General features: G+C 37.4%; 1 protein-coding gene and 1 non-coding gene across 2 annotated transcripts; both read right to left on the bottom strand.

Annotated features, from left to right (window-relative positions):
- Positions 1 to 35,820: 35,820 nt before the first annotated feature.
- LOC121968517 (ribonuclease 3-like protein 2) lies at positions 35,821 to 37,710 on the bottom strand. Its single transcript, XM_042518855.1, has 4 exons — positions 37,340 to 37,710; positions 37,097 to 37,261; positions 36,637 to 37,004; positions 35,821 to 36,537 (listed from the first exon to the last, which is right to left on the bottom strand). Exons 1-4 carry the CDS (start codon positions 37,646 to 37,648, stop codon positions 36,159 to 36,161), a joined length of 1,221 nt encoding a protein of 406 aa, XP_042374789.1. The 5' UTR covers positions 37,649 to 37,710; the 3' UTR covers positions 35,821 to 36,158.
- A 15,034-nt stretch (positions 37,711 to 52,744) lies between these two features.
- On the bottom strand, positions 52,745 to 52,850 carry LOC121968804. Its single transcript, XR_006108340.1, has one exon. It is a non-coding gene; the product is annotated as a small nucleolar RNA R71 (small nucleolar RNA).
- Between the last annotated feature and the right edge of the window lie 19,239 nt (positions 52,851 to 72,089).

Below are 72,089 nucleotides of genomic sequence, written 5' to 3'. Positions count from 1 at the left end.
AATTAGTGTTATAATTAATTTTGGATTTTTTTTGGAATTATTAAGACTTTTTTTTTAATTTTTGAAGGTTTCCTAAATTGTTAGGAAATTCCATTTTTAGAAAGTTTTTGATATAATTTAAGAAAATTCAATTTAGAAATATTCTGTTAATTTAGAAATTATCATTTCTGGAATTTTTTGAAAGTTTAAGAAATATTCTATTTTTAGAAAATTTCCTAATTTGTTAGGTAATACCAAATATGATAAGATTATGAAATTTTTTAAAAAATCCAGATATGAGATATTCTAAATTAAATTATAGAATTAATATTCTCTTGAATTTTTAGATTTATTAAAATATTATATTTTTATAAAGTTTCCTAAATTGTTAAGAAATACTAAATTTGGAAAGATTTGAAAAATCATTAAAAATCCAGATTTGAGATATTCTAAATTAAATTATAGAATTAATCTTTTCTGGAATTTTTAGATTTATTAAAATATTCTATTTTTGGAAAGTTTCCTAAATTGTTAGAAAATACTAAATTTAGAAAGATTTAGAAAATTATAAAAAATCTAAATTTGAATGATTTTGTAATAAATTAAGAAATATTAATTATTTATTTCCTAAATTGTTAGGAAATTAATTTATAAATTTATTTCTAAAATAATTAAAGATTCTTGATCAATAAAAAGATTCTAGATGAAATATATTAATTAAAATTTGAAATTTGTTTCCTAATTTAATTAGCTAAATTTTGATTTATTAAAATTATATATATAACATATTTTTATTTCTAAAATAGAATTATAATATATGTAAATTTATGTATACCATATTATATGCTATGTATATGCATTAATTATGACATGATTAAATTTTGGCATTTGTGTGATGTGATTAGATCTTACCATATGTGTGATATGTCATGTCATCATTTATGTTATGCATACAATATTTCATGTCATCATTTATGCCATGTGTGTAATGTCATATAAATAGAATATTTACATGATGTAGATGAGACCAAATCCCTTACACAATATTAAAACCTACACCTTCCTTTAATATGATAAGAACCAGAGTTTAAGTTCTTGTTTGAGTTGTTAGCCAAAGTCAAACTCAAACTTGAAATTAAATATGTTCAAACCATAGAGATGCAATCTCATGATTAACGGGTTAGTTTTAAACTTGAAGCATTGATTTGTTGTGCCAAAGCCATGATCAATGTGGATAGAGGTGAAGTTGAGTGATATGCATTTGATGTAGACTTGTTAATGTATTAACAACCCGATATTTATGCGAAGATCAATTAGTTGCTAGAATAATGTGACAGTTGCATTTAAGTGATATGCAATCGATAAACTTGTTACCTACCGCTATAGCTAAGAATGACTTGTTGGCCAAAGTCAAGGTTATTCTTATCTGTAGTGGATATCAATCCACTTGGAGAAAACCTACCATCTCCCGAATTCAAAAATAAGAGTATTTGAATTTGATAAATAAGCGGGCTTTTATATAAATTGTTTACATAAATAATATCATGTCTCTCATATATTCTTATTTTTGTATTTCTAAGTTAATCATTTAATTATAACTTCTGTTAATTTGTGTTCGATTTTGGGCTCGAATAAATTAACTGGGCTGAACTTCTTGAACTGGTTTTGAAATTTCAGAATTTTTCTCAAAGCTGATAAACTAGCTTATGTACTTAATCAACCTCTTCCCACAAGTCTTGATGCCAATCCAACTACGTACCAATGGTTGGCCCTTTAGAAACATGAGGATGATTCTGTACTTGCAATTGTATCATGCTAGCTGCTATGCCTCCTGAACTATAAAAACAACATGAGTATTTGAATTATGATATTGTCTATCATCTTTGTGAGCTATTTGATGAGCAAACTAGATCCGAAAGGTTCGAGGTCTCTAAGTTTCTCTTTTGCTCAAAGATGCAAGAGGGTTCGTGCTAGAACATGTTTCATAAATATGTGCAATAGAAAATAAAATAATAATAATACCTAATTATTATATCACATACAACACACATATATGGATACAATATGCCAAACACGATTGCATAATTAAAATTTTATGAAAAGTAAATTTATGCTAGGTATACCTTGCGGATGACCTGTAACGAGAAGGGCATCAACCGTAGCGACATTGTTGATCCTCACCTCTATTCGTATCCATGCCGACCTCCTCAAGATAACTCCTTGAGTATAAGCCTCTCCTTTGGAAGTTACTAGCCACGAGCGAAGAAGAGGGATCAAGAGGAAGAAGAAGAGAAGGACACAAGGCAGAGTTTTTCTCCCTTGTGGTGGTCACGACAACAAGAGGGAGAGAGAGGAGAGGGAGAGGAGGATTGAGTTTCCAAAAGTAAATCAACCAAATAATGAAACTTATATCTAATTCTTTCCTAATTACATCTATATATAATCCTCTTTAATGAGTTGGATTAGAAAACCCAAATTCAACTCATTATCCATTAACCAAAATCTAGCCCATTAATCCCTTGGTTTGGTTCACAACTAAACCAAGTTGGTTCATGACTAATTCATAATTAAATCATATAGGGTTCAACTCTATCATAAGAGATGTAGGCCATTCACACTTCCATCATGACAAATATTTCCATATTTATCTTATGTATGGTCTAGCCAAACATTTGTCTCTGATCTAAGAATCATATTCTTTAACTTATTTTACGTCTTTTAGAGACTCGTTAGTGCGTGTGACCCAATAGGTTTCCGGTTTATCTTGGCATTCCATAATTAACTACTTAATTATAAAATGATAATGAGTGGCACCTAGTAGTTCATCATGATCCCCAATTAATCAGAAAATCATAGTCGATCTTAGAACTAATTCTAAACCCTTCAGCAGCTATAATGAGTCGTACCTTGTTCCTTTTACTCGTCTTATACCCACTTGGTTCAATATATGGTGTATGTGTAAAATATGGCTCCCAAATAATAATTTAATAATAAGGTTATTTGATAAAATAATCATATTAGAATTTTTAGTAATTTTTTGAAATTTTCTGGGAATTAATCGGAGCTCGTATGGAGTATGTTAAGGGGATAAATTATTGGGCTAGGGGAAATCCTGTTTAAGCTACCCTATTTGAGCGAGGAAATGTTTAAATTTTTTTTAGTGTTTTCTTTTCCTCTTACTGTGTCGTGCCCTATTTCTCCCCTCACCAAACCCATTCCCTCCTCTTCTCATCGCCGCTTCTCCTTCTCTTCCCCCAATTGAAGTGTTGTCGCCGCCGCCAACCCAACGCCATGCGATGCCTCTTCTCCCTCACGAACAAAACCCGTCGGCCAAGGGAGATCGGGCACAACTCCTTCCTCTTCCATCTTGTTGGTTGCTACTCAGAATATCATATTGGTTCCCCTATACATAAATTTTGTACAAGTCCCGAACCTTTCCTAACAACCTATTGTGTTCTTTAGAAATTAAATTTGGAATCGCAAACAGAACTTAACATTATTGATTCCAAATTCAACTTATCTGTTCTTAGAGGCTTTAGACTTGGATCACAAACGATGCTTAACATTATTGATCCAAATTCACCCATGTTACAAAGTTGATTAAATATTTATTTCTAAGATCGGCTTCCAGGTTAAACATGGCGAGGCACTAGGCCTTCTTGGGTATGGGATCATCCACCACTTCCTAGACAAAGCCTTTCAACGAAATTCAATATTTAATCTCCTTACAGTGACCCTAGGATTAACCACCAAGAACAATTGAATCACAAGATCGAAAAACAAAAGAAACACAAAATCGAAACATAAAATCGATTGCCTAGAATCATTAGCCTCTTGTGTTTGGTAATTCAAAATCCGTACAAAGAAAACTAGTATGATGCGGAATTAGACAACTAGTTATACCTTTCTTTGTTAATAAAAACCTCTTGATCTTCTATTGCACTCCTTTCCTTCTCTTGGATGTCATGTAGGTGACGATCTACCAAGAAGAAATCCACCAAACCCTTCTTCTCTTCCTCCAAGCTCCGACCACCAAAGGGATCTAGACAAAAGGGCCTCCTTTCTCTTCTTCTTCTTCTCCTCCTAGTAACCAGCCACCAAAGCTCCTAGTAGACTTGATGGTGCCGGCCATAATGTGGAAAACAAAAGGAGAAGAGAGAAAGGAAGAGGGCCGACCACCAAAGGAAAAGAGAGATGAACAATAGAATAGAAGTTGTGTTCCTTGAAGGCACCCTTTACCTCTCTTTTATAATCCTTGGTGAATCCAAAAAAGGAAAGTTTTATAACAAAAATAAAACTTTCTTTTCTATTCATGACATGGCCGACCACCTCTTACCAAACAAACAAGGAAAGATTTTAAACAAAAATTAAAATCTCTCTTTAAAATATCTCTTTTGTGGTTAGCAATAAAAGGAATATTTTATAAATTAAAATCTCTCTCTTTTAAATCCTTTTATGGATATCTATAAAAGATAAGATTAAAATAAAACTCCTTTTATATCATGGTTACAAAAAGGAAAGTTTTCATAAAAATTAAAATCTTTCTTTTAACATTATAGATATCTACAAATAAGGAAAATCTCTAATATCTCTTTTAATCCTTTGTAGAAAATCTATAAAAGGAAAGATTTTAAAATTAAAAACTCTCTTTTAAAACCATGTGGATAAAAACATAAAAGGAAAAATTTTATCAAAATTTTATTTTTAATCAAATTCCTTTTCCTTTCCTTACTTGGTCGGCCACTTGCTTGGGCACTAAGCAAGGCTTGGCCGACCCTAGCTTGAGCTACAAGCTTGACTTGGCCGGCCCCTTGCTTGGGCTCCAAGCAAGGATAGGGACTGCCCCTAGCATTGGCTAAGAGGCTAGGCTTTGGGTGGATATAAGACTATATATAAGAGGCTACAATAGGGACCGAGAGGAGGAATTGGTTTTGGTCTCCCGATGATCTTGAATTTCCCGTGTTCACCCCGAACACCCAACTCAAGTTCATCAATAATAACTCATACCACTAAAGTGCTACTATTGAACTACCGTACCAATCCCAAATTACATTACGAGCTCCTTCTTATTATGAGTGTGTTAATCTCCCTATATTTAAGATATCGAATGCTCACTAATTAAATGAGTTACTGACAACTTACTTAATTAATATCTAGCTCCAAGAGTAGTACCACTCAACCTTATTGTCATGTCGGACTAAGCCCACCTGCAGGGTTTACATGACAATCCTTATGAGCTCCTCAAGGGGACATTATCAACCTAGATTACTGGGACATAGTTTGATTCTATAATTAACAACACACGATATAAATAATATCATTTCCCAACTTATCGGGCCTATTGATTTATCGAACTAAATCACACCCTTTGATAAATTAAAGAAATAAATATTAAGTATACATGCTTGTTATTATATCATGATTAAGAGTACGTACTTCCATAATAACAGAGGTCTTGTTCTTTTTAAAGAGTCAGTATAAAAAGAAACTACCTCAAATAGTCCTGCTCAATACACTCATAGTGTACTAGTGTAATTTATTAGTCAAGATAAACTAATACCTAATTACACTACAACCACTCCAATGGTTTGTCACATTCCATCTTGGTTGTAAGCAACTGTTTATAAATGATAAGGAACTGATACCATGAACTTTTGTGTGTCTTCTCACACCATGTTATCTACAATATAAATTAAACGTGCAACTACACTTAGCATAAATATAGACATTTGACCAATGTGATTCTTATTTCAAAATAATTGTTTACAAAAAGCTAGACTTTTAGTATACACTCTAACACATCCTTCTCCACCTCACACCGATTCCTCTCTTTTCCCCTCTCTGTGCTGCCGCCGGCCATCACAGGCCATCGCTCATCGCTAGCGATCACGAAAGCCACCTCCTCTCTTCATCTTTGGCGCAGATCTAGATCGAGCATTTTCCCAATCGCAGGGGAGGTCATCCATCGTTGAGGCATGCCCTAGCTTGGATCCACTACTCCTCTTTCGATCACATCACCCTCTGTGCAGTGTTATCCTCGCCGTGCCATCTATCACCATGATCTATCTTCTCTTTCCTCATCACGGATGCAATCCACCACCAGCACACCTAGGGTAAGGGGGGATTTCACTCCGATCACCGTCGGAGGCTCGAGACACTGCTAGTAAACCGATCTGGTCAGCCATCGCTTCTTTCTTTCTTTACTGTAGTACGCCACAATCCACCTTGCCGACATTGTTGATTTTCTCGACACCTGAGGTAATTAATTTAACTTGTTGATGAATTGAGAGATTTATTGATACTCAGTTTTCCTAGGGGGATTTAATTTAGTTGGGGATTTGATTTAGCTAATATATTTATATGTAATTAGCTAAATCTATATTTAATGTATTACAAGACTTTGATTCGAGACGAGCATCTCGACGTGGGATCTATAGGATACGATCTCCATTTTTGAGGTAGGTACCTTTGACTTATCTTTTTGATATTGTCATTCTGATATGCTTAGTAGGTTATAACTAATAGTAATAGTTATATTTATATCTACTTGGTATGTCACTACTTGATACTCATAGTATGCTCATACTTTTATCTGTTATGCATTTATGATTATATTCTTCTGTTTCTTGCATTGTGTACTGATGTAGTGATATACAGTGTATTTTCGGATACAGGTCTAGCTACTAGCTTATACTTTTCATGTGTACCTTGTTTATACTTGGCATGTGTACCTTGTTTATACTTGGCATGTGTACCTTGTTCTTTTTCTTAGCATGTGTACCTAGGTTAACTACTTGGCATGTGTACCTAGGTTTACTATCTGGCATGTGTACCTAGATCATTGTTATGAACTTGGTTTTTCTTTTGGTACACATTATGAGGAGGTTGATATTTTCAAGAGTTACATTCTTAGTGTCATGCACCATTTTTTTGCATACTGAGCGATTGTCGGCTCCATTATTGTTGAGCACATCACCAGTTACATGGATCTACACACACAACCACTCATGAGTTAGTGGTATATCAGACAGGGTGTGTGCAGTTTGCTCTGTCAGGGCTCCGCTGGTCCGCTCGTGGGTAGTGTGATTGCAGCTTGGTAGTAGGACAGGGATCCTTCCTCTTGACTATGACACAGGGAGATGAGAGCATTGCGCTCCCCCACTATGATTTGAGGTAGGAGGATAGGTGTACTTCGACAGCATACTGTCCACTCGGTCACTCAGAAGTAGTGATGGCAAAGTGCACAGTTGTCATAGCCCTACCCACTCGGTCTCACCATCGTGTGTGAGATGGTTGACTGGTGTTAGGGGTGACCAGGACATTTGCATCATATGCATGGATTGCATCTATTGCTTATGATTGTTGCATTTTGGATGCTCCATTTTTGTGGGTGCATATGTTTGACATGTATACAGGAGACATGAGGTATTTGGTCTGACGACCCTTATGTCAAGATAGGAGGCCAAGTGAGTACAGTTCTTCTTTTGTTGCTCAGTTTTACATTTCCTGTTATTGATCAGGAGAGTGTACTCCATGATTATTACTTATAAATATATCTTACTATGCATGTCAGTTTGATATCTGCTGAGTTGTTGAACTCACTCCGTTGCTTTATTTCTATTTCAGGTTGAGGCTGTCAGGAGGTTCTAGTCACTAGTCCCCCACCTCGTGTAGATATAGTTTTCTACTTTCAGACTTTGTTTCCTTGTTTTGTGATCTACATGCATGTGATGTGTAGATCTTGTACTCGTGGATGTTATATCGAGTTTTGGTCTACTACCCTTGTTTTCAGCCGCATTGGTTTTCTATTGTGGGTTGTGTTTTCCTCGAGTAGTGGAGTAGGTATTATTATAAACTACGTGGTTGTGTGGTCAGCCGAAGGCTGATTTATTATAAACTACGTGGAATGTTTGTTTATATTATTGTATATGTTCCGCCGTGTTGTCCAAGAATTGAGAGGCTCTGAGGGCTATGTAGTCAAGTATTAGATTGTCACTTGTACAGGAGAGATGCTGCCGGAATTTCCTCTAGCAGGGACTCTCTCGGGGTGTGATAATTTATTTGGTATTAGAGCCCAGTTTTGCGAGTCAATATGGGTATTTTTGGATTTATATGGATTTCTGTCAATTTTTATGTTTCGGAATTCTGAAGTAGTCTTTGACGAGGTAACATTTGGGGACTTGGCAGCGACGGAACATCTCCAGACGACAAATAGGTATGATGATTAATTTTATAATTTTTGTACTTGTAGTAATACCTGTGTAATAATTTAACAGATATGAAGAAATCTACACGTGTTCCCGCTCCAAAACGTGGTGCAGGACATCCATGTAGGAGGACGATGGAATCCCTGGCGACGGAGTCACCAGAGATGTCTGCTGGGGTCGAGCCTATCGGTTAGGGACAGAAGCCACATGGTACTATGGGTGCGTCGGGCTCTTAGACTCCGATGGTTTCAGAGGCACCTACCTCGACCGTACCCGTTGTACCCACTCCTACAATATTCACAATGCCATCAGCGGTACCCCCTGCGGCATACCTAGCACCTCCTCCACTTGAGCGTACGGCGTACCCAACACCACAACCACTTGTGCCTGCTACTACATACCCGACCCCCGTACCAGCAGTATCAGTCACTCCTCCTGTACCACTACCTACCGTACCTCCAGCCCCTACTACCTATATTGGTCCTGTAGTGCCACCAGCGGTACCGACCTCGACTTATGCAGCAGCACCAGGGGTACCTTCCCCGACCTATCCAGCGGTACCCCTTGTAGTACCAACTCCAGTGGTTCCGCCAGTTCCCGCGGTGAGCTCTACTCACCCTACTGATATTGTTGCGGCACGAGCTCGAATTCCAGTTTTGGCAAAGTCGATGAAAAGTCGGTTCACGCTATTCCACGGGGAGACCGACCTGAGCGTGGCTCATTCCTGGATAGAAACTTTGGAGCGGACTTTTTTCTATATGGCTTACTCTGAGTGGGAAAAGGTAAAGCTGGCTGCTTACCATTTACGGGACAAGACTGATATCTAGTGGGGCACACATCGCTCGATCATAAGTGAGCAGCACATCACCTGGGCGAGATTTAGAGAGGCTTTTGAGAGCCAGTATTTTCCACGGTTATATCAGATGACACGCCGTCAGGATTTTCTAAGTCTTCGACAAAACAACCACACCGTGATGGAATATAATGCTGAATTTAACCGGTTAGCCAGATTTTGTCCAGAGTTAGTTGCTGAGTGTTGGTTGATACTCGGAATACCGTCCTAATTCCCCTGTACAAAAATTTGTACAATCATAGAGCTATCCTAGCTACCCATGTGCTCTACTAAATTTAAATTTGGATAGTAAACGATGCTTAACATTATTAATCCAAATTTCCCCTTTAGAAGTTAAACTTGGATTGGGAACGAAACTTAACATTCTTACTCTAAGTTCAACCGATGTGATCTTCCTAAGTTAAACCATAATATAGAAGTTGATCAAATATCTATTTCAAGGATCAGCTTCCAGGTCAAACGTGGCGAGGCACTAGGCCTTCTTGGGTATGGGATCATCCACCACCGCCTAGATAAAGTCTTTCGAAGAAATCGGATATTTAAACTTCTCACAGTAAACTAGGTTTAACGACAGAGACCTCAATAGAAATACATTATCGAAACATGAAATTGAAACAAATATCGATAACAAAAATGATAATTAAAACCGATAACCTCTTGTGTTTGGTTTTTCGAGATCTATATAAAAGATGAACTAGTTATGATGCGGAAACTAATAACTACTTATACCTCTTGTAACTTATAGACCTCTTGATCTTCTATTATATTTCTCTTCTTATCTTGGACTTCGTGTGGACGACGATCTACCAAGATGAGAATCCATCCAAGCCTTCTTCTTCCTTCCAAGTTTCGGCCACCAACTTTCTCCAAGAGATGATGAAGTTCGGCCACCAACCAAGCTCCAAGGGATGCTAGGAAACAATGCCTCCTTCTTCTCCTTCTTCTCCAAGCATGAACCGACCACCAATCCAACCTTCAAGCCTTGATGTCGCCGACCACAAAGATGAAGAGAAGAGGAAGAGCAAAGGGCTGGCCACCACCAAGGAAGAGAGGAGAGGAATAGAAGATGTGTTCTTGGGTGAGGCACCCTCTCTTCCTCTTTTATATTCCTTGGTCTTGGCAAATAAGGAAAGTTTTAAACATAATTAAAACTTCCTTATATTCCTTTCCAATAACTAAAAAGGAAAGTTTTAAAACAAAAAAAATTAAAACTTCCTTTTCTTCTTGTCATGGCCGGTCACCCCTTTAATTCCAAACAAGGAAAGTTTTAAACATGAAATTAAAATTTCCTTATTTGTTTCCGGTAAGAAATTTTAATTAAAAAAATTTCTTTCTTTAAATCCCTTGTTGGTTGTAAAAAGAAAAATTATATAAATTAAAATCTTTCTTTTAAAACATGTGGATGGTTGCTAAAAAGGAAAGTTTTATCAAAAATTAAAATCTTCCTTTTAACTACAAATAAGGAAAGATATCAAACGTTTCTCTTAATCCTTTGTAGAAAGCTATAAAAGGAAAGATTTAAAATTTTTAAAACTCTCTTTTAAAACCATGGCTTCCACATAAGGAAAGATTTAAAATTTAAATTCTCCTTTTAATCTATATGTGGCCGGCCACCCTTGCTTGGGCTCCAAGCTAGGGCTGGCCACAACTTGGCTCACAACTTGGTTTGGTTTGGCCGGCCCTAGCTTGGGCTCCAAGCTAAGCTTGGCCGGTCACCAAGAAGTGGGTAAGAAGTTGAGTTTTTGGTGGATATAAAACTTTATAAATAAGAGGCTACAATAGGGACCGAGAGGAGAAATTGATTTTGGTCTCCCGATGAGCTTGAGCTTCCCGTGTTCGCCCTGAACACCCAAATCAAGTTCATCAATAATATCTCATTCCAATAAAGAGTTATTATTGCAATACCACACCAATCCCATATTACTATATGTGCTCCTTCTTATCATGAGTATGTTAGTCTCTCTGTGTTTAAGATATTGAATACCCACTAATTAAATGAGTTACTGACAACTCACTTAATTAATATCTAGCTCCAAGATTAGTACCACTCAACCTTATCGTCATGTCGGACTAAGTCCACCTGCAGGGTTTACATGACAATCCTTATGAGCTCCTCAAGGGGGCATCATCAACCTAGATTACTTAGACACAGTTTCATTGTATAATCAACAACACACCATATAAATAATATCATTTCCCAAATTATCGGGTCTATTGATTTAACGAGCTAAATCACACCCTTTGATAAATTAAAGAAATAAATATTAAGTATATGTGCTTGTTATTATATCATGATTAAGAGTACACACTTCCATAATGAAAGAGGTATTGTTCTTTTATATAGTCAGTATAAAAAGATTCTACCTCAAATGATCCTGCTCAATACACTCATAGTGTACTAGTGTAATTTATTAGTCAAGATAAACTAATACATAATTACACTACAACCACTCCAATGGTTTGTCCCATTTCATCTTGGTCGTGAGCAACTATTTATAATTTATAAGGAACTGATAACATGATTTTTTGTGTGTCTCCTCACACCATGTTATCTACAATATAAATTAAATGGACAACTACACTTAGCATAAATGTGACATTTAACCAATGTGATTCTTATTTCTAAATAAATGATTTTACAAAAGCTAGGCTTTTAGTATACATTCCAACAATCTCCCACTTATACTAAAAGACTATGATGTCATATACCCTGCCATATATTTTATTCCCAATGTCTCAACATGCCCATCAAAAGCTCTTGCCTTTAGGGCCTTAGTGAAAGGATCTTCCAGGTTATCATCTGATGCAATCTAGGCGACAACAACTTTTTCTCATTATACGATGTCTCGTATTGGGTGGTCCTTGCGCTCTATGTGTTTACTTACCTTATGGGCTCGTGGTTCTTTTGAGTTTGCTACTGCACCATTTATCATTACGATAAACTGTAATAATTTTGGGCAAACCAGGAATCACATCTAAGTCCATCATGAAGTTTCTGAGCCATACAACTTCTATGGCCGCCTCAGAGGTTGCCACATAATCAGCTTCCATGATGGAGTCTAAAATGCATTTCTGCTTAACACTCCTCCATTGATATGGCTCCACTTCCTAAAGTAAACACAAAACCCCGAGGTTGACTTACTATTGTCCCTATTTGATTGGAAATCCGAATCCGTGTAACCCACAGGGAGCAAGTTATCTGCTTAGTAAACCAGCATATAATCTCTAGTCTTTCTCAGGTACTTTAATATATGCTTTACGGCTGTCCAATGTCCTTGTCTTGGGTTACTTTGATATCTGCTAACCATGCCCACGACAAAACAGATATCCGGTCTCGTACATAGCATCGCATACATTAGGCTTCCTACAACATAAGGAACTGTCTTCATTTCCTCCATCTCTTTTGATGTCTTAGGAGACATCTCTTTAGATAAGGGTACTCCATGTCGAAAAGGTAGAAAAACTTTCTTGGAGTTTTGCATGCTAAAATGAGCTAGGATAGTATCGATATATGAAGCTTGGGATAAGCACAATATTCTTTTCTTGCGATCCCTTTTTACTTTGATCCCGAGAATATGTGTGTATTCTCCTAAGTCCTTCATATCGAATTACTTGAACAACCATACCCTTACTTCTGACAGCACTTTGATATTGTTGCCTGTTGGTTGCTACTCGAAAAATCTAATAGTTCCACTGTACAAAAATTTTGTACAAAGGTCTGAACCTTTTCCTAGCTATCATGTGTTCTTTAAAATTAAACTTGGATCGCCTGCGGAACTTAACACGTTTGATCCAAAGTTTAATCTATTTGTTCTTTTAGGTTTAGACTTGGATCTCCTGCGGAACTTAACACGTTCGATCCAAATCACCTAGGTTATTAATTCCATTAAATATTAATTTCCAAAATTGGCTTCCAGGACTGCATGGCGAGGCACATGGCCTATTTGGATATGGGAACAACCACCACCGCCTAGACAAAGCCTTTTAAGGAAAGCTAATATTTAATTTCCTTAAATAACTTTAGGTCAACCAAAAAGAACAATCAAATCACAAGGAAAAGAAAAACCGAAAACAAATTCGAAATACTAGAATCACATGCCTCTTGTATTTGGTATTTTACAAAGAAATAAAAACTAGTATGATGCGGAAATTAAATACTAGTATACCTTTTCTTTTGCAAGCAAAAACTTCTAGGTCTACTACCGTATTCCTCTTCTAACCTCGGACGTTGTGTGAGCAATGATCTTCCGAAATGAGAAACCACCAAAGCACCTTCTTCTCCTCCTTGCAAGGTTCGGCCACAACAAGAGCACTTCCAAGGATGAAGAGATTTTTCCACCAACCAAGCTCCAAGGGATGCAAGCTTTCTCTCCTTCTTCTCCAAGCTAGAATCCGGCCACCACTTGATCTCCAAGAGGGAAGTGAGTTTCGGCCACAAGGATGGAGAGAAGAGAAAAGGATGAGGCCGGCCACACCAAGGAAGAAATAGAGATTGTTCACCTTGAAGGCTCCCAAAACCCCCTCTTTTATAATCCTTATCTTTGGCAAATAAGGAAATTTAATTATAATAAAATTTCCTTAGCTTTCCTTGACATGAATTAATTAAGAAAAATTAAATAAAATTTCCTATTAAATCATATCATGGCCGGCCACCTCATAGAGAGCAAACAAGGAAATTTTCAATCAACAATTAAAAATTCCTTATTTGTCTTCGGAAATTTTAAAAAATAAAATTTTCCTTTAAAATCCCTTCATGGTTGATAAAAAGAAATTTCTATAATTTTAATTTTTCAACATGTGAATAATTTACAAAGAAGAAAAATAAAATATCTTTCCAATCTACAAATAAGAAAAGAGATTTAAACTCTTTCTTTAATCTTTTGTAGAACCTTTTAAAAGAGATATTTTAATTTTTAATCTCTCCAATAAATTATATCTTTCACATAAGAATATTTTAAAATTAAAATTCTTTTTTAATTTAATAGGGTCGGCCACCTAAGCTTAGGTTCAAGCTAGGGCCGGCCACCCATGAACCAATGGTTTAGCTGACCCTAGCTTGATCCACAAGCTAGCTTGGCTGACCCCTATATCATGGGTATGAAGGTGGATATAGGTGGGTATAGTACTCTATAAATAAGAGCCTACGATAGGGACCGAGAGGAGGAATTGGTTTTGGTCTCCCGATAAAATTAAGCATCCCGTGTTCGCCCCAAACACACAAATTAATTTTATCAATAATAATTCATTCCACTAGAGAACTATTATTGAACTACCGCACCAATCCCAAATTACATTTTTGGGCTCCTTCTTATTATGAGTGTATTAGTCTCTCTGTGTTTAAGATGTCGAATGTCCACTAATTAAGTGAGTTACTGACAACTCATTTAATTAATATCTTAGTCCAAGAATAGTACCACTCAACCTTATCGTCATGTCGGACTAAGTCCACCTGCAGGGTTTAACATGACAATCCTTATGAGCTTTTCTTGGGGACATTATCAACCTAGATCACTAGGACACAGTTTCCTTCTATAATCAACAACACACACTATAAGTGATATCATTTCCCAACTTATCGGGCTTATTGATTTATCAAACTAAATCTCACTCTTTGATAAATTAAAGAAATAAATATCAAATATATGTGCTTGTTATTATATTAGGATTAAGAGCACACATTTCCATAATAACTGAGGTCTTTGTTCCTTTATAAAGTCAGTATAAAAGGAACGACCTCTGATGGTCCTACTCAATACACCCTAAGTGTACTAGTGTAATTATATAGTTAAGATAAACTAATACCTAATTACACTACGACCTTCCAATGGTTTGTTCCTTTCCATTTTGGTCGTGAGCTACTGTTTATAATTTATAAGATACTGATAACATTATCTTCTGTATGTGACACCACATACTATGTTATCTACAATATAAATTAATTGAACAACTACAAACAAATGTAGATAATTTGACCAAATGTGATTCTTTATTCAAAAAAAAATGTTTACAAAAGCTTAGGCTTTTAGTATACACTCTAACAATCTCCCACTTATACTAATGACTAAGCTGCCATATCTGCTGCCATGCATCTGATTCTCATCCCCTCCACATGCCGATCGAAAGCTTTTGCTGGAAGGGCCTTAGTGAAAGGATCTGCCAGGTTATCTGCTGATGCAATCTTGGCGATGACAACTTCTCCTCGCTTCACGATATCTCGTATCAGGTGGTACTTGCGCTCTATGTGTTTACTTGCCTTATGGGCTCATGGTTCCTTCGAGTTTGCAACTGCACCGCTATTATCACAATAAATTGTGATGATTTTGGGCAAACCAGGAATCACATCTAAGTCCATTAGAAAGTTCCTGAGCCATACTGCTTCTTTAGCTGCCTCAGAGGCTGCTACATACTCAGCTTCCATGGTTGAGTCCGAAATACATTTCTGCTTAACACTCCTCCATGCAATGGCTCCACCTCCTAAAGTAAACACATAGCCTGATGTAGACTTACTGTTGTCCCTATCTGATTGGAAATATGAATCCGTGTAACCCACAGGGAGCAAATCGTCTGCTTGGTATACTAGCATATAATCTCTAGTCCTTCTCAGGTACTTTAATATATGCTTTACAGCAGTCCAATGTCCTTGTCCAGGGTTACTTTAATATCTGCTAACCATGCCCACGATAAAACAGATATCAGGTCTCGTACATAGCATTACTTTAATCCCTTTTTACTTTGATCCCGAGAATATGTGTGTATTCTCCTAAGTCCTTCATATCGAATTACTTGAACAACCATACCCTTACTTCTAACAGCACTTTGATATTGTTGCCAACTATCAAAATGTCATTTACGTATAGTACAAGAAATACCACCACGTTTCCGTCACACTTCTTGTATACACAAGACTCATCCGGTCACTGAATAAATCCAAAAGACTGGATTACTTCATTAAACCGGATATTCCAAGATCTTGAAACTTGCTTCAGTTCACAAATATACCGATTAAGCTTACATACTAGATGCTCTTTGCCCTTTTCCCTTTGCAATAAACCCCTCTGGTTGCTTCATATGGATGTTTTCTTCAAGACTTCCATTAAGGAAAGTTGTGTTAACATCCATTTGCCAAACCTCATAATCCATATGAGCGGCAATAGATAAGAGTATCCGGATAGGCTTAAGTATAGCTACCGGCGAAAAGGTTTCTCATAATCAATTCTCTCTTTCCGAGTATATCCTTTTGCAACAAGCTTTGCTTTGAAAATTTCCACCTTCTCGTCTATCCCTCTTTTCCTTTTTTAGACTTATTTACACCCAATGACTTTTACACCATTTGGTGGTTCTACAAGCTCCCAGACCTTATTAGAATACATAGATTCTTTTTTAGAGTTCATTGCACTTTGCCAAGATACTATATCTTTATCTTGGAGTGGTTCATCATATGTATAGGAATCAGGTTCATGTTCACCAGGGATCAAGTCCAAGACTCTCCCAAAAACATGAATCTTCCAGGTTGCCGAACAACCCTCCCACTAGGATGTGACACTGTTTATAATTGTGCATCATTTGTGACACATGTTGCATTTTCTTGTGGTATCTCATCTTGTACAGTTAGTACTAGTTTAGACATGTCTTCTCTAATTTTCTTAAGAATATTTTTTCTCATGGGCTTGTGGTTCATTACATAATCCTTTTCTAAAAATCGGGCATTGGTGTTAACAATGACCTTCTGATCTTTAGGACTATAAAATAAACCACCTTTCGTTCCTTTAGGATTACCTACAAACAAGCAAACTTCTGTACGTGATTCCAACTTATCAGTGTCTCCCTTTAGCATATGTGTTGGGCTACCCCAAATCCGAATATGCTTCATACTAGGCTTACGCCCATTCCACAATTCTATGAGAGTAGAGGGTACTGACTTAGAAGGTACCATATTCAGAATATACACTGCTGTTTCCAGAGTATATCCCCAAAACGAATTTGGTAATTCTGAATAACTCATCATCGATCTAACCATTTCTATAAGAGTCCTATACCTTCATTTTGTCACACCATTTTATTGGGGTGTACCAAGTGCAGACAGTTGGGATTGAATCCTAACTTCTGATAAGTAACTCCTAAACTCTCCTAAGAGGTACTCGCCACTACAATCACACCGTAGTGTCTTGATACTTTTACCATAACGTTTCTCCACATCAGCCTTATATTCTTTGAACTTATCAAAGCACTCAGACTTACGGCGCATTAAGTAAATGCACCCGTATCTTGAATAGTCGTCTATAAAAGAGACGAAATATTCAAAACTACCTATTACCTGGATAATCATAGGTCCACACAAATCAGAATGAACCAATTCCAACACATCTTTGGCTCTATACCCCTTAGCCTTAAAAGGTCTCTTGGTCATTTTACCTTCCAAGAAAGACTTGCAGGTTGGAAAATTTTCCACCACCAATGAACCTAAAAGTCCATCGGCTTTTAACCTTTGAATCCTACTCAAGTTAATATGACCTAGCCTTAGATGCCAAAGATATATTTGGTTCATTTCCGAAGGTTGCTTTCTCTTATTAGAATTAGAAGATGTGTTATTAATTTCTATTTGTTGCATCGTGGGAGTTATTGGATTTAGAGTATGCAAATTGCCAACCAACGTACCAGAACAGATAACTTCCCTATTTTCCTTGATAACACCTTTGTTATCAAAATAGACAGAATATCCATCCTTGTATAGTTTAGAAACTGAAAACAAGTTCTTTCTAAAACTTGGTACGTCAAGACAATTTCTTAAAATTAATATTTTATTCCTATAAACATCTCCCATTACAACAGTTGCTACTTTTGCAGCATTGCCCATGTAAACGGTGATTTCTACTTCATGTAGTTGTCAGGTTTTCTGGAACCCCTGCAATGATTTGCAGACATGATCAGTGGTTCTCGTATCTACACACCAGGTACCGACAGATAACACCACTAAACATGTTTCAACAACTAATAAGATACACCTTTATTGTTCTCATTTCTGATAGGACAATCCACCTTAGTGTCCAAGTTTTGTTTCCAATCATTATAATTGGGACTAGTAAGTGTATTCTCTAACATCTAGGGGATTGAAAAACATTTGAAATCCTAAAAATCACAAAAATATTTGGTCAAGACCAACACCTCAAAATTCCCGTGAATTTTGTGTTGGTGCAAGAAGCATCCGACGATCGAACCTGTGTTTTGATAATGGAAAAAGATTCAAAGTTAAGTTGTTTTGTGATCTAACGGTTTGAATGAGATTGCAGGAAAGTCCTAAGTGTACTTACGCAAAAGTCCTAGCTGCGGTTAGGCAGGTGGAAAACCCTAGGGGGTGGTAACCCTAGGTCATAGGGGGTGGTAACCCTATGCGGAAAGTCTTAGCGGGTCGAGGGCTTCAGGCAAAAGTCCTAGGAGGTGGTAACCCTAGGTGGAAAGTCCTAGTGTCGCGAACCAGGTGGAAGACTGGACGGGTCAGGGAGCGGGCGTCCAGCAGAAAGTCCAGAAGCATCGAGCGCCAAGTAAAAGTCCAGTCGATCTGGAGTATCGTGTTGGCATCAGGTAAATCTCCTAAGTGGAGTAGGTGAGGACGCGTTTCCCGCAGAGGGAACAGTAGGCGTCAGGTCGACTTAGGGTTTCCGATTGGAAATATGAAGTCAGACCCGGACAGTCCGGAAACTGTCAATATTTTATTTATGACTATTATGTGCTAACTTTGTTTTGCAGGGTATGTGTTTGGGACTAACACACTTTGCAGGAACAAAGGAGCAAGTCACACCTCGGATGATGCAAATTCCTCATTTATAAATAACTAAGTGGGAGAGGGATTTTAAATAAATTCCACGGTCTCCATTACTGATTTGTAAATGATGCAAACAAGCTTGCGTGTTGGCTCTGAGTGTCTTCCTCCATATCGGATGAGCTTGTTTGTGGATCACTAGAACAAACTTCCATTTTGGATGACTATAGAAAGTTAATTAAGAGCGTGTGATCTTCCCCATCGGAAGGGGCACAATCTTATTAATGGACTTAGTGTCAAGTAATGGTGTACACTTAGGCACGTCTAATAGTATCCTCCCCATCGGAGTCACTGCTATTATTTGTGTGACCAAAGGATACCAACTATTAATTTCATTTGTCAAAAAGTTAGGTTGACAAGATAATAAAATTAATGGGTTTAACCCTCCTTTTACAAATGATGAATTTGTATACGTCCACACTATCGTGGCATACAAAATTCACGGTGTTTTAAGACGTTGGTTAATTTAAAATAGTATTGTTTGAGGAATCAATATTATTCTAAATTTAGAGTTCTGACCAAAAGTTATTTGTGATTCTTAGGATGACTTTCAACCCACTGTCCATCATACTACAACAGAATAGACTTACTGGTCCTAACTACATAGATTGGAAAAGGAACCTGGACATTGTTCTTACTGCTGAAAGCTATAAGTTTGTACTGACTGAGCCTTGTCCTGATGCACCCACTGGTGAATCTACCCAAGAGGAGATTGAATATCATAAGAAATGGGTAAAGGCAGATGAGATGGCGCGGTGTTACATTTTGGCTTCAATGTCAAATGTATTGCAACATCAGCATCAAGATTTACCAACAGCTTATGATATTATGAACAATCTCAAGGAACTCTTTGGTCATCAGGATCAGGCTTCTAGACAAGAAGTCATGAGAAAGATAATGACAGCCGCCATGCAAGAGGGTACTCCTGTGAGGGATCATATCCTAAAGATGATGGCATATCTGAACGAAATACAGATCCTTGGAGGAGAAATTGATGGGGAAACCCAGATCGATATGATCCTCCAAACACTACCAAGAAGTTTTGAGCAATTCCGCCTGAATTACAATATGAACAAAAGGGTATATTCATTGGCGGAACTACTGATAGAACTTCAGGCAGCAGAAGGTTTGTTTCGTCACAATTCTCATATTCACTATGCTGAAAATGGTTCTACTTCTAAACCGAAAGGAAAGAAGAAGAAGAAACAAGTTGGTTCAGCAAAGAAAGTGAATAAATCTCAGAGTATAGGACCTAAAGCTGGAGTGAAGAAGCCGAAGGGCAAGTGCTTCATCTGCAAGCAGTCAGGGCATTGGAAGGCGGACTGTCCTCGTAGAAATCAGAACAACAAAGGTATATCTCATACTCTAGTTGTTGAAACATGTTTAGCGGTGTTATCTACCAGCACCTGGTGTGTAGATACGGGAGCCACTGATCATGTCTGCAATTCCTTGCAGGGGTTCCAGGAAACCCGACGACTAACTGAAGGAGAGATTACCATCTACATGGGCAATGCTACTAAGGTGGCGGCTGTTGCAGTGGGAGACGTCTACTTATCTTTTAATAGAAATAGAAATTTAGTTTTAAGAAATTGTCTTTATGTACCCAGTTTTAGAAAGAATTTAATTTTAGTTTTTAAACTGTTTTTGGATGGATATTCAGTTTCTTTTAGTAATGATGTAATTATTAAGAGAAATAAAGTGATTATCTGTTCTGGTGCATTAGTTGACAATTTGTATACTTTAAATCCAATTTCTCCCACAAAGCAAAACAAGGAAATTTATAGCTCATCTTTTAACTCTAATAAGAGAAAAGAACCTTCGGAAATGAACCAAGCATATCTTTGGCATCTAAGGTTTGGTCATATTAACTTAAGTAGGATTTAGAGGCTTATAGCTGATGGACTTTTGGGTTCATTAGAGTTAAAAAATTTTCCAACTTGTGAATCTTGCTTGGAAGGTAAAATGACCAAGACGCCTTTTAAAGCCAAGGGGTATAGAGCCAAAGAAGTGTTAAAATTGGTTAATTCTGATTTGTGTGGTCCTATGTCTGTCCAGGCAAGAGGAGGTTTTGAATATTTTGTCTCTTTAATAGACGATTATTCAAGATACAGATATATTTACCTAATGCGTCGCAAGTCCGAGTGCTTTGATAAGTTCAAAGAATACAAGGCTGATGTGGAGAAACGACTAGGTAAAAGTATCAAGACACTACGGTCTGATCGTGGTGGCGAATACCTCTTAGGAGAGTTTAGGAATTACTTATCAGAGGCCGGGATTCAATCCCAACTGTCCGCAACTGGTACACCCCAACAGAATGGTGTGGCAGAACGAAGGAATAGGACTCTTATGGAGATGGTTAGATCGATGATGAGTTATTCAGAATTACCAAATTCGTTTTGGGGATATGCTCTGGAAACAGCAGTATACATTCTGAATTTAGTACCTTCTAAATCAGTTTCTTCTACTCCCACAGAATTGTGGAATGGGCGAAAGCCAATTTAAGACATATTCGGATTTGGGGTAGTCCAACACATGTGCTGAAACCAGATGCTGATAAGTTAGAATCTCGTACAGAAGTTCACGTGTTTGTGGGGTATCCCAAAGGAACGAAAGGTGGTTTATTTTATAGTCCTAAAGACCAGAAGGTCATTGTTAGCACCAATACCCAGTTTTTGGAAGAAGATTATATAATGGATCACAAGCCCAGTAGCAAAGTTGTTTTAGAAGAACTTAGAGAGGACACGTCTACTTCAGTACCAACAGTACAAGATGAAGTACCACAAGAGACTGCAACACGTGTCACACATGATACACAACCACAGACAGTGCCTCGTCGTAGTGGGAGGGTTGTAAGGCAGCTTGAAAGATTTATGTTTTTGGGAGAGTCTTCGGACTTGATTCCGAGTAAACATGAACCTGATCCCCGAACATATGACGAAGCACTCCAAGATATAGATGCAGCATCTTGGCAAAAGGCAATGAATTCTGAAATAGAGTCTATGTACTCTAATAAGGTCTGAGAGCTTGTAGAACCACCTGATGGTGTAAAAGCCGTTGGATGCAAGTGGATCTACAAAAGGAAAAGAGGGACAGACGGGAAGGTAGAAACCTTCAAAGCTAGGCTTGTTGCGAAAGGGTACACTCAGAAAGAGGGAATCGATTATGAGGAGACCTTTTCACCGGTAGCCATGCTTAAGTCTATCTTGATACTCTTATCTATTGCTGCTCATATGGATTATGAGATTTGACAAATGGATGTTAAGACAGCTTTCCTTAATGAAAGTCTTGAAGAGAACATTCATATGAAGCAACCAGAAGGGTTTATTGAAAAAGGCAAAGAGCATCTAGTGTGCAAGCTCAATCGATCCATTTATGGACTAAAGCAAGCTTCAAGGTCTTGGAACATCCGGTTTAATGAAGTAATCCAGTCATATGGATTTATTCAGTGTCCGGATGAGTCTTGTGTATACAAGAAGTGTAACGGAAACGTGGTGGTATTTCTTGTACTATACGTAGATGATATTTTGTTAATTGGCAACAATGCCAAGGTATTATCAGACGTAAGGGTATGGTTGTCCAAACAATTTGATATGAAAGACTTAGGAGATTGTGCACACATTCTTGGGATCAAAGTTATAAGGGATCGCAAGAAAAGAATGTTGTCTCTATCCCAAACTTCAAATATAGATACAATCCTTACTTGTTTTAGCATGCAGGATTCCAAGAAAGGTTTCTTACCTTTTAGGCATGGAGTAGCTCTATCTAAAGAGATGTCTCCGAAGACATCAAAGGAGATAGAGGACATGAAAACAGTTCCTTATGCTTCGGCTGTAGGAAGCCTAATGTATGCAATGCTATGTACGAGACCTGATATCTGTTTTGCCGTGGGTATGGTTAGCAGATATCAGAGTAACCCTAGACAAGGACATTGGACTACAGTAAAGCATATATTAAAGTACCTAAGAAGGACTAAAGATTATATGCTAGTTTACCAAGCAGACGATTTGCTCCCTGTGGGTTACACGGATTCAGATTTCCAATCAGATAGGGACAACAGTAAGTCTACATCAGGCTATGTGTTTACTTTAGGAGGTGGACCCATTGCATGAAGGAGTGTTAAGCAGAAATGCATTTTGGACTCAACCATGGAAGCAGAGTATGTAGCAGCCTCTGAGGTGGCTAAAGAAGCAGTATGGCTCAGGAACTTTCTAATGGACTTAGATGCGATTCCTGGTTTGCCCAAAATCATCACAATTTATTGTGATAATAGCGGTGCAGTTGCAAACTCGAAGGAACCACAAGCCCATAAGGCAAGTAAACATATAGAGCGCAAGTACCACCTGATATGAGATATTGTGAAGTGAGGAGAAGTTGTTATCGTCAAGATTGCATCAGCAGATAACCTGGCAGATCCTTTCACTAAGGCCCTTCCGGCAAAAGCTTTTGATCAGCATATGGAGGGAATGAGAATCAGATGTATGGCAGAAGATATGACAGCTTAGTCATTAGTATAAGTGGGAGATTGTTAGAGTGTATACTGAAAGTCTAAGCTTTTGTAAATATTTATTTTGAATAAACAATCACATTTGGTCAAATTATCTACATTTGTTTGTAGTTGTTCAAATAATTTATATTGTAGATAACATAGTATGTGGTGTCACATACAGAAGATGATGTTATCAGTACCTTATAAATTATAAACAGTAGCTCACGACCAAAATGGAAAGGAACAAACCATTGGAAGGTCGTAGTGTAATTAGGAATTAGTTTATCTTAACTATATAATTACACTAGTACACTTAGAGTATATTGAGTAGGACGATTAGAGGTTGTTTCTTTTATACTGACTTTATAAAGGAACAAAGACCTCAGTTATTATGGAAGTGTGTGCTCTTAATCCTAATATAATAACAAGCACATATATTTGATATTTATTTCTTTAATTTATCAATGGGTGAGATTTAGTTCGATAAATCAATAAGCCCGATAAGTTGGGAAATGATATCACTTATAGTGTGTGTTGTTGATTATAGAAGGAAACTGTGTCCTAGTAATCTAGGTTGATAATGTCCCCAAGAAGAGCTCATAAGGATTGTCATGTTAAACCCTGCAGGTGGACTTAGTCCGACATGACGATAAGGTTGAGTGGTACTATTTTTGGATTAAGATATTAATTAAATGAGTTGTCAGTAACTCACTTAATTAGTGGACATTTAACATCTTAAACACAGGGAGACTAACACACTCATAATAAGAAGGAGCCAAAAAAATGTAATTTGGGATTGGTGCGGTAGTTCAATAATAGTTCTCTAGTGGAATGAATTATTATTGATAAAATTAAGTTGTGTGTTCGGGGCGAACACGGGATGCTTAATTTTATCGGGAGACCAAAATCAATTCCTCCTCTCGGTCCCTATCGTAGCCTCTTATTTATAGAGTACTATACCCACCTATACCCACCTTCATACCCATGATAAGGGGGCCAGCCAAGCTAGCTTGTGGATCAAGCTAGGGCCGACCAAGCCTTGATTCATGGGTGGCCGACCCTAGCTTGAACCCAAGCTTAGGTGGCCGACCCCCATTAAATTAAAAGGAATTTTAATTTTAAATATTTCTTATGTGAAAGATATAATTTATTGGGGAGATTAAAAATTAAAATATCTCTTTTAAAAGGATCTACAAAAGATTAAAGAAAGAGATTAGATCTCTTTCCTTATTTGTAGATTGGAAAGATATTTTATTTTTATTTTTTATAAATTATTCACATGTAGAATAATTAAAATTATAGAAATTTCTTTTTATCAACCATGAAGGGATTTTAAAAGGAAATTTTATTTTTTTTTTAATTTTCGAAGACAAATAAGGAATTTTTAACTGTTGATTAAAAATTATCTTGTTTGCTCTCCATGAGGTGGCCGGCCATGATGAATTAATTAGGAAATTTTATTTAATTTTTCTTAATTAATTGTTATCAAGGAAAGTTAAGGAAATTTTATTGTAATTAAATTTCCTTATTTACCAATGCTAAGGAATATAAAAGAGGGGGTTGGGGTGCCTTCATTAGACACAACTTCTATTATTCTCTCCCTCTTTTCCTTGGTGTTGTGGCCGGCCATCATCTCTTCCTCTCTTCTTCTTTGTGGTGGCCGAAACTCTTCCTTTGCTTGGAGCTTTTGTGGTGGTCGGATACTACTTGGAGAAGAAAAAGAAGAAGGAGAGAAAGCTTGCATCCCTTGGAGCTTAGTTGGTGAAAAAGTTCTTCATCCTTGGATTTTGGTGCTTGGCCGAAACTTGAAGGAAGAAGAAGAAGGTGCTAGGTGGTCCTCATCTTGGAAGATCATTGCCCACACAACGTCCGAGGTTAGAAGAGGAATACGGTAGAAGATCAAGAGGTCTTTCTAAAATGTATAACTAGTATTTTTCCTTTCCGCATCATACTAGTTATTTTTGGAAATAAATACCAAATACAAGAGGCATACGATTCTAGTATTTCGAATTTGTTTTCGATATTGTGTTTTTTGTTTTTTTTCTTTTCCTTGTGATTTGATTGTTCTTTTCGGTTAACCTAAAGTTATTTTAGGAAATTAAATATCAGTTTTCCTTAAAAGGCTTTGTCAAGTCGGTGGTGGTTGCTCCCATATCCAAGAAGGTCATGTGTCTCGCCACGTCAGTACTGGAAGCTAATTTTAAAAATTAATATTTAATGGAATTAATATTTAATGGAATTAATAACCTAGGTGATTTGGATCGAACGTGTTAAGCTCCGCGGGAGATCCAAGTCAAAACCTAAAAGAACAAATAGATTAAACTTTGGATCAAACATGTTAAGTTCCGCAGGCGATCCAAGTTTAATTTAAAAGAACACATGGTAGCTAGGAAAAGGTTCAGACCTTTGTACAAAATTTTTGTACAGTGGAACCATTAGGTTTTCCGAGTAGCAACTAACAATTTTTACACTGAACAAGGGGCAATATCCTCTATCTCCATTGATTTTCTACTTTCAGACTTTGTTTCCTTGTTTTGTGATCTACATGCGTGTGATGTGTAGAACTTGTACTCGTGGATGTTATATCAAGTTTTGGTCTGCTACCCTTATTTTTCGCTGCGTTGGTTTTCCGTTGTGGGTTGTGTTTTCCTTAAGTAGTGGAGTAGGTATTATTATAAACTGCGTGATTGCAGTGACGGATCCAGAAATTCAAGCATGGAGGGGCGATTTTTACATGAAACAAGGGGCAGTATCCTCTATCTTCATTGATGGAATCCCATAATACTAGGGGTTCCACCGCCGGCAAGGGGGGCGACCGCCGATGCCGCCCCCTCCCCCCCGTTGCCGTCGCCGCTAGATCTGCCCTTGCGTGGTTGTGTGGTCAGTCATAGGCTAATTTATTATAAACTGCATGGAATATTTGTTTATATTATTGTATATGTTCTGGCTGTATTGCCTGAGGATTGAGAGGCCGTGAGGGCTATGTAGTCAAGTATCAGATTGTCACTCGTACATGGGAGATGCTGTCGAAATTTCCTCTGACAGGGACTCCCCTGGGGTGTCACACTATGTGTCTGTCCCCACTAGACTGACTACGTTACACCTAGCCCAAGTAATACTTTCTCATTCTACGGATTCAAATTATTCATACATGTGTTCAAGAGTTTCATACTCTTAATATGTGATGTTTTGGCCAAACACTCAACATCATATATATAATCAGCATGTTAACTCAATCAACAAGATATCCCCGATAGTACACATTCTACATGTGTATACACAACAGAATATAAATATCTAAATCCAAAACTATATAAAAAATAACTAGATCATCTCTAAGATCAAGAACACAAGTATCAAGCATAGGTAAATATAAGTAGATTCAAGGTAAAGTAACATAATACATCAATTAAAAATAAACATGCACAAAGTTCAATAAACTATAGAAGCCAAGAAAAAAATACCCGGCTTTAGTGTAGAGCATTCTAGTAGTCATCTTCCAATCCAAGGCTCCGTCTCAAGGTCACATCCTACATATCAAGGCACAAAGAATATCTAAGGATCTATAAATCATTTAGTCTGCCTATGGATTAATTCCTATGGTAATCCATTAACTCTTTAATTATTCCACATTAATAACTCTCCAAATGAATGGTTCATTAACCCATCCAATCTGTAACATAATTATGTATCATAACTAGTTTCTATCGTATATCAAGTAGCAAAAACCTAATCCTAATCTGATTAGGTAACATCTATTAATCCAACCAATCATTTAATCCATATCTTAGATCAACTATGCATCATCCAAATCAACCTATCAACTAAATAATCCAACCACCACAAGAAAATTAAAATCAAATACCCATCAACCTCACTGTAATCTATAACTGGATTAACCTTCTATGATCATTGAAAGAGATTGACCCATCAATCCACCATTGACATCAACTTCCCTATCCCAATCCACAACAACATTCACAAATCTCCAAATTCATATTCTACTAGGAAGCTATAAGTTAAATAATCTATATGAAATCATTTAGGTAAGGCAAAGTCGTTACCCCTAATCGTTAGTGCTCCAGCGATGATAGATTCCTGGCGATAGAAGGTTGGTGGTGGCCCCAAGTGACCACAGTGGAGGGAAAGGAAATTTTGAGGCAATGCTGATGCAAGCATGTGAGAAGTTACTGCGATGGCTTTGGAGAAAAGGCAGCGCTGTCAGCGGTAATTGACTGGAGGTCGCAAACAATGTCATCGATCGAAGATCTAGGGCACGGATCCATAACATACCAATACACACCAACACGGTGGTCTCACCGATGATCGACTTCATAAATTTAATCAATAGACTAAGCAACTCCAATCAATGGAGTGCTAAGGCACCGGTCGGGAGGAGAGGTTGCACGACGATGGTTGACTGAAGGGCATCTGAGGTGGTGGCGTCAGAGAGGAGGGTACAAACAAACAAACCCCAACACAAACAACATTGTGTTACTTCCTGGTCTGGCAAAGATCATCTTCGTCCAATGCCGGTGTTAGAGCGGAGAGGCATGATCGGTGCCGACGATGAAGGCGACATGAAGAGGGGAAGGGCGATTGGATCGGGATCGGGCAAAGGGATGAAGAGAGGAGAAGTGAACTTAGGGATTTTGATTAATAGCTTAGGTTAAATACTTCCATATTTAGGTTAATGAAATTAATTAATTCCCAACTTAAATGGGTATATCAAACAGACTTTTCCTAAGCCTAATTAATTCATCTCCTTAAACATGTCATATGGACTCCATTTAAATTCTATTTTTTAAAAAAAAATTCTCAAAAATCCAATAAGATTATTTCTCTAATAACACTTATTATTTAATTATTGGATCTTATACCGGTAGATCTAAAATATTATAGAAGTGTCATAGGTAATCTATTATACTTAACTGCAAGTCGACCTACTATTTTATTTGTAGTTAGTATGTGTACTAGATACCAAACCTATACTAAAGAATCTCATCTTGCTAATGTAAAAGGAATCTTTAGATACTTAAAAGGCACACACAATGTAGGAATTTGGTACCCTATAACAACTAATTTTGAGCTCATTGGTTACTCTAATTAAGATTATGTCGGCTATAAATTAGATCAAAAAAGTACAGGTGGTGGATACTAACTCCTTGGACCATCACTTGTCAGTTGGTTTAGTAGAAAGCAATACTGTGTTGTTTTATCTATTACTAAAGCAGAGTATATATCAATGGGGGAATGTGTAGCACAGTTATTATGGATGATGCATACTTTAAAAGACTTTAACCTACACTATAAAAATGTAAAAATATTTATTGATAGCATTAGCTCAATCAACTTAACCGAAAATCTAGTGCATCATTCAAGAACTAAACACATTGAAATTAAACATCACTATATCAGAGATTATGTCGCTAAAGAAGACATTGAACTCAACTACGTTGATTCTAAGTCAAATCTAGCTGATATCTTTACTAAACCACTTCCTGAATATGAATTTAGCAATTTACACCAACAGTTAGGAATATACACGATAGATTAGAACTTACTTTATTTTTATCTGCAAGTAATTTTCAAATTCTAGGCAAATTCCTTAATTATGTTTCTTAAAATCTCTATTTTTCTAGTTTTTCAAAATCTGTTACGGGCTTAGCCTAGGTGTTTCCTTAGACAGCATGATCCTATAGCTTTAGGTAGCCAGCATCTCACAAGAACATTAGAGTTACCTTGCTTGTATATTCAAAAAGATAGAATAGTTTAAGATGCTTAAAATTTTACCTGGACTTCAAATGGTTATATCAGTGCATCAACATAAGCCTGAGCAAAAAAATACAAACATACAATGATCAAGTTAAATAGTCTTTCTTAGTAGATAGCTAACTAGACACATGTACTTAATTTGACTAACCAAATGAACACTACTATCTTCTGGTTGGTAATTAGTAACGAAAGAGTAGATATTTAAGGACAAATTTTTAGATATTTATTTTCAAAGTAATATCAGGTTCAGGGGGAGGATATTTTTTTTAAAAAAAACTACTTTAAAAATTACTCTTTGAAATTACCTTGAAAAATATTTTATAAGATGTTTTTGAAAATACTTCAAAAATTATTTTGAAAAGTACTTTGAAAATATTTGAAAAGTTTTGAAAACTTATTTGAAAAATATTTTACAAAATTCTTAAAAAAGGTTATTCTTTTACTTTGTAAAAATATTTAATAATAGTTTGAAAATATCATTATCTATTTTGGAAAATGGGTTCCGACATTTACATTGAAAATACCTTTCAAAAGTTGCTTTGAAATTTTACTTTAAAAATTACTCTATGAAATTACTTTGAAAATTAATTTACACATTTTTTTAAAATTAATTTGAAACATCTCCATAAAAATCGCTCTGAAAAATATCTTTCAATAACATTTTAAAATATTACTAGTTTTAAATTGTTTCAAAAAGTGTTTTTAAAAATTGCTTTATAAGTATTTTTAAATTTCCTTTGAAACACTTCTTTGAAAATACTTAACAATGTTTTGTAAAATACTTGCAAAAAAATACCTTAATTTTGAATTTTACTATGAACATTCTTGGCTTTTTAAACAATCACTTTTAACAACTCCTCCCTAAAATACTTGCTATCTTTAGTGCTTAATAAATTTACTTAGTTTGTTTGCCTATTTCATATTTTTGTTATATTGATTTGTATATTTTTTTTATGAATGCCAAAGAGAGAGGGTAAGAGATTACATAAGAAAAATAAGAATATCTGAAAATCTTAACCGTAAAATGATTAAGAGAATAAAATAGAATTTCAAGTTACTTAAGTTTTCATAAATCATTTTCTATATTGTCGTTTCTTATTTCATATTTTTCTAACTTTATCCCAGGTTGTTATTGCATCAAAAAGGAGAAGATTGTTGGTGTAGTTGATACCAATAGTCAAATCTAAGTTTTGATGAATGACGAATAGATTAAAGTTAGGTGTGATCTAACTTTGTTACCAAGTGTGCAGGACTTGATGGGTCTAGAGGACTTGACGGGTCTAGAGGACTTGATACTAGTTTGAAATCCAACTAGGTCTGTTGGATCTGATAACTGGTGGGAAGTCCAGATAGGTCAAGGAATGACCTGATATTTGGAAAAAAGTTTGGCTGGGTCTCGAGACCTGATAGCTGGCCGAAATCTAGTTGGGTCTACAAACCTGATAACTAGTGGGAAGGACTGTTGGGTTAAAGGAAAGTCAGGCGATTCTGCAGGTAAGTAAAGTAAGTCATTAGAGGAGAGTGTTCTAGTGAGGATGAGTTTCAATTAGGGACTTTAGGTGCTATTTCAGTTTAGGTCTATTTTGGATACCTAAACTGAAACCATGACTAGATCCTAGTTTTAGACAGAGAGGATCTAATTAATAATGTTTTTCTATATTATGCTAACCTTGTTTTGTAAGTTACACTTTATATTTGGACTAACACATTTTATAGGACTAAAGTAGCAAAAATCATCCTCGGATGAACAGTATCTAAGCCGCCTAAGAGTAGGCTTGGAGCTACCCTAGACCTGTTGGAGGGGCCCTCAAGGAGATAAAGTTTACGCTGTGGAGAGGCACCCAGGAGTGCACTGGAGGCGCCCCTGATGCGTGCTTAGAGGCACCTTGGAGCGCTTGGAAGGTGTCCTTGAGTGGATAAAAGCCGAGTCTATGCTATTTATCATGACCGGGGTTCAAGGGATTAAACTTAAGGTTGGAGGCACCTCCGATGAGCTTGGAGGTACCCTCAACACTCTTTAAAAGAAGTGTTTGAGCAGCACAATGAATCCCCCTTCTATAAGCTTTAACGACTCTTCTGTTACTTTGACTATGCTTTGCTGCTGTGCTACTACTCTGAGACATTTGACAACTGCCCCGTAGGCTGACATCGACACATGAGCCCATTCAAATTCTATAATTCTAAAGTGTTAGTAACAATTTAATATTCTTGTATTTCTTTCATACTTGCAAAAGGAAAATGTAGGTTGTTACACTTTCTCATTTTTTATACTTGTATTTGATTCCCTCTTTCGACTATTTCGAAAGAGGTTTATAGTGGATTGACTATAGATACGGTCCGAGAGATCGTGAGTATTGAAGTAGGAGTCGTTAAAGGCTCCAAATCAAATAAACTACTTATGTTCCGTCTCTTTGTTCATTTCTTTTATTACTTTTTCAATCTCTATTTTTTGCTGCATTTTGTTTTAAATTTCTAAAAAGACTATTTTTTAAAATACACGTGATTCACCTCCCTCTCAAGTGCATCGACCCTACAGGTTCCTCTAATTATATTGGAGATGCCATGAGAATATCTTGGTTCAATATGCTCACTAGATGTGCAATATCTATAATGTATGGTATTGTAACCATACCGTTACTTATTGCACTAGTAGTGATCATACGAGGATCGCTAACGTTTTCCTCAAAAGATACTTTCCTGATTTGTCACTTCTACTGCCCTCAATGAATTTGGTGTTTTCCGTTTCGAAAAAGGATATCTTAGAGGGATCATAAAATTTATACCCCCTAGACTTCTCAGTGTAACTTATAAAATTACAGTCAATTGTTCTTGAGTCCAGTTTTTTTCGTTAGGCATATAAGACCTAGCCTTAGTTGGAAAACCCTAGACGTGTAAATGCCTAATGCTAGGCTTCCTACCCATTCACATCTCAAATGATATTTTAATTACTACCTTACTAGGTACTTTGATAAGTAGATAAAATGTAGTCTTGAATGCTTCACCCCCATAAAAATTTAGGCAAAGAAGTAAAAGTCACCATACTTCTTACCATATCTTTTAGGGTTCGATTGCGTCGTTTAGCTACATCATTTAAACTAGGTGTATTAGGCATAGTATACTGATGCACAATCCCACACTCAACAAGATAGTTTATAAAAATCCTAGAAGTTGTTCACCTAATTCATCATGTCCACAGTACTATTCACCTCCATGGTCGGATCAAACAACTTTAATTTTTTTACCTAGTTGAAGTTCAACTTCGATTTTGACAATCTTAAACTTATACAAAGATTGTGACTTCTTATGAATAAAGTATAAATAGTCGAATCGAGAGTAGTCTTCTATGAAACTAATAAAATATGTTTGATTATTCCAAGATGCCTTAGGGACTAGTCCACAAACATCCGTATGTACTAGCTCCAAGACGTCACTACATCGACTTGCTCCCTTATTCCTTTTGTTAGTTGTCTTTTCCTTAGCACACTCTATACAGACATCAAAGTATGATATGTCAAGGGAATCGAGAATTTTATGTGATATTAACTTTTCTAGCTATTGTCTCGATATATGTCATAAATGCTTATGCCATAATATGGATGAATTCTCATTAGTCAATTTGTATTTCATACCTATACCATGCATAATCATGTTGTCATCCTTAGGAGTTATGATGTTTAATTTATAAGGCTTATCAACAATGGAATCATTATCAACCAACACAAAATTAAAGAAAATACAAAAAAAAATATTTCTAAATGAACAAGAATAACTTATTTATTCGACCAAGAAATTGAAATTAAACTCTGTCAAAAAATCATATAATAAATATATTTTCCAAATCCAAAAGACCTATTAGTTCATAAACAAAACCTAAAAACACCAATAAACTCGACTTTAATATTTTTTCCATTACTTGTATAGATATATTTTTCACCATCAAGCAGAAGTTGGCTCTTGAGACAACCCTACATAGTGATATTTATGTGAGTAGTAGCATCAATATCTATCCATCAAGTGTCAATGGGTACAATAGCCAAATTGACTTTTGAATTAATAAGAGTGAGAAATTTACCCTTTTTTACAGGCCAATTGGCGTACTTGAGATAGTTTTTCTTCATATGTTCTTTCTTCTTATAGAAGAAATAAGTGGGTTTCTTATCCTGCTTCTTTTGCCCCTTATGGCCAACACCTCTAAAATCTGCAGTTTGTTTTCTTTTTTTCCTTTATTGATTCTCTTTCTCATTTTGCCTGAACCTTACGAACCAGATGCTAGGTGAGCACTTTTAGGTGTCTCACACCTTAGTCTCTCCTCCTCTTACACATATTGAGCTATAAGTTCATTCAATGTCCACTTTTCCTTTTGAGTATTATATGAAATCTTAAAAGTAGTGAACCATGAAGGCAGAGACATCAAGATAAAATACACTAACATAAACTCAGACATATTGAGTTTAAGTGCTTTCAAACTTGTAGCGATATTGTTCATCTCCATAATATACTTTATGGTGTTTCCTTTACCATTATATTGCATAATTACCAACTTCGAAAGAAGTATGGTAGTCTCGACCTTTTCGTTTACCATAAAACAATCTACTAATTGGCTAAGGAAATTCCTAGCATCCTCTTCCTCAGTTATTGATCCCTTAATTAGTGCTGAAATGGAAAGCCTCATGATACTCAAACACATGTGATTTGATCACTCCCATTTTTAAATTCATCCCTTTGCTCTATAGTGCTAGCACTAGTGAGGGGTGTAGGGTAATAATACCTTAATGCATAATCCAAATCTATGTAGCCTAAGACTACAATTACATATTCTTTCCACTCAGTAAAATTCAAAATCGGTTAATGTGGGGATGATATTAATACTGACGGTAACAGGTTGCACTGAAATTAAAAGAGTGTAGATTATATAAACTCATGATTTAATGAAGTTAAGAATATGTATAACATGAAATTATGCAACTAAAATAAAATTGTAAATACATATAAATAAACTTTTTATGAAATATCAAATATAGCATTGCATTTTACTCTGTGGACTAAAGTACAATCTGTTAGCAACTCTCTAATATAACTTAAACTTTAATTAGCCGGATAATAAATCTTCCTTTAGGCCAATCCATTCTGCACATAATTCAACACTTTATATGAGTTATAAATTAGTCAATAACCTATAATAACCTTAATCTTCCATATAACATACTTTTCTTTGAACTAACATATTTTGTACGTGATCTGAATGAAATAAATTTTGTTCTATAATTATATGCTACCGTGAATATATATCTAGTATAAAAGTAATTGACTAAAATATACTAAATCTACTTAAAGTGTTTTCCTTTGGATTGACACAATAATTCAATTTAGTAACACATATAAATAAATTCAAGAAAATCTTAAGAGCTTTAACTAAATAGATAATTATTTAATCAGTCTAAACAATTAAAAATTAAATTTATTAATCGATTAATATCTTATAATAATCATTTAGCATCAATTATCTCAATTAATTTAAAAGCCTACTATATATGTAATTTCTGTAATGGCATAATTTGGTGAGAATGCTATTTCTGTTTGGATACATCTTTGTATTTAATTTCATTCTCAACTTTTTTGTTTTCCTGACACATGCAATTTTTTTATACCATTTACTTGATTGGATTAAATTCCAATCGATTGCATTCTCATGTACTTGTTAATCGATTGGAAATTAATTTATCCTTTAAAATTATTAATCAAGAAATTTTTTTATCTTTTAACGTTATTAATCGATTGAAACTTTTTAAATCGATCAGAATAATTTTAATCAATTGATTGATCGATTTTAATTATTTTTATATTTAATTTTAAATTTTAATTATTTCTATATTCAATTTTAAAGTGTTCAATCGATTGACGAAAATAAACAATTGATTAGATAGTCATGATCGAACTTGTAATCAATTAAAATCAATCGTATATTTGATTTTCGTTAAGTCAATCGATTGCCAAATCAACGCAATCAATTAGAGCCAATGGATTGATGGTTTCATAATTTTAGGCTCGGTAATCGATTGATCGACCAAGCCAATCGATTACACCATTATAATTTGATATAACATTAAATCAAAGGCGATGGTTTTCAACAAAGAAAGTCATAATTCGTTCGCTGTTCTTCATGTTCTTAACAAAAATGAGAAACTCAAAAACTCAAGACTTTCCTAGGTTTTCTTCTACAAGAGTTTTCAACGATTAAACATGGTATATACTAGCGAAACCTAATCTAGCATTAACATAATAAATCAAAGAAAACAATTTAAATTATATAGCCATAGAAAACGATGAGACAAAGCCAAGGCTATGATACTAATTGATAAGTTCATGTTTTATCGAATCTCATAAATTTTAACAACAAATAAAGAAATCAAAGAGATTAAAAAAAACACGAAACATAGATTTTGTTTCATCGGATCATGACATAGAAATTGAAAGCATAAACAAATAGCTACAAGAAACTTAATTGAAGAATCATCCTTATCTTTAGAATTGTCCAAGTAATCTAGAAATCCCTGAGGAAGGAGCAGAAGTAAAGAGAAAATCTTTCAAGGAAATTAAGGGGTGATGACATCACAAAACTTATGAGAAACAAGAAGTTAGGTCAAGATCCCTAAACCCTTGGAGAGTAACCATATATATAGTGGACATTCATTATCAATTCATAGATGATAATGGATACAAATAATGAGTTCTCACATGCGAGGTCCATATCCAATAACTCGATACCCAATAACCTTAAGTTAGTTCACTTAACAGGTTTTGATATCGCAAGTTTTAAATCACATGTGAAACCACCATAAGAGATATTAAATCCAACACAAAGCCTATGAAGCAAATTTAATTATCATACATGCATGACACTCCCTGTACTAGCCTCCACGAGCATAGCTGAGGTAGTAAATGGATGAAAGTTTGCCACTTGAGGTCGAAGGGTCGAACCTCTGGATTAGTGGGGCGTAAATCTCTGCACCTCATATAACTTATCCCCATCCACTTGCCTCTTCAGTGATTGTTATTTATTTTCTCTATGTTGGTCTTGGGACAAGTTGACGGAGGCACTGGGAGCAAGCGATTCATCTTTTGCCACATGACACTCCCTGTACTATATCTATCTCGCTTCTGCATTTCACCTGTAAAAAAACCTGAAGGTCTAAAGCCATGAAAGACTGCATGGTTCATCGCTGCTGGAAGAAGCCTCCTCCTCTTCTCTCCTCCCTCAATCAACAGATCAGATAACAACTTCATTGCTGCTGACTTCTCTGAATCCTTCACTCTCGGCTTTCGATCCCCAAAGCTAACAAGGACGGAGTTATTGTCTATCTCAACCTGAACAGAGGATATGTATTCTTTCTTATGTGCAGGGCCGTCCTCCTCAACAATCCTGCAGGTCTCGTACAGTTGCTTGATCGTTAGATATTATTCTGCAGGTTTCGTGTACTTGCTAGATTAGCTGATAAAGGTAGGATTTTGGATTACTGACCTATAGACAGGACACCCCCAATGGTTTTTGCCACACAAACTGTGAAGTCTCTGCTTGCATTCGACGTCTTTCTTCCCTGCTGCTTCATTTCCGGTGGTTACAGAGCACAATTCGGCCACCGGGGAGGCTGACAACAGTCGCAGGGCCGTCCGCGCGGCATTGATCCTAGCCATTAGTTTCTGCTCCGAGGACGCCGTGCAGACAAGCTGTCCGTCCACGAGAATGGAGACGATGTTCAAAGAGCCCTCAATCTGGTTCTTGATGCCCAGCCTTCGGCCGTTCTTTTGGCAGAACATGTAGAGGGCAGCCACCGGCTGCTCCTCCACAGTCTCCTCGGTGATGATGGGTTCCAGCATCCCCCGGAAAACCTGATTTCCGAGTTTGAATCTTGGAGCAGTCAGCGGAAATTAAGGGAGAGAAAAGAGGGTTTTTGTTGTTGTTTTTCTTATCGAGATTTTACCTTCCAGAAGGTCTCGAGGTTGTAATCGCAGTCGATGTAGACGGCGGCGGCGAAGGACTCGACGATGTCGGCGAGCACTTTGGGGGCCTTGATGGAACCTCCGTGCTGCAACCTCCCCGCGTCCTCCATCGCTTCCTTCATCACCATCGCCGTGAAGTCCTCCACCTGATCGGAGACGAAGTACATCAGGGTTAGCTCCATCACCAAATGGAAAGCTGGGAAACAGAGGGTTCGTTCATGAACCGAGTGGTCGAGGGTCGCGGAGTTGTGGCGCAGGAAGCGGTAGAGGCCGTGGCGGACGGCAACGCGGGCGAGCTTCTCGGTGGAGATGTTGGCGGCGCGGAGGAGCGTGAGGGGGCCAGGGTCGAGGGTGGGGTTGGTGAGGAAGACGAACTTAGTGACTGCGAGGCCGAGGACGGCGTCGCCGACGAACTCGAGACGTTGGTACGAGGGCTGGCCGTCGACGGAGGAGTGGGTGAAGGCCTCCTCCAACAGCAAGCGGTCCTTGAACTTGTAATCGCCGAGAATGCGCTCGATCGCCTCCACCTCCATCGAACACCTCGATCTCCGTCGCCGGTTGACGTCAAATCCGTTGGAAAATTGATTTTGAACTACGTGCGTGGAAGACTCAGATGCATCAAATGAAGAGAAAAGTACTTGCCACTTGATCTGAGCCGTTAATTTCAAAATAGATGCATTAGATGAACCCAATAAAGGAACATTTTGTTCCTGGAAAAGAGGTGCATTCATCAAATTCAAAGATATGAATCATCCAATTCAAATCGGATGGATGAAATTTGATTGAATCGAGAAATTCTTTAAACACTTCAAAAGGTATAAATGTCTCACATTTTGTCATTTTATTCATTCAATTCAAAGTGACAAACATTACATTTTATACTTGTATTCAAAGAGTTTGATAAACTTCTTCGATTAAGAGATTTTATTATTTGTTATACTATTATTACAAAATAAAATTATTATATTTTGGGAGATGATTGTCGCATTCTATGAGCATCATGTGCTTGACAAATTTATCTAAAAGAGATAGAGTTCAACTCTAGTCTCGACTTCACCTAAGCAATATTATATCGTCATTCTGTCTGTGCTCAGATTCCACAACCACAAGATATAACAATTTGAAGATGATTTTTCATGCAAATATGATGAATTCATCATCAACGACTCCTATTCCACTGGCACATGGTGAGAAATCAGACAAGTTTATAGGTACTAATTTCAAGAAGTGACAGCAAAATATATTATTTTTAATGACCACATTGAACCTTACAAGATTCCTACATGAAGATGTCTCCTCCTTATCTCAAGGCAAGACTTGCCTAATAAACAGAAGAGGGCGACATATGTTAACTTGGGGGCATAGTAATTTTTTATGTCAAAATTATATTCTCAATGGATTGGACAACATGTTATACAATGTATATAGTTCAATGACAACTATCAAGGAATTATGAGAATATCTTGAAAGTAAGTACAAAATGGAATATATCAAACTGAAGAAATTCATTATCGATGAATTCTTAGACTTCAAGATGATTGATTCCAAAATCGTGATGACTCAAGTTCAAGAGTTGCAATTGATCCTACATAACCTGCATGCTGAGGGCATGATAATGAATGAATCCTTTCAAGTTGCCATGATAATGGAGAAACTTTCGTGGAGGAAATTTAAAAATTACCTAAAGTACAAGCAAAAGGAGTTGAGGCTTGAGGATCTGATTGTAAGATTATGAATTGAAGAAGATAATCGTAAGCATTCAAAATCAATAAAAATGTCTATTTATTATAAGGTAAATTTGATGGAATCAAACACTAGTAAGTATAAAATGTATTTTGGCAAAGGATAGAGCCAAGGGAAGGCCAAGAAGTTTCAAGAAACATGTCACAACTGTAGCAAACTGAATCACAAGGTCAAAAGCTTGCTGACGTTCAAAAAAAGTCACTCAAATGTACATGACCGAAGATAAGTCAGTGCCAACGGACATGTAAGAATTAGACTCAACTATTGATGTATTTGAAGCTAACTTGGTGGACAATCTAAGATAGTGATGGATCGATACTAGCTCTACACAACACATTTACTCTGATAAGACCCAATTTTAACTTATATCCCTATAAGTGGGAGAAAGCTAATATGGGTAATTCTATAAATTCTAAGTAGTATTGAAGATGGCATCAGACAAATAAATGATATTAATTGATGTGTTTCATGCCCCCAACATCCGAAAGAATTTAGTGTCAAGGTTGACACTTGTCAAGACTGGTTTCAAGCTAGTATTTGAGTCCAATAAATATGTATTAACAAACAATAGTCAATTCATAGATAGAGGGTACATGGAGAACAATCTATTCAAAATGAATGTCATAGTTGACCATGACTTCAATAACATAAAATTATAAATTCTGCTTATTTGATGGAGTATCCTAATTTATGACATGTTGGACTTGGATATGTAAATTATAACACTTTGTAATGACTTATGAATTTAAATTTATTACTAATATTTAATGTTGATCAAACACATTGATGTGCGTAGATCTTATGATCATTTATGCATGCTTTGACGCACATTTACTTGCATTTCATAACCATAATCTATGTTTATTCTACCCTATTTCATTATAATGTCATACTTCCATTATATTTTGTTCGGAGATCTACCCTTTGCTTGTTTTGATTGATAGGACATGATTTGGAGCAAAAACGGAGCTTAAATGAAGTCTAGAGCTTCTAGAGTGTCACGAGCATGCGAAAACTAAGTTCTTCCAAGTTCTGGCCATGCGGAGGCCACACGGCCGTGCGAAGGCCGTGTGGTGGGCGTGTTGAGACCGTGTGAATGTCACACGGCTGTGTGAAGGCCGTGTGGAATTTTTAGCACTGCAGACCAAAAGTAAAATGACCATAACGTTGTGCTCGATTGGAGTTTTGCGCTGTTCTTTTTATCAATTCGTAGATAACAGCAAGATCTACAACTTTGATGAAGACTTCAACCAGATAAAACCAAGTCTTGAAGGTCTAAAGTTCGTTTCTATGAGACACGGCCTTGGCACATGGCCATGTCAAATCCTACACTGCACACCAATAGTAAAACAGGCATAAATTTGTGGTCCATTGGAGTTTTGGGATGTTCTTTATACCGAATTGTAGCTAACTTCAAGATATACAACTTTTAGGAAGACCCTAACTCAAGATTACCACGTTAAGAGGCACTAAAATGGCTTATATGTAGAGGCACGACCTTGATACACGGCCGTGCCACTTAACTAGTGTAGAAGATAGGCATGGCTGTGCCAACTCGCAGACCGTGCCACTTAACCAGTGCAGAAGATAGGCATGGCTGTGCCAACTCACAGACCATGCCACTTAACCAGTGCAGAAGATAGGCATGGCCGTGTCAACTCACACGACCGTGCCACTTAACCAGTGCAGAAGATAGGCATGACCGTGTCAACTCGCACGACCGTGCTACTTAACCAGTGTAGAAGATAGGCATGGCCGTGCGGATCTCACACGGTCCTGACATGGGCTATGCGACACCCGTACCTTACCCTGTAAAAGGGTCAAGAACCCTATTCATTGGGGGATCTTTGGTTCGGGACTTCGTTCCTCTGCTTGGGAAATGGTTCTCCCCTTTGGGGGAAACCCTATGTCACGCCCCAAAGGAGTCTCTGTCCGAAGAAATTTCGGCAGCATCTCCCCTGTACGGCGGACAATATGAAACTTTCTACATATCACATATACATCAGCCACAGGCGGCTGGAATGATAACAAAAAAATAAAGACAAACACCACGCAGTTAATAAAGATATCCAGCCTCTGGCTGTCACAACCACGCAGTTAATAATAGTAAACAACAACAATAGGACTCTGACTCGAAATCCACCCTACTCCACTACACTCGTAAAGCTCAAATCCAACGAACTCACCTCTTCTGCCGTCCAGGCAGGCATATAGTAGAATAAAAACCAAACCATCCAAAAGTCCATCAAACGGTAACAATCCGTACAATATCCATAAATAAAATCCAAAACAAAACTAAAACATAGTCTGATGGAAGAAAAATCAAAATAAAGCAAATAACAACCTAGTAGAGAACTAGCTCTACGTGCATATGGGGGGCCAGCGACTGGAACTGCTCCGGATAGCCTCAACCTGAAAATATCAACAATGGAGGCGGGGTGAGTCCAACACTCAGCAGGTACAACTGATATGCATAATAAAAACAAATAACAGACAACACTAATCATGCGTACAGTCTCCTGAATATGAGGAGGGTAAATGCAACTGAAATGAAATCAGAAGATAACTGTACTGACCGGATCAAAGTATAAAGGTAACAGGTCGTCAGACCGAGTGAGTCATAATCCTGTATGCATGTCAATCAATGCATCCAAACAAATGCAGCATATAAGTGCAGCAATCACAAGCAAATAAAAATGCAATAAATGCATATGTCAACCCCATACTCTGAAATCAATGCTCCTGTGCAATGACAGAGTAAACGGGAATGCTGTCGGAGTACTCCTGTCCTGTGACCCCAAATCATAAATGGGGGAGCTCAATGCTCTCATCTCCCGGTACACGATGACGGGGAGGATATCTCTGCCGGCTACCACGCTGAGTCTCCTGACCAACGGAGCCAAACAAAGTCCACCATCTGCCGGCTACCACGCTGCTACCCTAAATGCCAACGGAGCCAAACAGAGCGGAACTGACTGCCGGCTACCACGCTGAGTCACCTGACCAACGGAGCCAAACAGCAGAACCGCCACACACCAGCCAGATATACAAATCCATGGGTGATGTGTGCAGTACATGTAACTGGCGATGAGTTCAACCAAAGTAGAGCCGACAATCGCACAGCATGCAATCATGATGCATGATACTGAACATGGCAATCTCATGAATAACATGGCATGATCCATATAAATAGATACAAAGTGTGTACCACAAGAAGACGTATCAAATAGAAGGCACACAAATCGAAGAGGGTATCAAATAAACCCTAGATCCAGAATATAACAGAGCATGTGGTTAGGTCACTACCTAAGGCATATGTGATCAGGTAGATAATATGTAGTGCAGAATAAATAAACAAACAACATGTACTAATCATGTAGTGACCAACCGAAATAAACAGGTAACACAATTACTGTTATATGTTAAACATATTATCATGCATATCAAAAGACATAAGTCAAAGTACCCGCCTCCGAAAATAGAAAGGTCCAATCTGACTCCGAGATACCGTCTCGCGTCAAGGTCCTGTATATTAAACATAAGGTCTAGTTTAGCTAATTCTATCATACCACAATTAGCCAAATTAAATTCTAATCCAATTTAAGAAGTTCTAAATTGGATCCAACTAATCCATCCAACAAAATTAATGAACCTTAATTAAATAAAATCAGTGGGTCCACCAGGGTTAGTTCCTTAACCCTAATCATAACATGAGATTAAAAATCTAAAGCTAATCCAACTTACCAATCTCTAACATATACTTAATCAATATACACGAAGCTCAAAAACCCTAAACCTTACCTCAAATTTCCAGTCGGAGTCACTGATCTACTGCCAAAAGTAGTGGCTACTGGACCAAAGAGCAGCCCACAACACCCCAAATTTCCAGATTCACCAAAACAGCACAACCTACTGCAATTATCAGATCGAAATGAATCAAAAGTCAACACCACAACAAACCAGATCAACAATTAATCAAAATCCTTGCACCTACAGAATTTCCAACCAAACTAAACCTCACCGGGAACTTGATCAATGGCAGGGGGCACTAGGGCAAAGGATCTTGTCGGCTGCCGGCGCTCAGAAGAGGAGAAGAAGACTTGGTTCGGAGCTAGGGCACGGCCAAGTGGAGGAGGTCAGCGCTGGGGTCGAAGACAGCGGCGTCGGCAGGCACAATGATGGTGGTAGCCGGCGCTAGAGCAGAAGGCCGGCGGTAATTCGTCGGACCAGAGGAAGGGAGGAGAAGTCGCCGGTCGGCCGGGGCTGGCTCCGATCTAGGGCAGAGGCGTCGGGCGCTGTGGTGGCATCGGGTGAGGCTCGGGCAGAAGAAATAGAAGGAGAAGAAGTGGCCGAGGGTTTTGTGCTCTCGGGGAGGAGGAACCGCCGGCCGGCGGTTAGGGCCGGAGGAGGATCGGACGGCGTCGGGGAGAAAAGAGGGCGCACGGGTGGTTTCGGGGAGAAGCAGTGAACGGCGAGAGAAATAAAGGAAATAAAAGAAATTTAAAAAGAAAAAGGAAATATAAACATTTCCTCACTTAAATAGGGTAGCCTAAACAGGTTTTTTTTTCCCGGCCTCGTTCTTGTCCCCGTCAACTCATCCGTACGAGCTCCGAAAAATTCCCAGAAAATTTCCAAAAATTCCGGAAAATTCCCTTATTATTTTCGGTATTTTACATTCTCCCCCACTAATAAAAATTTGGTCCCCAAATTTCGTTATCTACCATCAGCAAGTACTAACAACAGATTTAAGTATAAATGCTGAACGGTAAACAAATCACATACCTCAAGTGAAAAAAAAATGGGGATATCGAGCTCGGATAGTATTCTCGAGCTCCCAAGTAGCCTCCTCGTCCGAATGATGCTGTCATCCGACTTTAACGAGCCGGATAGTCTTGTTCCGCAACTGACGCTCTTTCCGGTCGAGAATCGTACCGGAACCTCCTCATAGGTAACGTCAGGCTGAAAGGAGAACTAAGATTATCTATCAACACATGTATCAAATCGGGTACGTATCTCCTCAGCGTAGATACGTGAAATACGGCGTGAACGCCTGCTAAGGAGGCAATAGTGCCAACCGATAAGCTACTGCTCCAATCCTTCCCGAGATCTGGAAAGATCCAATGTACCGCGGAGCTGGCTTACCTCTGAGGTCAAATCTCTTCACCCCTTTCGTGGGCGAAACTCGCAGAAATATATAGCCGCAAATAGAGAACTCAAGGTGTCTCCGACTCCGGTTAGCATAACACTTCTGACAGTCTTATGCATCTGACATCCTCTGTCTGATAATATGGACCACTTTGCCTCACGTTGAGCTCTATGAGGTCTCAACAACTGGGTCTCTCGGATTCTCGTCCTGATCGACGACTGAGCAACTATGGTAACAAGAATACCCTGCTCTGTCTGTCCCTGCTCCTCAATGTCTAACTCAGAGAAAATCCTAAATCAAATCTGTGACCACAACTCGGTGGCAAGCTAAAGTCCCTCTGGACCTCTAGCTAAGTGCATCGGCAACCACATTAGCTTTTCCCCGGTGATAGCTAATGGTACAATCATAATCCTTCAGGAACTCCATCTATCTCCTCGGTCGAAGATTAAGTTCCTTCTGAGTGAACAGATATTTGAGACTCCGATGGTCAGTGAGAATCTCAATGTAATATCATACAGGTACTGCCGCCAAATCTTTAGGGCAAAAATAATAGCGGCCAACTCCAGATCATGAACTGAGTATTTTCTTCTCAGGCTCCCTCAACTATCGAGAAGCATATAAGAATACTCTACCGTGCTGCATCAGAACAACACTCATACCCTGTAGAGACGCGTCGGTGTAGAGGACAAATTCGTCCTCTTCCGAAGGTAAAAACCAAAAATCAAAGCCGACACTAGTCTCCGCTTCAGCTACTAGAAGCTGGTCTTGCAATCCTCAGTCCAAGTAAACTTCACGTCTTTCATGGTCACGCGTGAAAGTAGCATAGCTATGCGGAGAAACCCTCGACGAAAGGTCTGTAATATCCTGCGAGTCACAAAAGACTGCGGATCTCCTACACTGATTTCGACTGCTTCCAACCGTAACAACCTCTATCTCCTGTGGAACCACGGTACACTCCTACTGGTGACCGTGTGTCCCAAACATCATAACAAAAGACAATCCAAATTAGCACTACTGACAATCACATATAGATGTTCTCATCGAAACATCTCTAGATCTATGCAAGGGTGATGTGCGTGACTCACCGCGGATCCGAATTAGATCACAACATCGTCCACAAAGACAATGGAAACCTATCCAAACATCCTCGACAAACCAGGATCATCAGGCACTAAATACATCTAAGGCACTGTAAGCCTATATGGCAAAACCCAAGACACAAAATGTCTGTATCACAGATATTCCTATCCATAAGATCTCTGATAATAAGTCAAAAATCTGATCATCCATAACATAAATCACCAAAGAATAAATCCTCCAGTGTGAGAGCAACGCTCCATCACAAGAAACATCACATATGTGGGAGCAACGCTCTACCACAAAAAAATCCTCAATATGTGGGAGTAACACTCCACCACAAATAATCTGAAATATGTATCTGCAATAAATATAGGAGCAATGCTCCGCTACCAGCAATCCGTGATATGTGGGAGCAACGCTCCACCACAAAACAATACCCAAGTACCCCAAGGCACCTAACTATCCAGCTAGAGACTGTACAAGATCTCTCTACCACAATTCGCTGTGGTTAGCCTAGGATATAACAACCTAGTAACTAATCAAATCTATCATCAACTCTATCAGCATCCTAGTGGGTCATCCACTGATAGGAAAATTTAGTTGATGAGTTAATTCAACAAATGACATAATGCAGGCACTCCACATTCTGCATTCAGTATAAGTAGAATCATCCTACTGCTACCAATGTATACACCTAGCACACATGCTCACACAACATATGTATGATCAACAAAATCCTCCAATTATTATACACCAAACATACTCACAACTCAGGTATAATCAGTATGATACCTCCAACAATACATACCGAACACGTGTGCAAAATCAATGTAGGTAAAATCAACAATACACCTCAAACAACGCTCACATGACATATCTTCACCTATGCCAAGAGTATAACCAACATATACTTCCAATAAAGCATACTAAACCCAGGTGCACTCACAAATCAAACATAATCAAAAAGTTACCTCAGATACCACACCAAACACATATGTACATATCACAACTCAGATTAAATTGACAAAATGCCTCTATCAAAACACCACCGATGTACTTATACTACATCTCCGATTTAATCAACAAGCTATCTTCAATAATACCTCCAGATACATACACTGAACTACATATCTATGATCCACAAGGAACCTTCAAATCATATCAGAACATGGATACATATACTACTTGCAAATGAACAGTCTACCATAGGTCTCCTACAACACGTAACAATCCTAATATACATGCAAAATCAGCATATCAGCTCAACCAAAAAGACCAACCTTATGCTACCAACACTCATGGGTTACAGGTATATCTAAACAAAATTCATGCATATGTATCAAGCATGAATCCATCAATCAGAAGCAACCCAAAATAAAGCAGTCTAATCATCTAGTAACAACCCTGCTCCAGGTTCAAGGAACTAATATCGGACAAGAAAGATATACACACCATGGTATAACATTGCAAGTCAATGTCATACACTACCAAGACCATATCTAATGGGGAAAATTTTATCATCATAAATCCAAATGTACTCTCCCAGTATACACTAGTAACGATTGTATCCCATAAGTGTTAAGCAATTAGCTCTACACTTCCTTACATCAGCAGGGTCACATATCCCAATGCACCCTCTAAGTTATCCCACCAGGTATATATAGTTCACGGTCAAAGTCTTCATGGAATATGATACATCGATCCTCTATAACCTATCCAAGCCGTCAGTGATATATGGCAAAATCAGTCCTTTCCACGTCAGTACAAAACATGTACTCAAATGTGCTTTAGATACATAACTAAGCACACATATCCTAAAGGTTCGAACCTCTAAAAATAGAGTATGGCAATCCTCTACTGATCAACCAACAAAACTAAATCATTCATCTACTAACTAATCAAGAATACCTTAATCCTCCACAAGCAACTAAGGTATATCAAACTACGATCAAATGGTATACTACATTATCAAATAACTAAATCAGTTCATGGGTCAATTCAACACTAATACATCATCTCAAACTAGAGAATGTCAATCCACATAATATCATATGAATAAATGTGTACGACCCAAAAGAAAAAGCTAGAATTCAATATCATCAAGACACCCTCATTTCATTTTTTTTTTTTTTATCCTCAAAAATATCAGCCCACTAATATCAGATGAATAAGTCTCTACTCTCCATGAGGGTAAGTTAGCATTCAAAACATCAAATCATTATTTATCCACATAGTTTAATATCAGATGAAACAAATATCAATTTTATCATCCTGTTAACTAACCACAATTAACCAGATTTATTAAAATCAAAAATCTCATAGGCACATAAACTCTCTAGCTTCCAATTTATAATCTGATCACCAATTATTAACATCAACCTGTGAACACCATACAGGATACTCACTATATCACCATCAATGACAACCCAAATAAAAGATCATCAAAAATAGTTATCCACTAAAAGATCATCAACAACCACATAACATTTACTCTCTTAAATCATTAGAAATCAACACATCAAAATATCTGATCTCACAATATCCCTCAACCTCAAATCATTCTCAACAATGATCAAACATGATAACTCTCCAATGACCAATTGTCATCGTATCGGATACCCTAATATCCAAAAGATACGAGTATAAAAACTCTACTGGCTAAGTCCACAAGAATATATAGGTATCATCCATTACCCAGCTAACAATAGCAGAGGCTGATATGTGCCTCCATCTCCTAATAATAGTAACAGAAGCTAAAACTACTGATGATATGATATGAAAAATCACCAGAGACTATAATCCTTGATCTCTATTAAGGTCAATCATGCTCAATGGATAACCCATCACATATAATATGTGCTATAACATCCAGACAAGTACTAAAGATAAAGTGCTAATACATGTCATAACTATCAAATTAAACATCATACCTATATGCCGTCTAGAGATGTTCCATCGCTGTCTAGCCCCCAAAATTGACCTCAGAATTCCGTACGAGAAAAACAAACACCGGAAACCCATATAAATCCAAAACGGAAGTCCATAACATAATCGAAACGGACAAATCCGTGCAACCGAAAATAACTGCCCAGACTAATCTGTCTCACAACTAGGGCTAGTATAAAAATGACCAAAATACCAAACGCAGGTATCACACCCTGCTCTGATACCAATGAATTGGTATCAGATAAATTCCGAAAATCCAACACACGGAAATCAAATAAATATCGCCAAACTTTGGCGCGCTGATACCCAATAAACTGATATCAGATTATTCAAAGTATCCATAATACGAAAACAAAGATCGTAAAAATCCAGAACACACAGCAAGTATCGTATACCGGCTCTGATACCACTAAATTGTCACGCCCCAAAGGAGTCTCTGTCCGAAGAAATTTCGACAGCATCTCCCCTGTACGGCGGACAATATGAAACTTTCTACATATCACATATACATCAGCCACAGGCGGCTGGAATGATAACAAAAAAATAAAGACAAACACCACGCAGTTAATAAAGATATCCAGCCTCTGGCTGTCACAACCACGCAGTTAATAATAGTAAACAACAACAATAGGACTCTGACTCGAAATCCACCCTACTCCACTACACTCGTAAAGCTCAAATCCAACGAACTCACCTCTTCTGCCGTCCAGGCAGGCATATAGTAGAATAAAAACCAAACCATCCAAAAGTCCATCAAACGGTAACAATCCGTACAATATCCATAAATAAAATCCAAAACAAAACTAAAACATAGTCTGATGGAAGAAAAACCAAAATAAAGCAAATAACAACCTAGTAGAGAACCAGCTCTACGTGCAGATGGGGGGCCAGCGACTGGAACTGCTCCGGACAGCCTCAACCTGAAAATATATCAACAATGGAGGCGGGGTGAGTCCAACACTCAGCAGGTACAACTGATATGCATAATAAAACAAATAACAGACAACACTAATCATGCGTACAGTTTCCTGAATATGAGGAGGGTAAATGCAACTGAAATGAAATCAGAAGATAACTGTACTGACCGGATCAAAGTATAAAGGTAACAGGTCGTCAGACCGAGTGAGTCATAATCCTGTATGCATGTCAATCAATGCATCCAAACAAATGCAGCATATAAGTGCAGCAATCACAAGCAAATAAAATGCAATAAATGCATATGTCAACCCCATACTCTGAAATCAATGCTCCTGTGCAATGACAGAGTAAACGGGATGCTGTCGGAGTACTCCTGTCCTGTGACCCCAAATCATAAATGGGGGAGCTCAATGCTCTCATCTCCCGGTACACGATGACGGGGAGGATATCTCTGCCGGCTACCACGCTGAGTCTCCTGACCAACGGAGCCAAACAAAGTCCACCATCTGCCGGCTACCACGCTGCTACCCTAAATGCCAACGGAGCCAAACAGAGCGGAACTGACTGCCGGCTACCACGCTGAGTCACCTGACCAACGGAGCCAAACAGCAGAACCGCCACACACCAGCCAGATATACAAATCCATGGGTGATGTGTGCAGTACATGTAACTGGCGATGAGCTCAACCAAAGTAGAGCCGACAATCGCACAGCATGCAATCATGATGCATGATACTGAACATGGCAATCTCATGAATAACATGGCATGATCCATATAAATAGATACAAAGTGTGTACCACAAGAAGACGTATCAAATAGAAGGCACACAAATCGAAGAGGGTATCAAATAAACCCTAGATCCAGAATATAACAGAGCATGTGGTTAGGTCACTACCTAAGGCATATGTGATCAGGTAGATAATATGTAGTGCAGAATAAATAAACAAACAACATGTACTAATCATGTAGTGACCAACCGAAATAAACAGGTAACACAATTACTGTTATATGTTAAACATATTATCATGCATATCAAAAGACATAAGTCAAAGTACCCGCCTCCGAAAATAGAAAGGTCCAATCGACTCCGAGATACTCGTCTCGCGTCAAGGTCCTGTATATTAAACATAAGGTCTAGTTTAGCTAATTCTATCATACCACAATTAGCCAAATTAAATTCTAATCCAATTTAAGAAGTTCTAAATTGGATCCAACTAATCCATCCAACAAAATTAATGAACCTTAATTAAATAAAATCAGTGGGTCCACCAGGGTTAGTTCCTTAACCCTAATCATAACATGAGATTAAAAATCTAAAGCTAATCCAACTTACCAATCTCCAACATATACTTAATCAATATACACGAAGCTCAAAAACCCTAAACCTTACCTCAAATTTCCAGTCGGAGTCACTGATCTACTGCCAAAAGTAGTGGCTATTGGACCAAAGAGCAGCCCACAACACCCCAAATTTCCAGATTCACCAAAACAGCACAACCTACTGCAATTATCAGATCGAAATGAATCAAAAGTCAACACCACAACAAACCAGATCAACAATTAATCAAAATCCTTGCACCTACAGAATTTCCAACCAAACTAAACCTCACCGGGAACTTGATCAATGGCAGGGGGCACTAGGGCAAAGGATCTTGTCGGCTGCCGGCGCTCAGAAGAGGAGAAGAAGACTTGGTTCGGAGCTAGGGCACGGCCAAGTGGAGGAGGTCAGCGCTGGGGTCGAAGACAGCGGCGTCGGCAGGCACAATGATGGTGGTAGCCGGCGCTAGAGCAGAAGGCCGGCGGTAATTCGTCGGACCAGAGGAAGGGAGGAGAAGTCGCCGGTCGGCCGGAGCTAGCTCCGATCTAGGGCAGAGGCGTCGGGCGCTGTGGTGGCGTCGGGTGAGGCTCGGGCAGAAGAAATAGAAGGAGAAGAAGTGGCCGAGGGTTTTGTGCTCTCGGGGAGGAGGAACCGCCGGCCGGCGGTTAGGGCCGGAGGAGGATCGGACGGCGTCGGGGAGAAAAGAGGGCGCACGGGTGGTTTCGGGGAGAAGCAGTGAACGGCGAGAGAAATAAAGGAAATAAAATAAATTTAAAAAGAAAAAGGAAATATAAACATTTCCTCACTTAAATAGGGTAGCCTAAACAGGTTTTTTTTTCCCGGCCCCGTTCTTGTCCCCGTCAACTCATCCGTACGAGCTCCGAAAAATTCCCAGAAAATTTCCAAAAATTCCGGAAAATTCCCTTATTATTTTCGGTATTTTACACCCTAGAGCTTCATCCACCATCGTCCCTTGATGTTCCGTCCATCTCCAGAGTAAGGAGGCATCCCCAAGACATCGGAAACCTCGGCAAGCATCTCTTCTTCCCCTTCTTCTCATATCAAGGGTTGTAAGTATGCTTTACTTTATGTTTTGGGCTTGTTCTTCCCTCACAATGGAGTAGATCTCCTTTTCTATGGATGTAGGGAGTAGTTTTGGATAGGGTTTGATGTAAGATTCATGTTTGTACCTTTACTCATTGGATGATTTCTCTTTCTTCATTTCTATTTGATATGCATGAGACTTGTTGCCTTGTCATGTTAATTGATTGTGTAAGAATTGCTAATTTCGTAAAGAGATGATCTTAGATCGTATACCCGAGGGGCCCTAGTGACAGGGGTAACCCGTTCATGGCATCTAGGATATTCCCTTGAAAGGAGAGGCAACTTCTCCACAAGGAAGTAAGAGACCAAACCAAACCCCTATCTCTATCCCTAATGATACCGATTAGATTTGTATTCTTGTGATCTACCGAGGCGTCCTACTAACAGGGGTTAACCGTAACAGAATTTCACAGGGGTCTTCTCTGATTAGTACTTAATGATAGTTGCTTTAACTTTCGACGAAGGTATGTTGATTAACAATGTGTAAAAGATAGAACATGATGCATCAGGTTCCACCACAACGAAACTGAAATCCTAGAATCCATTTCCCAAAGCTCAAATCCCTCCAAGATCGATTCTCTCATCCTTCTCTTTCTCTCTTCAATCACTCTCGTTAGTTTGTAAGCGCCAAAGCCAACTTTCGACCGTCTAGATAACTTATTTTTTCAACATCTCTAATGCTTAATCAACAGTCCCTGTGGTTCAACAATCTTATATATTACTGACGATGAATCCGTGCACTTGCAGAATCGTAACAAGTTTTTGGCATCGTTGTCGGGGATTGTTTTCGATTAACATTAGTTGATTAGCATACGAGTTACCCTAGATATTTTTCTTTTCCCTTTGCATTCTCTTTCTTGTTTTCATTATGCACTTTCTTTCTTGTAATTTAAATTCTGCATTTTCTTTCTTACTTTTCGTATAACATTTTATTTCTTGTCTTTAATTCTTTATTTTTGTTCTTTTCTCATAATTTTTATTTAGATACCATGAGCACTAACATGTCAAGCAGGTCCTTAAGAGATTTCTCTGCACCCATTTATGTAAGATTTTAATCTCCCATTGTGCATCCTCATATTGAAGCAGAAGGTTTCCAACTAGACCCAGAGTTAATTTTCATGATACAAGGTCACAAATTTGGAGAAGAAGTATCAGAAAGTCCTTATCTACACCTTGAGACATTTCTAGAGCTTTGTGATATGGTGAATTGTGAAGGAGTGTCAGCAGATGCAGTTCGGTTGATGACATTTCCTTTTAGTATCAAGGATAAAGCAAGGACTTGGTTATATTCTCTCCGTCTTCAAAGCATCACAAGTTGGGAACAATTGGAGAAGCAATTTCTAGATCATTTTTTCCCTCCAAGTAGAACAATTTATATGAGGAATTGCATCACAAATTTTGCTCAGGCATATGGAGAATCATTATTTGAAGCATGGGACAGATTCAAGAGTCTACAAAGATAGTGCTCTCATCATGGTTTGGAAAAATGGCTGACCCTGCACATATTCTATAGGGGAATTTCTTTCTCAGATAAGTATTTGTTAGATTTATCAGCTGGAGGTTCTTTTATGGACAAGAGTGTAGACGAAGCATATACATTGATTGATCAAGTAGCATTGAACCTCCATGAATGGTCAAGCAAAAGTTGGATGGAATCTTCCTCAGAAATTCAAGAAGTAGAAGCCATATATACAAGAGAGCCTGTCAAACAAAATGCAGTTCAACCACCCAGGAATGTTGAAATTCATAAGTCACAGAATGAGGAGTTCAAATATTTGGGGGAAAAGATTAATAACATAGTTTCAAAATGGTTCAAGGAAGACCTTCCTCCTACACAGACAAGATCTAATGTAAATCATAATAATTTTAAGTTGAGAAGTGGAAAGAATCATGAAGAACTACTGAAGAAGGATTTTTTAGAATTGAGGAGAAGAACAATAGAAGACCTTAAGAACTCAGTTTCATTACTCCAGGAAGTTCCCAAAGGCCACAAGTATCTTTCCCTCAACGATTGATCACACCTACACTAGATAAGCAAGTTGGACCTCCTCCCCAAGCTCAAAGGGAATATGGGAAAAAGGAAGTACCTTCCCCAAGACCTTCACTAAAGGTTCCTTTTCCACAAAGGCTAGTGAGGGTCAATGAAGACGAAGATTTTGCCAAATTCTGTGACACTAATATGGTTGAGTGTAGATTTCTGGATGTATATGAAGATGAGGACTCTTCAGATGAGGATTGTGCTGATAATGCAACGGATAACAAGTTTTCAGATCTACCTTTTGGGTTTGTAGGGTGTTATGATGAAATTGAATTTTCAGATGATGAATGTGATGTGGTAGATCAACTTAAAACTACAAATGAAGTTACTGATCCTCCTATAGATGATTCTCCCACTGAGGATATTGATATTGGTTTATTTTTTGATGCTTGTGTTGATGATGATGTTATGGAAGGAAGTGTAGGGAGCTGTGTTGTGGAAGCAGCATCTCAAGAATCACCTCCTTTATCCACACAACCTTCTGAGATTATGAGAGTTGCAAGGATTGAACATGTTGTGGACCAATGTGTAGGGACTTGTGCAATAGAAGCAAAGCGCCAAGAATCACCACTTTTAGAGGCACCACCACTTAAGCCAGAGCTAGAGCCATCATTTAATTCAGAAGAGGTCACATCCACATGTTTAGACCTTTCAGGTATTTTTCAGTAATGCAAGGTTAGTATTTCTAGTGATCTTTTAGAAAATTTTATAGAGGTACCTATAATTAATTTTGTTGGATGTGATTCAATTTGTGATACATACTCAGTTCATCTTAATAAGGTTCTAGTTCTATCTAATATAGCATGCTTGGGAGAGGTATATTTTTCTTTTGGGTGTGCAGATTTTCATGGGGCCTATAATTAGAAGCTCGATTTGAACCGTCTTCGACCACCTGAAAGAACTTCAAAGAAGACGAAGATGGAGAGAGTTATACTTTACTCTGTAGCTCCTTTGATGAAAGTTCTCTCCATAATAAGAGCCCTTGGTAGGAGGGTGTTGAAATATCTTACCCCTCCAAGAGCGAGATTTCGATGAATTTAATGAGGTGGTCGAGTTAATGACCTTAAACAAGCACTTCTTCGAAAGCAACACAAGTTCATTTTCTTTGTTTTCATTCATTGGTTTAGTTCTTTCTAGTTTCATTTCTTTCTTTATAATAAACATGTATCCTCTACTTAATTTTTGTTGTCTACTTTCTTTTATAGGACTTAAAGATTAGGAGGAGTGCAACTACATAGTGGAGAAGTTAATGACATGGCCATTTGACACGCATCATTTGGCAACTTATCCTACTTTAAATCTCCTCCACATTATTTTTAGTTTTCGTTGGGACAATGAAAAATTTAAGTCGGGAAGGGGTGCATTAGATGCATTTGGTTTAGTTTAGTTTTTACTTTTGCATACTTCTTTTTGTCTAATAAAATTTGCTAGTTGCATCATTCATCACATCATGATTGTTTGTTCCTTAATGCAAAATACTAGCACGTTTCATCTAGATATTTATGTTGTGTGATTTGGTATGCTAGTATGTCTATTGATCTTTATTTTCCTATCCATAGTAGCATGAAGTGAGCATTGTTATTACTAGAAGAATTTGAATGTTGGCCCAGTTTTAGGATCTCTTCACATTATGCTTGACTTTGATGGTAGATATTTTTGAAAATAGTCATGATTCATAGAACCGGACTAGTACTCTTGCTTCTATGGTGACTTCTCAACTACATTTTGGTTACTGGATAAACTCAGATCATGTAAGCATATTTGGAAAAATCAATCCCAAAAAATAAAAAAAAAAAGAAGATGAAAGTTTGTTCAAGTTTGATACTTTGCAAATATTAAAAAAAAAGAAGAAAAAAATAAGGGGAAAAAAATAGTTATCGTGAGTGGAAATTAGCAATTCACCCTTTTGAGACCGAGTTAGGTTATTGGGGAAATGAATGCTATGTTTCTCTTGATACTGAGTATTCCTTTGAGACCTTGTGTAGACGATGCATAGCATTTTTGAGTGGAACGAACCTTGCGTGTGGCAGGTAAGTGCCTATCGTTGGAAGTATGAGGAACACGGTTAAATGAAAAATTGACTAGGCTTAGAGATTGATACTTGAAAAAGTTAGGCCACTTATTACACTAAGCACGGAGAACTTCTACTTAGGCCACACTCAAATAATTCTTGTATCATGCTCATCAATGAAACTATATGATAGGTATATATTGATTCATTAGGGATTATTAAATGTCATCTACGCGCATAAATCTAGATTGCGGGTTTTGCTTGAGGACAAGCAAAGGTTTAAGTCTGGGGGTGTGATGTGCGTAGATCTTATGATCATTTATGCATACTTTGACGCACATCTACTTGTATTTCATTAGCATAATATATACTTATTGTACCCTATTTCATTATAATGTCATACTTCCATTATATTTTGTTCAGAGATCTACTCTTTGCTTGTTTTGATGGATAGGACGTGATTTGGAGCAAAAACAGAGCTTAAATGAAGTCTAGAGCTTCTAGAGTGTCAAGGACATGCGAAAACTAAGTTCTTCCAAGTTCTGGCCGTGCGGAGACCACACGGCCATGCGAAGGTCATGTGGGGGGCGTGTTGAGGCCGTGTGAATGTCACACGGCCATATGAAATTTTGAGCACTGCGGACTAAAAGTAAAATAACTATAACTTTGTGTTTGGTTGGAGTTTTGGGCTTTTCCATTTTCCTATTTGTAGATAACTTCAAGATCTACAACTTTGATGAATACTTCAACCAGATAAAACCAAGTCTTGAAGGTCTAAAGTTCGTTTCTATGAGACACGGCCTTGGCACACGGCCGTGTCAAATCTTGCACTGCACACCAAGAGTAAAACAGACATAACTTTGTGGTCCTTTGGAGTTTTGGGCTTTTATTTATACCAAATTGTAGCTAACTTTAAGATCTACAACTTTTAGGAAGACCCAAACTCAAGATTACCACGTTAAGAGGTAATAAAATGGCTTACAAGTAGAGGCACGACCTTGATACACGGCCGTGCCGCGCCACTTAACCAGTGCAGAAGATAGGGATAGCTGTTTCAACTTGCACGACCGTGCCACTTAACCAGTGCAGAAGATAGGCATGACCATGCGGATCTCACACGGTCATGACACGGGCCGTGCGACACCCGTACCTTACCCTATAAAAGGGTCATGAACCCTATTCATTGGGGGATCTTTGGTTCGGGACTTCGTTCCTCTCCTTAGGAAAGGGTTCTCCCCTTTGGGGGAAACCCTAGAGCTTCATCCACCATTGTCCCTTGACGTTCCGTCCATCTCCAGAGCAAGGAGGCATCCCTAAGACATCGGAAACCTCGGCAAGCATCTCTTCTTCCCCTTCTTCTCATATCAAGGGTTGTAAGTATGCTTTACTTTATGTTTTGGGCTTGCTCTTCCCTCACAATGGAGTAGATCTCCTTTTCTATGGATGTAGGGAGTAGTTTTGGATAGGGTTTGATGTAAGACTCATGTTTATACCTTTACTCGTTGGATGATTTCTCTTGCTTCGTTTCTATTTGATATGCATGAGACTTGTTGCCTTGTCATGTTAATTGATTGTGTAAGAATTGCTAATTTTGTAAAGAGAGGATCTTAGATCATATACCCGAGGGGCTCTAGTGACAGGGATAACCCATTCATGGACGTCTAGGATATTCCCTTGAAAGGAGAGGCAACTTCTCCAAAAGGAAGTAAGAGACCAAACCAAACCCCTATCTCTATCCCTAATGATACCGATTAGATTTGTATTCTTGTGATCTACCGAGGGGCCCTAGTGACAGGAGTTAACCATAACAGGATTTCACAGGGGTCTTCTCTGATTAGTACTTAAGGATAGTTGCTTTAACTTTCGGCGAAGGTATGTTGATTGACAATGAGTAAAAAAAAGAACATGATGCATCAGGTTTTACCACAACGAAATCGAAATCCTAGAATCCATTTCCCAAAGCTCAAATCCCTCCAAGATCGATTCTCTCATCATTCTCTTTCTCTCTTCAATTGCTCTCGTTAGTTTGCAAGCGCCAAAGCCAACTTTCGACCGTCTAGATAACTTACTTTGCGACATCTCTAGTGCTTAATCAACAGTCCCTGTGGTTCGACAATCTTATATATTACTGACGACGAATTCGTGCACTTGCGGAATCGTAACACACATAAATGTAAAATATATGTTGAAGCTAAAATAACATAGTTATTTTTCCATTTTTCCATTCAATGAAAAGAAGTATGACTCCTCTAACATTAATTCACAGTGATATATGTGATTTAAAGTTATATAAATTAAAGGAGATAAAAATTAATTTTTTAATTTTATTAATGACTGTACTAGATACTGTTATATGTGTCTATGAAAAATAAAGACAAATCCTTTAAATCATTTAAAAATTGTACGAATGAAGTTGAGAATCAAATTGGTCAACAAATTAAAATAATTCAAAGTGATCGAGAAGAATAATATGATGGTCCATTTGATGAATTTTGCATAGATTATAACATTATTCATCAAACAAGAGAACCTTACTCTCCTCAATCAAATGATATTACTGAGCATAAGAACCAAACACTTAAAGAAATAATAAACGCTATGTTGATAAGTTCATATTTAATCTAAAATTTATGGGGGAAACTATTTTATCAGCAAACCAAATTCTCAATAAAATATCTTACAAAAATAAAAATAAAACTCTTTATGAGTTATAGAAGGGTCATAAACCTTTTATAAATATCTAAAAGTATGAGGGTGTTTGGCTAAGATGGAAGTACCTAAGTCAAAGTAAATTAAGCAAGATAAGACCAAAAACAATCAATTGTATTTTTATTTGATATGACAATAACAATAGTTCATATTGATTTTTATAAATTAGCAATTCTTGATGAACATGTTGGAACAATAATAAATTCAAGGAATGTTATATTTTTTTGAAGATATTTTTCCTTGGAAAGAAGAAAGTTCAAATAAAAAACTCATGAAAGCGTGAATATAGATAATCTTAGAAATAATGAAGAACCAAGACATAATAAGAAGGTCAAAATAGTAAAATCATCTGGACCTAATTTTATGACTTATATATTGGAAAATGAACTAAGGATAATAATCGAAGTCTTATTAAGTCTTGATGCTCTTTTTTGGAAATAAGTCATTAATAGTGAAATAGATTCATCATGCAAAATTATACTAGAGAATTGGTGGGTATTCCACCTGGAATTTAGCCTTTAGAATGTAAATAGATTTTAAAGAAAAATATAAAACTGATGTAACTATTGACAAGTACAAGGTAAAACTAATGACAAAGGGATTCTAATAAAAGGAACACCTTGACTTCTTTGAGACCGATAACAAGGATCACATCCATTCAAGTACTTCTTGCAATTATTGCAATGCATAACCTTGAGATACATCAAATAGATGTGAAAATAATCTTTTTAAATGGCAAATTAGAGGAAGAAATTGTTAGTGCAATCCTCCTTGCGTCAATGTTGACCAGGTTTACTAAGCTTGTGTTGGCTCGAGCTTGAGTTTCGATGTTTGGACAATATGTGTGAATTAGAAGTCTAGTAGGTCATCGGAGACTTGACTGATAAAGTCCTAACGGAGGTTAGGCAAGATAAAGTCCGAACTCAAGAGTTAGGCAAAGGAAAGTTCAAGTGGATTAAGGAGGATTGCATGTTTCTAATTGGAGGTTAGGAAAATGGAAGTCCTAGTGGCACTAGGTGTAACGCCCGCCCCTTCCGGGGATGCTAAGGTTACCCTAAGGGACGGGGATTACTTACACTTACCTAACATACATGTGCATATGATCTCATGGCAGCGGAAGATATTTATTAAAATTTTCATTCTATTTTATCATATGCATTTTCTCTTTTTTTTTTTTTTTAACATGGCATGTGAACGGTAAATCATACTAATACTCATGCATAACTTAATCTATATTTGCTACTTGAACATGAATCATGATCTTATAAATCTACTAACATGAAATAAGACATCATAAATGCATAACATACTAGTTCAAGTTATCAGCATAAACATAAGGTCCAAACTTAGTCCACATGCACAATTCAACCAAATAAAGTTTTAAAACTAAATTAGATCTATCCACCATGCCACCTCCACACACACTCTCTGCCTTTCCTGCTGATCCCCTTAGTTCATCCATTCCTTGTCATTCTCTGCAGTACAAGGAAACATAAAAACTATAAGTCCTAAGTCTTAGTAAGTTCCTTTCCTACTCATAAAACCATAAATCATACGTACACATAAAACATATCATAGCATGTGAAAGACATGACATAACCACATCATAGCATGTGAGAACATAACATAAAACATATCATAGCATGTGAGTACATATCATGAAACATATCATAGCATGTGAGGTCATAACATGAAACATATCATAACATGTGAATACATAACATGAACTAATAACATGATCATCCAAACATCATAAACATGATTCCAAAAGTAAATAAGTGTGAAGGAAATCGTATAACATGTACATGTAGATGCAAGATGTTCCTTTGAAAACATGCATAATGAAATGAACATATGCAACATGTATTTTTTTTTCATATCATATACATACTTGAACATAATATCACATAAGGGTCCGGCTTGTACCACATACATACATAAATGCGCGCAATCCCTAGGACAGGGTAGCTAGCTCCGAACCTACTAGGAATCTAGGTCCGTTCATAGTCCGTCGACCTAGGGGCGTACTAAGGAGCCCATCCTTTTTTACGAGGCCCGTTTCATAGACCATCGACCTCGGGGCGCTTATGGAGCCCACCCTTGGTACAAGCCATACAAAAAAGTAAAATAGCATGTCATATATATCATGTATCATATTTCTTATCATGTCATCATACATATCATATTCTTGTCTTATCATACATGTCATATCATGAAGAGAGCTCTTGATCCCAACTTAAGGGAAGCATCTCTTAGGTTTTTCTTCTTACATAAGCCTTTCATAACATATCTCATAAACCATAACATGTTCTTATCATAACATAGAGCATAGCATGTTACATGAAACATAGCATTTATCATGTCATGAAGCATAGCATATCATCTCATGAAACTTAGCATATATCATATCATGAAGCATAGCATATCATATCATGAAACTTAGCATATATCATATCATGAAGCATAGCATATCATATCATGAAGCATAGCATATATCATTCCATGAAACATAGCATATCATATCATGAAATCATAGCATATAACATATCATGAAGCATAGCATATCATATCATGAAATCATAGCATACAACATATCATGAAGCATAGAAACTTAAACTAACCATATATCAAGAATCATACATTATGAGGAAACATAAGCATGCATAGTTAGATTCAAAAACCTTTCCCTAACCCTATTCTTTCAATCTTGGCCGAAACCTTACTAGCATGAATTCTAAACTTTGGCCACCATAAGGAGCATGAAACTTCAACCAACTATAGATAAATAATCATACATCATAAAGGAGCATAAATAAGCATGGTTAAAGTTCAAGACCTTACTCTAAGCTCATATACTTGCTTGGCCGAACCCTAAGGTGAGGTTCTAAGATTCATTTGTACAACATGTAGCATGAAAACTTATCTAATCTCATACAAAAGATCATACAACATGTAGAAACATAACTAAGCATAATTAGGTTAGAAAAACTTAGTTCTAAGCTTACTTGCTACCTTGGCCGAAACCTACAAGTAGGGTTTCAAGTCTTCTAGTGCAATATGTAACGTAAATTCTTAACCTAACTTCATACAAGGTATCATACCTCATAAATGAACATAAGCAAGCATGTTTAGGTTTTAAATTTTTGCCCTAAGCCTCATATCTTATCTTGGCCGAAACTTCACTAGGTTTTTCATCTTTTTTTTTTTATATACAAGATGAAGCATAAAAAGGAATCTAAGCTATCAACACATAAGAGTTCATTCATCGTAAGAGGGCATAAACAACATATTATCATTTAAATTACAAAAACCTTACTCCAAATTTCATTCCTATTCTTGGCCGAAACTTGAAGATAAATTTATCCTAATTTTATACAACATGAAGCATGAAAAACTTAAGCTATCAACATATAAGAAAGTCTAACAAGTTTTAGGAGCATAAACAATATGTTTCCTTTTTAAAGTTTTGCCCTAAACCTTATAACTTATCTTGGCCGAAACATTAGGTTAGAGTTCTTAAACTTTTTAATATCATATGAAGTATCCAACTTAGCTAACAACATATAAAAGATCCTATATCATGAAGGAACATAGACAAGCATGTTACCAAAAGAAACTTTGCTCTAAACCTTCTCCTTTTTGTCTTGGCCGAAACTTCAAGGTGAGGTTCTAAATTCCCTTTTTTTTTTTTTTGTACAACATAGAGCATAACTTGTAAATTTGTTTATCCTAAGTGACCACTAACCTATCTTGGCCGAAACTTGTAAGGAGATCTCTAAGGTTTCAATAACATTCACATACAAGGAAAATCGATAACTACTTGTACTGCAGTGAGGGGATACTCACATCCTTGCTTGATTTACTTAGGGAAGAAACCTTGTTTGTGGAGCCTTCCTAGAGAGGAGTTTGCTTCTTGGCTTGGTTACGGCAATGGTGTGGAGGAGGAGAGTTCTTGGTCACGGTGGAGAGGAGGAGGGAGGAGGAAGAGAGCAAAATAAATGTTTTCTCTTTCTTTTCTCCTTTTATTCCTCATGAAGAGAAGAAGGGAAAATGAATTTTTTTTCCTTTTCTTTTCTTTTACTCATCCCTTAATGAAAAGAGATAGCAAGAATCCTCTTTTCCTTTGAGAGGAAGAAGGCAATTCCAGCTTCTCTTCCTAAATGAATGAAACCTTCTCTTACTCTTAACTATATTGTCCCTTCTCTTCCTAACAATACATTCTCTTGATTCATTGGTTATCACATACATGTATCTAGTAAGAGGTCCAAGGTTCAAACCTTGGTCATCTCTTTTTGGTTCTATTTTATTATTTTTGTTAATTTCCACCTAAGGCCTATTTTTAACCATGGTAAAATATATAAACTTGCTAGATATCCTATGGGTGTTACTGTCCCCCATACCTCATAAAAGTTCATCCTCGAACTTAAAATAGCTCTGAGTACTTTTGTTTCATATCATCTTCACGTTCCCAAGTGGCTTCCTCAAACCGTTGATTTTGCCATAGGACCTTTACCAAAGGCACCTCTTTGTTCCTTAGTCTTTTGACATCTCGGTCTAGTATTTGAACCGGTCGGCTCTCGTAACTCAGGTCCTCTTTCACTTGCACTGTCTGTGGCTCGATCACTTGGTCTGTGCTAGGTGTACATTTATTGAGCATTGAAACGTGGAATACATTATGGATTGCCGACATTTCTTGAGGCAGCTCTATCTCATAAGCTGCCTTACCGACTCTTTTCAAAATCGGATATGGTCCCACGTAGCGCGGACTTAGCTTTCCCTTCTTTCCGAATCTCATCACTCCTTTCATAGGAGCTACCTTGAGAAATACTAAATCTCCAACGTTGAATTCTAACGGCCTACGCCGTTTATTTGCATAATTCTTCTGCCGACTCTGAGCAGTTTCTATTCTTTGGCGGATGTTTTGTATAGCACGGGTGGTGTTGTCAATGAAATCTGTTCGAAATCCCATTTCCTTCTTTTCACCACCTTCGTACCAGCATATAGGAGATCTGCATTTCCTCCCATACAAAGCCTCGTAAGGTGCCATTCCAATAGTAGCTTGGTAGCTATTGTTGTAGGCGAATTCCGGTAAGCATAGATATCGGCACCAGCTTCCCTTGAAGTCTAAAGCGCAAGCCCGTAACATGTCTTCTAGTACTTGGTTTACCCTTTCTATCTGTCCGTCAGTCTAAGGATGGAAGGCAGTACTGAACAATAGCTTCGTGCCAAGAGCCTTCTGAACACATTCCCAGAAATGTGAAACGAAGCGACCATCTCTGTCAGAAATGATGGTCTTAGGAATCCCATGTAATCTAATAATTTCCTTGACATATATTTGAGCCAGTTGCTCAATTGAGTAAGTCATCTTGATTGCTAAGAAGTGAGCGGATTTCGTCAGTCTGTCTACGATTATCCAAATAGCATCGTAGTCGTTCGTCGTTTTGGACAGTCCTGAGATGAAATCCATAGAAATGTCCTCCCATTTCCATTCTGGGATCTGAATTAGCTACAGTACTCCTCCAAGTCTCTAGTGTTCTGCTTTAACCTCTGACAGGTCAAGCAGGTACTGACATACCGAGCCACATCTCTTTTCATATCGAACCACCAAAATTTTTTTTTCAGGTCTTGGTACATTTTGGTGGATCCAGGATGCATCGCATAGGGCGTTGCTGGACCACCCTTGGAGTCATTCCATTGCTTCCTCTTGCCACTGTGATTTCCTTTCCAGTTGGTTCTGGTGCTCTGAGATTTCTGTCCTCCCGGCTGAGTTTGACTCTTGCCTTCATTCGTTGCCGTCTGATAGTGTTCGGTGATCAGGGCACTGCTGATTAATTCTTCAGCGGTCTGTGGTCTATTAACTCCGCCGGCCACATTCAGAGCTATCTCAGGTCTGAGCATCTTCAGCATGAGTCTGACCTTTTCTCTTTCAGTGCTAACCAATTCTGGACATAAGCGCGCTAAACGGTTGAATTTTTTAACAGCTTCATTAACCGACAGATCGCCTTGTCGGAACTCGGTGAACTCGTCATAGTGCTTGTTTGTCACCCTCATATGGAAGAATTCTTCGAAAAATTCCGTCTCGAAGTCTGTCCATCTCATTTGATTTATTTGTCTTTTTGCTTTGACTCGGTCCCACCACATTCTGGCATCGCCCGTAAGGCAGAACGATGAGCATTTGACTTTCTCATGTTTGGGCCAATCCAATAACTCCACTATGCTCTCCACAGTATTGAACCAGGCCTGCGCGTCCCATGGTTCACAGTTACCGGAGAAAGCTTCCGGCTTCAGTCTTTGCCACTGAATCAGATATGCTTCCTGACGAACCACTAGAGCTGGGCCTACCGGTGGTGCAGGGGCCGGTGGCACTGGTGCAGCTGCAAGTATAACTGGCATCGTATTTTGATTTCCAGGTGGGGTAGCAGTATTCCCCTGCTGATTCATTAGAGCAGTGATTATCTGTTGTTGTTCCGTAACCTGACGCTGGAGCTCAGTGACCACATGCATCAGATCCGGTGGAGGTACTGTCTCCTCTGCTCTAGTATTGCGTCTTCTAGCCATGCTTCTCTTCATGAATAATAACAAGGCTAGCATAAGTTATTATTATTCCTAATCTACCATCATGCATACTTAGACTAAAACTGTAACTTATCAAATAATAATAAAAATGGAGTAGACATGCATACTATCAAAGCATCATGAAAGAATAGATTTAAGCATAAGCATCATAACAATTTAAGCATAAAAATTCTTACTTGGAGCGGCAGGATGTAGGCTTGATGTGTGTGTAGTGGAAGGTAGACCTGCTCTGATACCAAATTGTAACGTCCGCTCCTAAGGGACGGGGATTACTTACACCTACCTAACATACATGTGCATATGATCTCATGGAAGCGGAAGATATTTATTAAAATTTTCATTCTATTTTATCATATGCATTTTCTCTTTTTTTTTTTAACATGGCATGTGAACCGTAAATCATACTAATACTCATGTATAACTTAATCTATATTTTCTACTTGAACATGAATCATGATCTTATAAATCTACTGACATGAAATAAGACATCATAAATGCATAACATACTAGTTCAAGTTATCAGCATAAACATAAGGTCCAAACTTAGTCCACATGCACAATTCAACCAAATAAAGTTTTAAAACTAAATTAGATCTATCCACCATGCCACCTCCACACACACTCTCTGCCTTTCCTGCTGCTCCCCTTAGTTCATCCATTCCTTGCCTTTAAAGTTTTAAAACTAAATTAGATCTATCCACCATGCCACCTCCACACACACTCTCTGCCTTTCCTGCTGCTCCCCTTAGTTCATCCATTCCTTGCCTTTCTCTGCAGTACAAGGAAACATAAAAACTATAAGTCCTAAGTCTTAGTAAGTTCCTTTCCTACTCATAAAACCATAAATCATACGTACACATAAAACATATCATAGCATGTGAAAGACATGACATAACCACATCATAGCATGTGAGAACATAACATAAAACATATCATAGCATGTGAGTACATATCATGAAACATATCATAGCATGTGAGGTCATAACATGAAACATATCATAACATGTGAATACATAACATGAACTAATAACATGATCATCCAAACATCATAAACATGATTCCAAAAGTAAATAAGTGTGAAGGAAATCGTATAACATGTACATGTAGATGCAAGATGTTCCTTTGAAAACATGCATAATGAAATGAACATATGCAACATGTATTTTTTTTTTCATATCATATACATACTTGAACATAATATCAACATAAGGGTCTGGCTTGTACCACATACATACATAAATGCGCGCAATCCCTAAGACAGGGTAGCTAGCCCCGAACCTACTAGGGATCTAGGTCCGTTCATAGTCCGTCGACCTAGGGGCGTACTAAGGAGCCCATCCTTTTTTACAAGGCCCGTTTCATAGACCATCGACCTCGGGGCGCTTATGGAGCCCACCCTTGGTACAAGCCATACAAAAAAGTAAAATAGCATGTCATACATATCATGTATCATATTTCTTATCATGTCATCATACATATCATATTCTTGTCTTATCATACATGTCATATCATGAAGAGAGCTCTTGATCCCAACTTAAGGGAAGAATTTCTTAGGCTTTTCTTCTTACATAAGCCTTTCATAACATATCTCATAAACCATAACATGTTCTTATCATAACATAGAGCATAGCATGTTACATGAAACATAGCATTTATCATGTCATGAAGCATAGCATATCATCTCATGAAACTTAACATATATCATATTATGAAGCATAACATATCATATCATGAAACTTAGCATATATCATATCATGAAGCATAGCATATCATATCATGAAGCATAGCATATATCATTCCATGAAACATAGCATATCATATCATGAAATCATAGCATATAACATATCATGAAGCATAGCATATCATATCATGAAATCATAGCACATAACATATCATGAAGCATAGAAACTTAAACTAACCATATATCAAGAATCATACATTATGAGGAAACATAAGCATGCATAGTTAGATTCAAAAACCTTTCCCTAACCCTATTCTTTCAATCTTGGCCGAAACCTTACTAGTATGAATTCTAAACTTTGGCCACCATAAGGAGCATGAAACTTCAACCAACTATAGATAAATAATCATACATCATAAAGGAGCATAAATAAGCATAGTTAAAGTTCAAGACCTTACTCTAAGCTCATATACTTGCTTGGTCGAACCCTAAGGTGAGGTTCTAAGATTCATTTGTACAACATGTAGCATGAAAACTTATCTAATCTCATACAAAAGATCATACAACATGTAGAAACATAACTAAGCATAATTAGGTTAGAAAAACTTAGTTCTAAGCTTACTTGCTACCTTGGCCGAAACCTACAAGTAGGGTTTCAAATCTTCTAGTGCAATATGTAACATAAAGTCTTAACCTAACTTCATACAAGGTATCATACCTCATAAATGATCATAAGCAAGCATGTTTAGGTTTTAAATTTTAGCCCTAAGCCTCATATCTTATCTTGGCCGAAACTTCACTAGGGTTTTCATCTTTTTTTTTTATATACAACATGAAGCATAAAAAGGAATCTATGCTATCAACACATAAGAGTTCATTCATCATAAGAGGGCATAAACAACATATTATCATTTAAATTTCAAAAACCTTACTCCAAATTTCATTCCTATTCTTGGCCGAAACTTGAAGATAAACTTATCCTAATTTTATACAACATGAAGCATGAAAAACTTAAGCTATCAACATATAAGAAAGTCTAACAAGTTTTAGGAGCATAAACAATATGTTTCCTTTTTAAAGTTTTGCCCTAAACCTTATAACTCATCTTGGTCGAAACACTAGGTTAGAGTTCTTAAACTTTTTAATATCATATGAAGTATCCAACTTAGCTAACAACATATAAAAGATCCTATATCATGAAGGAACATAGACAAGCATGTTACCAAAAGAAACTTTGTTCTAAACCTTCTCCTTTTTGTCTTGGCCGAAACTTCAAGGTGAGGTTCTTAATTCCCTTTTTTTTTTTTTTTTTTTGTACAACATAGAGCATAACTTGTAAACTTGTTTATCCTAAGTGACTACTAACCTATCTTGGCCGAAACTTGCAAGGAGATCTCTAAGGTTTCAATAACATTCACATACAAGGAAAATCGATAACTACTTGTACTGCAGTGAGGGGATACTCACATCCTTGCTTGATTTACTTAGGGAAGAAACCTTGTTTGTGGAGCCTTCCTAGAGAGGAGTTTGCTTCTTGGCTTGGTTGCGGCAATGGTGTGGAGGAGGAGAGTTCTTGGTCACGGTGGAGAGGAGGAGGGAGGAGGAAGAGAGCAAAATGAATGTTTTCTCTTTCTTTTCTCCTTTTATTCCTCATGAAGAGAAGAAGGGAAAATGAATTTTTTTCCTTTTCTTTTCTTTTACTCATCCCTTAATGAAAAGAGAAAGCAAGAATCCTCTTTTCCTTTGAGAGGAAGAAGGCAATTCCAACTTCTCTTCCTAAATGAATGAAACCTTCTCTTACTCTTAACTATATTGTCCCTTCTCTTCCTAACAATACATTCTCTTGATTCATTGGTTATCACATACATGTATCTAGTAAGAGGTCCAAGGTTTAAACCTTGGTCATCTCTTTTTGGTTCTATTTTTTTACTTTTGCTAATTTCTACCTAAGGCCTATTTTTAACCATGGTAAAATATATAAACTTGCTAGATATCCTATGGGTGTTACACTAGGCAAACCTAATTGGGAACTAGGTTAAGTCAAAGGTGGGTTAGTTGGGTGCTAAACACTTGACACAAGTAAAGTCCTAGTGGGACTAGGAATACTTAGTTGGGAACTAGGTTAAGTTCAAGATGGGTTACTTGAGAGCTAAATACTTGGCACAAGTGAAGTTCTAGTAGGACTAGAAAATTTAGTTGGGAACTAGGTTAAGTTTAAGGTGGATTAGCTAGGAGCTAAACACTTGGCACGAGAAAAGTCCTAGCTAGGAACAAGGAAAGGGAATGTCTAAGTTGGTCATGGGTGGACCGAACATTTGATGAGGAAGTCCTAGTGAGTCATGGTTTATCAGATGGTGGGCTAAGGAAACCCTATACTTAGGATAAGTGAGCTAGAGTTGGGCAATTGATTAAAGTAATTGATTGACCCTAAGCCAATCGATTGGGAAGGTGCCTAATCGATTGGGAGGTTTGCTGCGAAAGGCTTGGTGAATTGATTGTATTATCATTCAGCCTTTCCTAATCAATTGGGTAATCGATTGAGAGAAGCCTTCTTTGTGAGAACAAAAAGTTCTCAAATCAATTGGCTGATTGATTAGGGAACTACCAATCGATTGAGAAGCCCTCTTTGTGAGAATAGAAAGCTCTCAAATTTATTGGCTGATCAATTGGGAGGTTCGTCGCAAAAATAGAAGCTTGGTGAATCGATTTAGTCAAAAGTGAATCGATCAGGTGATCGACTGGGAGAAGCAAAAAAGATCCATTGCAAGGTTTAGACTACTAGATTGAATCTGATCTAACGTGGTAATCGATTGGGAGTAAGACTAATCGATTGGGAGACATAAATTAACGTGATAAAGGGATTTTGTGAAGATTCAAATTGACACTTCTTCTCCGCCAGTTTTTGCCAGTTCTTGAGGTTTTGAAAGAGAAGTGTTGCTGCACTATTCAAGTATTAAGAGGAAGTCCAGAGCAATAAGAGATTAAGAGCAAGATTTTTTATTGTTGTATTTACTTCCTTATTCTTGTTGTATTTTTATTGTATTTTCTCATTGTATTTCTCGTGTTGAGATTGTATGAGACTTCTCCATCTTCGAGAAGGAGGTTTTCATAGTATATCTATGAGTGAGGAGAGTCGATCTTTGGATTAGTCACCTCAAAGAGGTGGATATCAAGAAAAATGAGTGCGTTAGCAATTGTTCCAAGTTTCTACTGCAACAAATCATCATTGAAGCGATTGAAGCTAATCACCCCCCTCTAGCTCCCAAAGTGTCCTAATAAGTGATATCCTAGTGAGGTCGCTCTTCTTTGGACTACTTGCCGGAAAGAGCAAAGAGCTAGAGGAAGAAGAAGAAGTTGAAGATTTGAGGCCTAATTTTAACATGTCAAAAGGCTAATCATCAAGAGAGCTCAAGTTCAAAATGGAGTTAGAGATAAATTCGGATATGACATTCAAACACCTCCACCATTTAGAATAAGAAGCTTCAATCTTTCAAAATCAAGGGGTTAAAATTTCTTCATGATGGAGATAGAGCAATGGTTTGCTCTAATGGAGAAATTTATAGCTCCAATAAATATAAAAGGGAAGCTCATTAATAAAAACAAATGGACCGAGGAGCAACAAAAAAAATCTGAGGCTAATGATAAGGTAACCAAAATTTTAGTTAATTTATTATCTAACAATATCTTATGCAAAATAGGAGATTTCAAGAGTGCATATGAGTTATGGAGCAAATTGGCCAAGCTCCATAAAAATCCATCCTCAAGGGAAAATGGAGAAAAAGGAAAAGAGGGAAACTCTTTGTTTCAAATATAAGAGAATTCAAAGGTTGAGCGGTACTCATGTAACACCCACAAAATTATAAGATAAGTATATGGGGGTTAGTTGCTTTAGAACATAGAGGTAAAAAAAAAAGAATCAAAATAAGAAATAAAAAGAAGAGGTGAAGGTTTGAACCTTGAACCTCTCACAAAGGATAGAAATAAAACTATGTATGATAACCACTAGGATAATGAATAATATGTGAATGGGAAATGGTGTGAATTTTAGTTAAAAGTAAAGATAAAAATTTAGTGAGGAAACAAGAGAAAATCAAGTAGCTTTCTTCCTCTTGTTTACTTCTTGGTTAAGGAAAGGAGTAACAAAAGACAAGTTGTCTTTCTCCCTTTTTTTTCTTCTCTATTTTCGTGGGGTTTAAGGGGATGATGAAGAGAAGAGTTAAGGGGAGGGAATGAAGACATATTCTCATTAGAAAAATACATGCATGCATTAAGGAGGAAAGGAAGCAAAGTTCACCTTTGTAACTTCCACCCACTTAGCATAAAAAGGAAAGGAACTAAAGGATTTCATTTTTTTTCCTTCTCCCTCACCCTTGCCGAGACTAGAAGCCTCCTTTCCTCACCTCCACAAGCCAAGTTTAGGTTTCTCTCTAAGAGAAAACTAAACTACAAGAAGGAGCCTTCAAGGTGTACCCTTCCAAGCAAGATAAAAATCAAGAGGAGTGCTAGAAGAAGAAGCTCTCTACTTCCTCTTCACCAAGGGTACCAATTCTTTAAAGATTAACAAGTGAACACTAGGTAAGCTTTCCCTCACCTGTGGTACAATAGTTTATACGGTTTTTCCATGGAGATAGATCGCTTAAAAACCTAGGACTTGCTTTGAGAAAATTCGGCCAAAAACAAGAAGAAGAGTCTAAGAAAGTTGTAATTGGTTATGCTTACTATTTTTCTTGTGACATGTATTTTTTTTGTAAGAGGTTACCCTAAGGTTTCCATGCTAGAATAAATAATGAAAAATTAGATCCATAAGCCCTAGACTCTCGGCCAAGCATGAACAAGAAGACTAGGTAAGTTAAGACTCAAACTAAGCATGTTTCCTTATTCTTTTGTTATGTACCTATGATGATGAGGTTGTTAAATTTATCTCTTACTTGTATGTTGTTTGAAACTCCATTTCCAAGCTCATGAATACTCGGACATATAAGAAGTAAAGGCCTAGAAGAGTTTTAAACCTAAGACTAAGCATGCTAAGATTTTTCCTAAGACAAGATATGAAGCTAAAATGTTATAACATGATTTTTATGTTAGTTATGAATCTTGTTCCATGTTTTTGAAGGTTCAGTTATGATGAGATTTGAAGTCTAGGAAAGTTTAAACCAAGGCTAGGAGGCTCATGACTTCTTGATTAAATAATATGAAACTAGTTGATGATTTTATGGTTGCTTGTTACATAGAATTTTGGTTATATAAAACTTTTGGCCACACCAAGTTTTAAGGCTAGGATGTGTAGATTGTTAACTAAGTTTACTCATGTTGTTCCTTGTTATGATGCCATGAAAAATTGTGTAGGGTTTCCATGCTTTTAGGCCATATGAAAAACAAGACCAAGCTCATATGTTTCGGCCACCTTTGGATTAAAGGCCTAGGAAAACTTAGAAACCAACTTATATATGTTCATGATGTTTCTTGTGGTAAGCACTATGAAAGGTAGTTGTGTTTTCCATGCTTTTATGCCACTAGAAATTTAGTTCATACTTGATAGGTTTCGGCCAAGACTAGAGTAAGGCCTAGAGAAATTTTGAAACCAACTTACATATGTTCATGATGTTTCTTGTGATAAGTAATATGAAATGTAGTGTGGTTACCATGCTCTTATGCCACTAAAAACCTAGTTCCATGAGTTATAGGTTTCGGCCACCTTGAGTTA

The sequence above is a fragment of the Zingiber officinale genome, chromosome 3B (genome assembly GCF_018446385.1).
Source record: "Zingiber officinale cultivar Zhangliang chromosome 3B, Zo_v1.1, whole genome shotgun sequence".
NCBI classification, from domain to species: Eukaryota; Viridiplantae; Streptophyta; class Magnoliopsida; order Zingiberales; family Zingiberaceae; genus Zingiber; species Zingiber officinale.
This window is presented reverse-complemented; position numbering and strand designations above follow the sequence as displayed.

Coding starts and splice junctions, on each gene's coding strand:
- LOC121968517 (XM_042518855.1), bottom strand. CDS start 37,648: ATGGAGGTGGAGGCGATCGAGCGCATTCTCGGCGATTACAAGTTCAAG. Junction 37,005..37,096: donor ACCTCGAGACCTTCTGGAAG/GTAAAATCTCGA, acceptor CTCGGAAATCAG/GTTTTCCGGGGGATGCTGGA. Junction 36,538..36,636: donor TGGGGGTGTCCTGTCTATAG/GTCAGTAATCCA, acceptor CGAGACCTGCAG/GATTGTTGAGGAGGACGGCC.